The sequence below is a fragment of the Quercus lobata genome, chromosome 7 (genome assembly GCF_001633185.2).
Source record: "Quercus lobata isolate SW786 chromosome 7, ValleyOak3.0 Primary Assembly, whole genome shotgun sequence".
Lineage (NCBI taxonomy): Eukaryota > Viridiplantae > Streptophyta > Magnoliopsida > Fagales > Fagaceae > Quercus > Quercus lobata.
The window spans coordinates 15,911,186-15,979,410 of record NC_044910.1 but is presented as its reverse complement, the minus strand read 5'-3'; the positions used below and the strand labels follow the sequence as shown (position 1 = coordinate 15,979,410).

The 68,225-nt window shown below is 36.0% G+C and overlaps 4 protein-coding genes across 7 annotated transcripts; 2 read left to right on the top strand and 2 right to left on the bottom strand.

The window, feature by feature from the left end:
- The first annotated feature begins 18,788 nt into the window (after positions 1 to 18,788).
- Positions 18,789 to 28,221, top strand: LOC115954302. Its single transcript, XM_031072221.1, has 6 exons — positions 18,789 to 19,053; positions 19,148 to 19,318; positions 19,439 to 19,663; positions 20,065 to 20,154; positions 22,364 to 22,483; positions 27,823 to 28,221. Exons 1-6 carry the CDS (start codon positions 18,874 to 18,876, stop codon positions 27,865 to 27,867), a joined length of 831 nt encoding a protein of 276 aa, XP_030928081.1. The 5' UTR covers positions 18,789 to 18,873; the 3' UTR covers positions 27,868 to 28,221.
- LOC115954301 lies at positions 23,152 to 27,814 on the top strand. Its single transcript, XM_031072220.1, has one exon. The coding sequence runs from the start codon at positions 23,697 to 23,699 to the stop codon at positions 24,642 to 24,644; it is 948 nt and encodes a 315-aa protein (XP_030928080.1). The 5' UTR covers positions 23,152 to 23,696; the 3' UTR covers positions 24,645 to 27,814.
- A 5,536-nt stretch (positions 28,222 to 33,757) lies between the features above and the next one.
- Positions 33,758 to 40,065, bottom strand: LOC115952470. 3 transcript variants are annotated; one of them, XM_031069653.1, is made up of 4 exons: positions 39,745 to 40,065; positions 37,337 to 39,576; positions 36,141 to 37,222; positions 33,758 to 35,309 (listed from the first exon to the last, which is right to left on the bottom strand). In XM_031069653.1, the coding sequence occupies exons 2-4, from the start codon at positions 39,528 to 39,530 to the stop codon at positions 34,143 to 34,145; spliced, it is 4,443 nt and encodes a 1,480-aa protein (XP_030925513.1). In that variant the 5' UTR covers positions 39,531 to 39,576; positions 39,745 to 40,065; the 3' UTR covers positions 33,758 to 34,142. The 3 variants fall into 3 exon arrangements, with proteins under 3 accessions (XP_030925513.1, XP_030925511.1, XP_030925512.1); XM_031069651.1 differs by having other exon boundaries at positions 36,141 to 39,576; XM_031069652.1 differs by having other exon boundaries at positions 36,141 to 39,567.
- Positions 40,066 to 60,308: 20,243 nt separating this feature from the next.
- Positions 60,309 to 68,093, bottom strand: LOC115953305 (phosphatidylinositol transfer protein 3-like). Of its 2 annotated transcripts, none has more exons than XM_031070908.1 (7): positions 67,985 to 68,093; positions 67,697 to 67,758; positions 66,602 to 66,700; positions 64,877 to 65,053; positions 62,801 to 62,899; positions 62,418 to 62,660; positions 60,309 to 60,843 (listed from the first exon to the last, which is right to left on the bottom strand). In XM_031070908.1, exons 3-7 carry the CDS (start codon positions 66,668 to 66,670, stop codon positions 60,409 to 60,411), a joined length of 1,023 nt encoding a protein of 340 aa, XP_030926768.1. In that variant the 5' UTR covers positions 66,671 to 66,700; positions 67,697 to 67,758; positions 67,985 to 68,093; the 3' UTR covers positions 60,309 to 60,408. The 2 variants fall into 2 exon arrangements, with proteins under 2 accessions (XP_030926768.1, XP_030926769.1); XM_031070909.1 differs by lacking the exon at positions 67,985 to 68,093 and adding an exon at positions 67,860 to 67,954.
- Positions 68,094 to 68,225: the final 132 nt, after the last annotated feature.

Sequence of the window (68,225 nt, the reverse complement as noted above, 5' to 3'; positions counted from 1 at the left end):
TGCGGTTTTATTTTTTCTTTTTTCTTTCAGATCTATTTTTCTTTGTGATTAATTCCTTGCTTTATTCTATTATCCTTCAAATTCGTTTTTCTTCATTCTTTCCCTTTATATCTATTTTTCTTTTTTTAAGGGCACGTTTGAATACCATTTATTTTGCTGAAAACTGAAAACAATTAAAAAATATTTTCCGGTTACTGTTCACACTAAAAAACACTGTTCATATGCCTTGATGCACTATTCATGTCCCATGAACAGTGCACCAAGCGCTGGTCCAAAAAAAAAGGCTGAAACACAAAACGCAGGGCTGTTAGACGCAATCCAAATGCTAAGTGTGATGAGGCTGAGTTTGTTTGAGTCATAATTGGTCATTGTCTAGTGGTTCCTATGTGGTCACTTTATTGAAAACATCCAATTACCATTAACAATTCCTATGAGTCTGCTTTTGTATAGAATTGGGATAGAGTAGCTAGATTTAGGAGTGACAATTCGTGTTAGTATGCCATGTTCGTGTTTATATATATATATATATATATATAAATATTTTTGAGCGAATTTCAATCTATAGCGTACATAGTTTTCATGTTTATATCGTGTTGAGATAAGGGTATTTGAATACATAGTTTAACACAAACCCATCTTATTTAATCATCGTTTCAAATCCCCTTAACCCTAAGCAATACATGACATGATCCATTTCAACTCATTCAATAGACAATCTAAGAAAAATAGAGTAAAAATAGAGTTGATTTTTTCCCTTGTTTTGGGTAAAAATGTTAAGGACTTCAACTTTTTATGAATAATTAATCAATATAACTAATAAAATTCTTTTAACTTCTCCATTGTATTTATAATTCAAATTTTATGTTAGCTAAAAATGACATTTATTTATATCATTATATGTGACCATAGCCATATGTGCCACTTACGTTACTTTAAAGATTTCAGTATTTAGACCCATTGGTGTTATCCTTCCATCTAAACACCCATTTACAACACATTGATTTTAACCTAAGGGTATTTTTAGATAATATCAAGTCAATTTCATGGGTTGTTGAAAAAAGCTGAAACTTTGGGTGACATAAGGGGGGTTTCGATTTGCCGGAATGGTCCTAGACTAACCCACCTTCTTTTTGCAAACGATAGCCTTATCTTCTGCAGGGCAAAAGAAAGCGAGTGTCAGAAATTATTGGAAGTCTTAACCAAGTATGAAGGTGCATCGGGGTAGCAAATAAATAGAGACAAAACCACTTTATTCTTCAGTAAATCAACCTCTCAGGATATGCAAAACACAATCAAAACCGCTCTTGGAGTACCGATGGTGCAGCAATATGAAAAGTACTTGGGCCTACCATCTTTCATTGGTCAAAGAAAAAAAGAGAGCTTTGACAATATCAAACAAAGGGTGTGGAAAAAATTGCAAGGGTGGGAAATTACTATCTCAGGTGGGAAGGGAGATTCTAATCAAGGCAGTGGCACAAGCTTTGCCTACATACGCGATGTTGTGTTTCAAGCTACCAATCGGATTGTGCCATGATATTGAGACTTTGGTTAAAAAAAAATTTTGGGGTCAAAGAGGAGAGAGCAGAAAGGTCCATTGGACAAAATGGGAGGAGCTTTGCAAACTGAAGACACAAGGGGGGATGGGTTTCAAAGATCTTTCAAGATTCAATGATGCACTACTTGCAAAGCAAACTTGGAGACTCTTGCATGATAAAACATCAATGTTTTATAGAGTTTTCAAAGCCAAGTATTTTCCCAACTGCACAATTATGGAAGCCACAAGTCCGAACTCAGCCTCATATGCATGGAAAAGCATAATTAAGGGCAGGGAAGTAATACAAAGGGGTGCGGTTTGGAGGATTGGAGATGGATGCTCAGTTTCAATTTGGGGTACACGTTGGTTGCCTGTAAAACACTACCCAAAAATTATTTCACCATGTACAGGAGCTTTGGCAGATGCCAAAGTTAGTGCTCTCTTGGATGCTGAAAATAGAGCTTGGAAGGAAGATGTGCTGGAGGAAAATCTACTGAGTTTTGAAGCGGAGATGATCAAAAAAATCCCCTTGAGCCACACGGACCAGGCAGACACCCTCACCTGGCCTTTCACCCCTACTGGGGGTTACATGGTCAAGTCAGGGTACACTTTCTTGCAACAAGAGTACCATTCATCTCAACCTGGTCAATCTGATCTGGAGTCTCTGAAACCTCTCTAGAAGTCAATATGGAGTTTACAGGTTCCGAGTAAGGTGAAAAATTTTATTTGGCAGGCATCAAAAGATTCTTTACCTACAAAGACGAACCTGATGAAGAGGAAAGTCATTGATGATAACCTTTGTGAGCAATGCAAAGACCAAAGAGAGGACGTGGTCCATGCACTATATCACTGTCCAAAGCTGCGTGGACTGTGGTCAGATGTGCAGCTCTGGGATCATAGTTGCCTGAAGCAGGCGACATCTTTTATTGATCTAATCGGTTGTGTTTTTGCAGATAACAGGGATCCAACACTCTTCTCCATGGTGACATGGGCAATCTGGAACCGGAGAAATAACCTTCGCCTCGGAAAACCAGCAGCTCCTCTCAACGAGCTGATAACTCAAGCACAAGATAGGATGCGTGAATTTAAGCTCTACAACGTCTCAACCATCATCCCAGTGGGCCCACCACCAACCAGTTGGCAAGCACCGAGCAGCAACATTTACAAAGTTAATTTCGATGGCACTCTATTTGCAGCAGAAAATAGCACCGGCTTGGGAGGGGTCATCCGTAACTCAGAGTGCCAAGTCATGCTCCCTCTTTCGGAAAAAACCACACTTCCCTTTACAGCTATCGAAGTGGAAGCACTGGCAGCAAGGAGGGCTTTGAAGCTAGCACTAGAGACCGGGTTTCAGCAGATAACCTTGGAAGGGGACTCGCAGATACTTATCTCAGCACTAGTAAACAATACTCACTCTCTGTCAAGCTTTGGACACATACTGAAGGACATTCAGTTTCTTGCCTCATGTTTCTCAAAAATAAACTACTCTCATGTGCGTAGGCATTGTAATACTGTAGCTCACTCTTTAGCAAGAAAGGCAATTTCTTTATCTCAAATGCAAATCTGGATGGAAGATGTACCACCAGATATTCTTCCTGTACTTCAGGCCGACTTAACTGGCCTTCCTACTTAATAAGAGTTTGGTCTTCTTTCTCAAAAAAAAAAAAAAAAAAAAAGTCAATTTCATCATCCACAACATTTTTCCAAAAAAAAAAAATCATATATTAAAGCCATAACTTCACCAAACATTTTAGGATCACTCTTCGCATTAACCACTATGAGTATTTTATTCACAATTACATCTATATTATCTTCCACAATGTAACCAAGAGCTCAATATGAAATCAAATCGAAACCAAAGTCATTTTATTTTCTTAGTCTTTAACTCCTCCTTTGCTCACTTGTTGAACTTCTTTCAATTCCTGTAAAAATAAGTAAAATCACTCAAAGTGGTGTTAGAATTGAATTGTATCATTAGTTCTCAAATGCATAAAATTATTGAACTCACACTTTTTTTTATAGATTTTTAACCTATGACGTCCGCTTCTAATGATTATGCTATTTATCATTGGACCAAGATATCAATCAGTTTTTTGTGTAGGCAGGGGTTAAATCTCAAATTTCTTATTAAATCATCAAAAATTTTACCAGTTAAGCTAACTGGAACCCACAATTGAATATACACACTTAAACCTTAAATTATGATGAATAGAAAATTATGACACTAAAAAAAAAAAAAAAAAAAAAAAAAGCATGCAAGCATGCTTAGTTTTTTTTTGAAAAATCATCCTATGAAGCTTTGCATTAAGAAATACTAACTAAATCAACCTGAAAAGACAATAAAAGAAGGCAGAGAAACAAATTTCATCCACACTACATAATCTGAAATATGAATAGCATGTCTAGCTAGACTATGGGCAAACTTATTGCCTTCTCTCTTTCTATGAGAGTAAAGCAATTTATTAAAACAACTTGTAAAGGACCTAACACGCGCCTAGTTATTGTTATTGTTATAGTTTTTGTATTGTTTATTATTTTTATTAGTGTCATAATTATTTGTCATTACTATTAATGGCTTCTTATTGATAATTTTTTTTTCGTGATCATGTAGCACAAAATAATAATGCAAAAAAGATGATAAAAAATACATACCAATAATCTAAGTTTGATTTGAATTACATAATATTTAAAACAAAATACAAAACAAAACAAAAAATATAACTACCAGTGATCATTTTCCAAAATGGAATCAACAATGCAATCATGAAGAACCACCATTGGAGTCTATTACCCCCTCAAAAAAATAAACCGTTGGAGTCTATTGAATACTATCATCATAAAAGACTAGATAATAAATATGTATATAACAATACTTTAATCAATTTGCTTATGCTATGTTTGTTTCGATAGAAAACCTTCTGTAAAGATGGTTTTTCAAATTTTTCAGTATTTGGTAGTATAAAATAAAATGAGTCAAAGGAAATTATCTTTGGTCAACAGAAAAAAAAAAAAAAAAAGTATGACTTATTTTTAGTGATTGTTTTCCATTAATTTTTTTTGGAAAACAACTCTATCTTACAACATGCTAAATAAGAGAAATTAAAAGATTGTTTTTCAACTCATTTAAAGTAATTACCAAATATAGGAAAATTAGATAGTTTTACGGAAAATACTTTTTAGAAAATTACTCATTTTCTAGAAAATATTTTGTCTAATAAAAAATCTTCTGTAAAGATAGTTTTTCGTGTTTTCCAGTGTTTGGTGGTATAAAAAATTTTATTAAAAAAAAAAATCAAAGGAAAACTATTTTTGGTCAACAGAAAAAGTATGACTTATTTTTAGTGATTATTTTCCATTAATTTTTTTGGGAAAACAACTCTGTCTTACAGCAAGCTAAATAAGGGAAGTTAAATGATTGTTTTTCAACTCATTTAAAGTAATTGCCAAACATAGGAAAATGAGATAGTTTTACAGAAAATACTTATGACTCATTTTCTAGAAAATGAGATAGTTTCATAACATATTTGAGTGTCAACTTGTGATTGGATTTCAATAGTTACATAAGGGAAAACTGCTAATTAGAGGTGTGCAAAAAGTCACCGTCACCGATCCAATTGACCGACGCCGATCTTCCCACACCGCCACTGCAACCGACCGACAGAGCCAATCTCAGCAATCGAAGCACGAAGGGAGTTTCGATGCCGGTGCGGTGCAGTCATCGGAGCAGAAAATCCAAAACCGAGACAGTCGAACCAAACCGATACTTGTATATAGTTTTGAGATGTTTTGATATGACGTCGTTTTACCGAGTATTCATTTTAATTTTTTTTAATAAAACATCGTCATATTGGGCATTATTAAAAAAAAACAACAACAACAAAACGGTGCCGTTTTATGCTAGGTTTTCAGATTTCTATCCTAGTATAAATTCATTATATTCTCTCTCATAACCCTTAACTCTCTCTCTTGCTCTCGCCTCTCGCTTGATGCCTCGCCTCTAAGCTCTCACCGTTCAGCTCGACTTAGCTGGCCTTTGCAACTGGCACTCACCAGTCACCGCGGCAAACCACTAGTAAGCCATTAAGCCCTTCTCCTTTCTCACCTCTCAGCAAAAAGTCCAAATTAAGCTTATAGTTTATACTATTACTACGAAATTGATGATCACTGAGTAAAACTTATTATGTTTTTTTATAATTTTTCAGCACTTGTTTCAGTTGTTTGGACTCAGTGGTAATAGTAATAGTATAAACTATAAAGTTAGTAATATTTATCATCTTTTTTATCATTTGTTCAACACTTGTTTGGACTTTGGAGTGTTACATTGTTACTTTAGTCCCACTTAATTCTTTAATAAACTTACTTTCATAGTTGCATTGTATGAGCTAGCTAATTAGTGACTCGGTGTGTTACAGTCTACTAAGTACTAAGTACTAACCTTTTTTTTTATTTTCTTTAGCATTTTAATTTTTGAGGGATATAGAGATTGAGAAAGTTCTCGCTTTCAATCCTTCACCAAGAGGTAATCACTAATCACTTACTATATTCAACATTTTGATTTTAAATTTGTAGTATTTAGTAATAACTGCTTTAAGTTTATATATATAATTAGTTTTTATTTTATATTTATATTGAGAATAATATAATGAATTCCTTGTTAATATTAAGAAAATTGTATAGGGATTTTAATATTCAGTTTTACTCTGCTTTTGATTTTTTTAATTGTTTTATTTAATTATTGAATTTGGGATGATACATTGGTTGGCTGATTGTGAAAAAATAAATTTGCTCTTGAGAAGAAACTTATTGACTGAATTCATAATGACTTTTTAGTGACATGAATTGTTAAGTAATGACTAATGATTGTTAGTCTGTTATTGTTGCCTTGTTGTAACTAAACTAATTAGTTATTACTATTATTGGATCTGGTTGTGACATTCATTGATTGAGAGTGAGCTATTTGATATTGTATTTGCTAGAAAAATTATAATTTGACATTGTTATGGAAACTTTGTTTTTTGGTTGGTTGGAAATTTTTTTATTAGATGGATGTTGATGCTCTACCTAGATTTGGTGCCCTTGGGGACCCTAACCCACCTCCTCCTAGTAGTGCTAACTCTAACCCACTTAAACCTGTAGCACCAATTGGACTTGGTGCATCACTTCTCCCACTGTCCCCTAAACAAGGTAGTAAGGATCCATCTATAGTATAGCAACACTTCATTAAGTTGGTTGATCCTTATCCCAAGAAGCCAAGTTCTGAATGCAAGTATTGTAAAAATCAATATAATTGTCATGGTAAGAAAAATGGTATTTCGGGCATGTTACAACACATGAAGGTGTGTAAGAAGTGGCCTTTTTCCCATGATGATAAGCAAAAAATTTTGTCTTTCCAAGCTAAGAGGGAAGGGGAAAGTGGTTCAAATGTGTTAATGGTTGCAAACTATAGTGAAGAGATGATAAGGTTGGCGTTGACAAGGATGATCATTATCGATGAATTACCTTTTAAATTTGTGAAGCGTCAAGACTTTCAAGAATTTATGAAAATAGTTGAGCCTAGGTTTCCTATTCCCCATCACACTACCATTGCAAGGGCTTGTATCGAGATTTATTCTAGTGAGGTGGATATTTTGAGAAAGGCTTTTGTTGGGTAACGGGTTTGTGTGATAACGGATACTTGGACGTCCAAACAAAAATTGAACTATATGGTAGTCACCGCACACTTTATTGATGGGAATTGGATTTACCGAAAGAAAATCTTGAACTTTTACCCTATAACTAATCACAAAGGGGACACTATAGGTAGAGCGATTGAGTCATGTTTGTTGAAGTGGGGTATAAACCGGCTGTTTATAATTACAGCAAACAATGCTAATTCTAATGATGTGGCAATTGATTATGTGAAGAAGAAAATAAAAGAAAGAGATAGTAGTATATTGAGTGATGAGTTCATGCATATGCGTTGTTGTGCGCATATCTTGAATTTAATAGTGTAAAGTGGATTGAAGTCTATTCATAGATTAATTGTCAAGGTTCGGAATGCGGTATGATATGTGAGAGCCTCTCTTGCAAGGTTTGAGAAGTCTTAAGAATGTGTTGAAAATGAGAAAATTAAAGCCAAATGTTTGTTGTCCCTTAATGTGCCAACAAAGTGGAATTCGACTTATCTCATGTTAGATTGTACTTTGAAATTCATGAGAGCATTTAATAGGTTGGAAGAGGAGGATGAGCATTACAAATTTTATTTTTGTGAAGCGGATGGAAAAGGGGAAAACCTTATTGGTCCTCCTAACTATCTTGATTGGGAAAATATTAAGACTTTTGTGAAATTTCTTGGCATATTTATAAGACAACATTTAGATTTTCTGGGTCCTTGTTTGTCATTTTTAATACATACTTCCATGAGCTAATTAGCACTGAAGATCAATTGCAACAATTGTGTAATGTTGATGGGGATTCACTTTTGAGGAGTGTGACGATAAATATGAAAAAAAAAATATGATAAGTATTGGGGAAGTATAGATAATATCAATTTAATGCTTTTTGTTGCTGTTTTTTTTACCCAAGGTATAGATTGAAGTATGTCAAGTTTTGGTTCAGGGAATGGTATGAAAGGGACAAGGGGGATGTGATGAGCTCTAAGGTTCGGGATGCATTGAAGAGATTGTATATGGAGAGAATGGGTCAAAATGGAGTTTCGAGTTCTAGTGGTAGTGGTAGTTGAAAGTTCAATTAGTGTATAAAATACTATGAACGTTTAGATCCCCAATTAACAAATTACCAATTCAAGCTTAATATCAAACAATTAATGTGCGGAATATGAACATAAGCTTAATACAAAATTGATAAATAATCTAAACCAAATAAAAACACATCCACAGCAAAAATTAAATGACAAAAATTAAGGGAAGAGAGATGCAAATACAAGGACAACACAACGATGTATTATCGAAGAGGAAATCGAAATTCTCGACGTAAAACCTCTCCGCCGCCCTCCAAGCGGTAAATAATCCACTAAATAATGTAGTTGGGATACATGAACAGTAGAAGACCCTCCAATCCTAATCTACCTAGTGTACCTAAACCCTCCAAGCTCTTACTCCAACGAAGTTACGCCGAACCTATTTCTTTTTTAGCTTACCGAATTCCGCTACTTAACCACAGCATCAACCAATATGAAATTGGTCCCTTATTAACTGCTTCCCAAAGCACTAAATGGTCTTCTCACAGATATGGGTATGGTGAGAAAAAATTTTGGTAATGTACCTCTCAAAGATATAACAATGGAGAGAAAGAGAGTAAAGGAATTTGAAGAGTTTCTATGTGAAGATTGTGGATGAGTCAATCTCATTTTTCTCTAGAGTTTCTCTCTCAAAATTCTCTCTGGAAGCTTTCTATATTTCGTGGGTATAAGGGTCTATATATAGTGGGGTGAGAAAGGAATGCGAAGAGTCAGTTTTTCCCAAACAGGGTGGTTTGGCGACTTGGTCTCGCGACTGGACTGAGTCGCGAGTTCAAGTCACGAGTTAACGACCTGGCCAGCCTGGGACTTTTGTCCTGTAGTGCAACAGCTGGTATGACTCTTCAGCTCCCCTGCATGCTTCACACGTGTGCTAGCTTTGGCGGCTTGCTAGTCGCGAGTTAGCCGCGAGTCTCTGCATCTTTGCACAATCTTGAGCATTTCTTCACACTCTCTCACTCACTACCCTTATATGATTCCCACCTAAATACAGGATTACTAATTACTAAAATACAAGCAAATTTGGTATGGAATAAAGCCAACAAGATGGTTGATAAAATTCAACCTTACAGTAGTAATGCTTCATTGTCTAGAGATTCCAGGCCAAGTATTGGTAATACTTCATTGTCTAATCACATTAGAAGCTATAATAATAAGTTTAAGCAACACTTGACGGATGAGGACAGTGTGGAATGCAAATCTGAGTTGGATAGGTATTTGTTGGAATCTACTGAGAACCCTGATGTGGAATATTTTGACATTTTGATGTGGTGGAAAATGAATTCTTTTAGATATCGAGTTATTTCCCAAATTGCCTACGATGTGTTGGCTATTCTTGTCTCTACAATTGCATCCGAGTCTGCTTTTAGTACAGGGGGGTGTGTTTTGGATTCGTTCCGTAGTTCACTATCTTCTAACACAGTTGAAACCCTTATTTGTACCAAGAATTGGGTGAAGGATGCAAAGAAGAAAAGACCAAAAAGTTTCGGGAGTGCATAGATAATGTAAAGGATATTGATGGTTTTGAGATTAACACTGGTAAAAATATATATGTTCATTTTGTTTGTTGTATGCATCAATTATTTATTTATTTGCTCAATGCTAAAGAATAATTTTGTTTTGAATGGGATTGTAGAAATTGCATCGGTTTGCCCAATGCCTATGGAGGAGGATCTGTTAGGACATATGTGATTCACTTGTTAGGAACATATGTCACTATTTTATGTAATTGGCTGATCCTTTGACAAAACGCATTTTACTTGTATTTGGTTAGATCTAGGATATGTTTAATACTTCAAGAAACCCTGTTTCAAGTTCAAATGTTAAAGCCATGCAAGTCTGTCCAAGAATCAAGTGAGAAAGTGTTAAATTTTAAAGCTCAATAGCTGTTCAACGCCTCTCAACACCTGGCTTATCTGTCGAGCTCTTCAGTTGCTTCTTATCGCAATCTCGACACCTTTCGATAGTTAGGTGGATCGATTGAGAAATCTCTTGTCTCCTTGATAGCTGTATCTGTCTAAGTTTAAAGCTCGACACCTCTCGATCGATCGAGGTTATAGGAATTCAGATTTTCAAATTTGATTTTCGGCCAATGCTGACATATATGTATAGGGTTTCTTTTCTCACAACCCTAGACCTATATAAGACTTATTTTAGAGGTCGTCACTTAAGAGAATACAAGGAGAACATATGCAAAAGGTGATCGATGCCTTATTCTTTCTGACAGAAGCTACTGCATCTTTGTGCCTTAGGGTTTTGTAACCAAGTGCTTCTTGATCTTCATTGTTGATGAAGTAAAGAACTTTGTACCCAACATCTTCTTCTAGTTAGTGTGTTAGTCACGTATCGGGAGCCATGCATCATTGGTTAGTCACGTACTGAGATCCGTGCAACAAAAAGGGTGGCGTTCATATATTGAACAGTTCAGAGGTTTTAAAGCGGTAGAAGGTTTCTGCTGTAAGTTCATCTATGGGGATTGTAGAGTCTAGGGACAAAGGTTTTGTACTAGATCTAAAACTTCTTTTTTCTATAGTGGATTGCTTTTTGGGAAGGTTTCCCCCTAGGTTTTTTATTGTGAAACTAGTTTGTTTCATTGGTTTTCCTGGGTCATCATATCTTGTCTTATTTATTTTTTCATTGCATGATTTTGACATGATATTGATATTTGTTTGTTTGTTTTAACAAGTTTTATTCATAATAAATCTAATTAACAACTTGAGTTTAAAACTCTTTTTTTTTTTTTTTTTTTGATACAAGATAGAATTCTACTCTAGCCTAATCTAAGTGTATAGGTGTGTGAAGCTCCCTCCTGGAGACTTGAACCCCGGCCCTTGCCCCCCACACTCCACAAGCACTTATACCTGTGGAGTGACCATCGCACCAAGGGTGTGCGGTGGTGAGTTTAAAACTTATTAATTCTATCAACCGGGGTCTAAATTTCCCAACAGGATCCAAACATCGTTGTGCTGGATGATAATGAGTGATGTGCTACTCTTTGCTTAGAGTTAGTTAGTAGTTAGTATTATGTAAGTATACTTACTATTATCATTTGTTTGTGCTAATTTTAAATATTTGATTGCTCATAAACGTTTTATTGTTATTAACACTTTTTTTTTTTTATAGTATTATGGGAATTAGCATTTTTTTTTGTCTATATGCTAATTATATTTGTATATGTTATTGGTTGTGGACTTTTCACTAATGGAAGTTATTTAGTTACTCATTGGTGGGATTATCATTGGGGGTACAAGCAATTAACATTTTTTTGCCTAAATGCTAATTTAATATGTATATCTTTATTTTGGCATTTGTGGACAACAACAAATGGTTTCGTAATACGTTATTAAATGGATACATTAACGCTTATTGTTATTGATACTAACACACACAGTGACACTAATGATATTATATGCTACATGATAGTGTTTTGGGAGTTGAACTCTTATTGAGGCAATTTCAAAACATTTTTGCATGGTGAATGAAATTAAAAAATTTGGATAGTTTGTCATCTGTGAAACTGTGAATAGGTTGGACAAGTTTATGATGAAATTTGGATAAATTGTTTATGTGTGAATGAAATGATGAAATTTAGGAAGTTTGTTTATGTGTGAACAGATTTGAATAGTTTGAACATATTGAACAGATTTTGAATAGATTGAACAGCTTTTTGAATAGATTTTATGTGTGAACAAATTGAACAGATTTTGTGTGAACAAGTTGAACATATTTTTTTATGAAATTTCTATGAAATTTGAACAAATTTTGTTGCTGTTTTTTGAACAGATTAAACAGATTTTTGAAGAGATTTTATGTGTAAACAGGTTGAATAGATTTTTTTTATAAGAAAAAAAACAAATAGAATTTTTAATGTTTCAAACCGACCAAACCAATTAAACCAACCGCAAGAAACCGCACCGCTATAGGTCGAAAAACTGACCCTAAGCGGTATGCATCGGTTTTTATTATGAAAAAACCGATCCTTATCGGTTCGGTAACAAATTTGAGAAAAAATTGAGCCGACCGAACCACACACAATCCTACCGCTAATACTTACTAGGAAAAAAATAGATGTACCAATCATAATATGACACTTTAACATGTCGTGGATTTTGGTGTGTCCTAAGCATTATTCTTATCAAATTTAAATATAAAATATAATATTTATCTCAAAAAAATATCATAATTTTTTAAAGAGGAAAAAGAATTGAAGTGTTGTAAACCACTCATGCAATGTACAATTTATATCAAACAACAATTGGTAACATCTCTGATGGTTGAATAAAAGATCTGGAGTTTAATCACCGCCTACACCAAAAACCAATTAGTGTTTTGGTCTAATGATAAAGAGTTATCATCAGAAACCCATAGATTGAAACTCTCTAAAAAAATAAAAAATTCAAACGACAACCACTCATTTATGTAGAAAAACACATAACCAGGTATAAAAATAATATTGTTTAAAACAAGATATTTTATCAAACATTAAGTAACACCTCATTGTTGTTGTCCAAAAAATTCATTGCCAATCATTTACATGGAGAGAGAGAGAGAGACTGGTTGTTCAGTAGAATCTAGTTTTGATCGTTCATTGGAGTGGAGTTCATTGAGGATATGAATTTAAATTGAAGTTGCAGTTGAAGTATTAAGGCTAAGGGCGTAAGGGCAATTTATTTATATATTATATTCAAATTTTTTGGGGAGTAAATGATAGCTATATAAATCCTAGCTGCACTATACTTGCATCAAGCAAGCTGTTGATTATTATTACTGTATTGGGAAGTCTATTTATGCCAAAAGATGGAGTTCAATTCAGGTTCAATGGACTAAACCAGGCGCGGGTTGGTGTAAACTAAACACAGATGGAGCATCGTTAGGGAATCCGGGAAAAGCAGGCGGTGGAGGAGTAATCCGTGATCATAGGGGAGAATGGCTGAAAGGATTTAGCAGGGGAATTGGTAGTACCACCAGTGGAGTTGTTGAGTTTTGGGCTGTATGAGATGGCCTTCTCTTAGCTGCCCAAATGGGCATTCATCTCCTTGAAATTGAGTGTGATGCCAAGATAGTAACAGACCTATTGCTCTCTAATTTGCTGCCTAACATAACTTATACTCCCCTTTTACTTGACTATAGGTCCCTTCTCACCAGATTTCAGCAAATCAAAGTGAACCATACCTATCGGGATGCGAATAGTTGCGCTGATGCTATGGCAAGAATGGGGTGCTTGCAGCAGGATAATTTTGTAGTTTTTAACAATCCCCCAACGCCTGAAATTTCTTCTTTTGTTAACCTTGATGCTGCTGGAATGTATTATGTAAGGCGCTGTGCCAGTACTATGCCTAATATGGCTCTGTAACTTTTGTGTTGTTTTTTTAATATAAGTACCTCTCTTAACCAAAAAAATATTCCTATAGTCAATTTATATATACGTATCAATGATTTTTTTTTTTTTCTTGTTAAGGAATTTTGATTTTAAAGGAGTATTGATTTAGAAGAGTTTTTTTTTTTTTTTAATTTGAAATTTTTATTTTTATAATTGTGATCATTTGGAATTTCTTTAAATTAATTTGTTGTTTGTACTTGGAGGAACTAAGGGTTTTAATGCACTGATTGTAAGATTTGCGGACAACAATGACGTATTAAAATTATAGAATTTTGTGTTTTATTGTTGAGTTTTTAGAAAAGATGTAAAGGTAATAAAAGAAGAAGAAAGAAACTTTCCAACGGTAACCATGTTGTGTTTTTATGCATTTTGGTATTATAGCTCCAAAGGTCCAATGTGAAAATGCGGTGAAACTCATTTAGGAACCCAAAATGCACAATTCGAAAGTCACGACAAACGCCAAAAAATTAAGGGTGGCAAAATTTGACATGACCTGCGAACCTGATACGACTAACCTGTTTATAAACAGGTTATGGGCTGAGGTTAAAGGGATTCGGGTCATATCCAGGACGACACGGCTAACCCGTTTAATAAATGGGTCGAGTTTGTGTTCAACAGGCAAATTCGTTTAGTTTGTAAAGGTATTAACTTTTGTTATTATTGCTTGTAATTATATTTTTATTACTATTTTATGGTTGTAATTGTATTTTAATTTTAAATATATGAGAATTGATACAAGTTATTCAGGTTAGGTATGACCTATTAATCAAACATGTTATTAAACGAGTCATTTGTATTCACCTTTACACGACTTGTTAATTAAATGAGTTAAACGTGTTGTATCGGGTTGATTTGTTTAATAAACAGGTCGTGTTGGGGTTGAGAATTTTTGACACGTTTATTAAACAGGTTGGGTTCGGGTCAACCCATATAGTCGAATACTCATGGCTTGACACGACACAAACCCGACCCGTAAACACGAATTGCCACCAAAAAAAAAAAAAAAAAAACCCTATTTGAAAGTGTCATCATGAAATTTTGTCCAAAACATCGAACCAAAGGAGGACTTAAATAGTTATTGGGCATTTTGTAACTCTCTCATTTGAGCGAACTTTATGAAATTTCCCAGATGGATCTAAGGTGAGCATCAAGTGAGAGTTTGCTTGACCTCACTTGTACCCACTTATCCTTGCTCGTACGATGCTCATGCTTTGCTTAAATTTTGTTCAAGTGGGCTTGGCTGAGTTCCAATACGATCTTCTTGTTCATTGACCATATTGTTGCTTGCCCAATGGTCTCACTTGAGCGAGCTTAAAACTTTGTCCTCCCTCCCCCCTCCCCCCTCCTCAAATTTTCTCTTCATTATTTTACTTTCAAAGTAATATCACAAACACATATTGCAACTTACACATGTATATGTACTTATATATAGTACATACAACAAAAGCTCTCATGTAGCAATAATTATTTCATGAATCAAATACATGCATTATCTTTTTCTATATTGTGTGCAACCGGTAGCTATGTGAGACCCATGCAATTTGAGAGAGAGAATGCATATATTAGATTTAAGAGATCTTCTTACTTAAGCTCAAAAATTTTTTTTTTTTTTTTTTTTTTTTTTTTTTTTTTTTTTATAAATATTTTAATAACCGGTAAAAAGTTTTAAACATTTGGTAAAGTAGTTTCAAACTGCCAATTTTTCAAAATGCTGTTTTAAATTAAATTTTTTTTTTTTTAATTTCTAAACTTCATATTTTTTAAGGTATAATTAAAAAAAAAACAAAAAGATACATTTATTTTTATTTTTCTCAAAAGATAAAGATATTAAAAAGAAGGCGTAAATGCACTTTTAGTCCCTACATTTTGACGTTTTTCCATTTTAGTCCTTACATTTTATTTTTTCCACTTTTAGTCCCTAAAACCAATTTACGCTTTCCGTTTTAGTCCTTGAAACACTGTTCTGTCACCAAATTAATGGAAAGACTGACAGATTAATAAAATATTATTAAAAAAATTATTTAACATTTTTTATATGCCAAAATTAAAAAAAAATTAATTACTCAATTTTAATTTAGAACAAAAAACAAAAAAAAATTATTTTCTTTCAAACAAAAATTTTACTTTTTTTTAATTAAAATGAATTTTTTTAATTCCAATATTCTTCTTTTTTTTTTTTTTTTCCCAAAAGATCACCACCGAATCAAACCCAAGCAAAAGAATAACAACCTAGCAAAGCAAAAGAATAACAACCCAGCAAAAGAACATTATTACTTAAACCCAGATCAAACCCAGCAACCAAGAACACAAATCTAGCAACCAAAAACTCAAACCTAGATCACAACAACACAAACGAAAAAAAAGAAAAGAAACAGAGACCAAACACAAACACAGACCCAAAGTTCTTCGTGTTCTTCCCAGATCAAACCCAGCAATCGAGAACACAAATCCAAGTTTTTCGTGTTCTTCCTAGATCAAACCCAGCAACCGAGAACACAAATCCAGCAACCAAAAACTCAAACCTAGATCACAACAACACAAACAAAAAAAAGAAAAGAAACAGAGACCAAATACAAACACAGACCCAGATCACAAATAGAGATTAAACACAAACGAAACCCAAATCATAACCCAAGCCAAAATCATCAACAGACCCAACCACCGATCCATGTTCACAACACCCACATGCAAGCCTCCAAATTTTTCCCATTGTTTTCACGCCATCAAGACCCCACGGCCTCCATGATCAAAACCTTGAAGATCAGCCTCTTGATCTGCTCGTCACTGGTCAATATCGGGCTCCAATACCGAATCGGTGACTGGGTTTTGTACAACGGAGCCATAATTACACAGAAATAAACTATGGGTTTTCTTTCTAGGGTTTCATACACCTAATCAACGGACCTTCTTGATGGGTTCGATGGGTCGATGGCAACGGAAACGGCGACGGCAATGCAGACCTTCTGGGGTTTCTTTCTTCTATGGCAATGGTGACCTCATCATTGAGTCTTGAACGAGTTCGACGGCGGCGACCTCATCACTGAGTCTTGAAAGAGATCAAAGAGAGTTTGGGTCAGTCAGAGTTTGAATCAGATCGGGGTGAGGAGAAAGAGAGTTTGAGAATAGAGAGAGAAAAGGGTTTAAAAGTTGAATGTTCTTTTGAACAAAAAAAGAAGAAGAAGATTGGAATAAAAAAAAAATTCATTTTAATTAAAAAAAAGTAAAATTTTTGTTTGAAAGAAAATAATTTTTTTTTGTTTTTTGTTCTAAATTAAAATTGAGTAATTAATTTTTTTTTAATTTTGGCATATAAAAAATGTTAAATAATTTTTTTAATAATATTTTATTAATCCGTCAGTCTTTCCGTTAATTTGGTGACAGAACAGTGTTTCAAGGACTAAAACGGAAAGCGTAAATTGGTTTTAGGGACTAAAAGTGGAAAAAATAAAATGTAGAGACTAAAATGGAAAAACGACAAAATATAGAGACTAAAAGTGCATTTACGCCTAAAAAGAAAACATATATAATGGGGCTAGACATGGTATTGGCAGGGCCGGCCGAAGCTATAGGCCATTTAGGCCATCGCCTAAGGCCCCGCTTCTAAGAGGGCCCCAAATAATAATAATATATTATATAATATTACTTTTTTATTTGAGAAAAAAAAAATTACAAACAGCCATCACCAAATCCCAACAGGCCATGAAGGCCCATTTCTCACAGAGGCCTGTTTCTCACCCAAAAAAAAAAAAAATAGAAGAAGATTTCAAACGGCCATCACCACATCCCATCAGGCCATAAAGGCCCGTTTCTCACACAGAAAAAAGCTGAAGTGACAATGTGACATGAAGGCTAATCCCATCAGACCATCACCAAATCTTTAGCTTGCAGAAGAAAAGATTACAAGCGGCAGAAATGTTTAGCTTACAGAAGAAAAGATTACAAAAGGCAGAAAGAAGAGACAAATAAGAAAAGAAAGAAAAAAGAAAGAACAAAAAAAAACACTCACTCTCTGACTCTATCTATCTTGATTCTAAAAAAAACACTCATTAGTTGGCTTACTCATCAACTGGTGTTGGCAATAAACTTGGTGTGTTCATTGAAGGTTCGTTTTTTGTTTTCTCTTCCTTTGTCTCTTTCATCTTCTTCATGTTTGCTGTTGGGTGTCTCGGTTTTTTTTTTCATGGGTGTCTGGGTTTTTTTTTTCTCTTTTGAAGAGGAGTTTGCTCACGGGTGTCTGGTTTTTTTTTTTCTTTTTGGCTGAACTTTAGTTTGGTTGTTGTACTAGTAACTTTTTTTTGTTTGTTCTCTTAAATTTAGATTTCTTTAGATTTCTCTAGAAGCCTTTTGAATGTTCTGAATAGTCAATAGACCCACTTAAAGAGAAAAGAGTTAAAGTATTGATTCTAAGAAGTTCTAGTCTTACACGTTTTTATTTTTATTTTCTAAGAAATCAGATTAGTGGTATGGAAGTTAAGGTCACGTTCTCTTCTTTTTTTTCTTTTTTTTTTTAAGAAATCAGATTTAGAGGGATAATGAGCTGGTCTTAATCTTAGTGGATCAAGTTGAGTCCTACACATTTTACTAGTGGGCTAGTGTTAGTGTTAGTGGATCCAATCAAGTTGAGTCCTACACATTATGCTAAAAAAAAGGGTTTACTGCTACACAAAAAAAAGAGTATTAATGACAAAATTATAAATTTAGAATAATTTACTTTGTATTAATATTAATTTTAATTTTTTTGTGCAAATTTAAAGTATAAAGTGATCATATTAAGTAAAGCTGCAATTGTGCTTTTGATAAAACAGGTTCTATTGTTTTATACATTAAATTTATATTATTCTAGTTAAATTGTAATTTTTTTTTATTATAGATTGTGTTTCATTTATTCATAAATATTTTTTAATTACAAATATCTACTAAAAAATATCTATCTAAATATGAAAAATAAAACAAAAAGAAAAAGACAAGGGAAGAACTAATTAAAAAAAAATATGAATTTATAATTAAATATAATAAAAGGCCCGTTTAAAGCTTCCGCCTAGGGCCCAAATTCGTTGAGCCGGCCCTGGGTATTGGGCCAAGAAAATCGACTTTAAGTCTGATGCAAAGCATAAACATTAAACAGGGTCTGACACTGACACAGTGACACCCCTAATTTCATTTCATAATAATGCTCCAAAACCCTCGAAGAAAAAAGCCTGAAGCAGAAGCAGATTGAAAGAAATGGTGGAAGACACAACACTATACCAACAATTGCACAAGCTAAGTGGGATAAAATCAGAAGAAGCACTTCATCACTTACTTTCCACTCTTTGGAACAGCAGACGAACCGGTCTCCGCCCTCCCGAAAAGTCCCACCTTCACTCTCTCCTCAATCTTCCTTCTCTCCCCGAACTCGACCCAGTATGTTTTGGCAAAAGTTATCTTCTAGTATAGAAGATTATTATTATTTATTTAATATAATATAGTAGTTTTGAATTGAATGAATAAATTTCAGTTGTTGGCGTGTCTTCGTTCACTTATCAGAAAATGTGCACATGACAACGTAACTGGCGACGAACTTCTGAAGCAGTTCCCACCGGACCTTCCTATTGATCTCCAAACCACTCTCGTCTTGTCTTTCCAGAAGTTTCACAATCAGTGGAAACAGGATTTATCCACTCAACAGGTTCTTTCTTTTACAATTTCCTTTTTTTTTTTTTTTAAGAGGCAAGAGTGTACTTAATTTATGTTCTCTTTTGGTTTGGTTTTATAATTTTTTTCTCAGTTTGTGTTTTGCAATTCCTAGGATCCATTGCCAAGGAATAATAGTGTTTCCTATCAAGTGAGAACAAGTGTTCCTCCTCCTTCTTTCGCTTGTTTGCCATCTTCAGAGATTTCTACTACTTCTACTGTTACTCCACTATGGCCTCGGCAAGATGATCCCATTGCTCGACTCAATCGGGATGATCTTGGGGCTTTGGCACCACTTGTTGTTGACACAAATGCCTCTGCCACTCTTCTGGACAACCTGGTGTGTATTTTGATTTTTTCGGGTTGTTTTGTTTGACATACAATTCTTGTATGTGGTTTTCTTGTTAATGTCATAATTTGTGCGAGTGTTCTTTCAAAGGATATCATAGAAAAATTGCAATAGGAAAATGTATTAGAGCTTGAGTATATGTGCGTGTGTGGTCAAAATCAGTCTAGAAAAGATTGATATCATAGTGAGAGATAGGGAAAAACTTTTTCATCGAGTTATTGTTGTAAAACTTCGACATATTGACTTGACTTGTACTTTTAAGGGCTGCAATGAAAATATGCATGTTCACAAAGCAATCAGCATACATAGGGAGTTGAGTGAAAATTGTAATTCTATTAAAATGTTAATGTTGGTTTGTCTCATTCCTTTTATAACTGGTTATTGATTTCTAGGGAACTCTACCCCGCCTTAAGTCAATGACTTGGACGATGCAGAATTGCAGCTCAGCACCAGCTAATAGAATAGCTGTCATCAGCCTTAAGGTATGCAGATCAAAAGTAGCATTCTTTCTTTGATCTAGAAGCCAAGTGAGATTACGGTGGGTGCACCCATTGACTTTTGAATTCCATCATACCTTAGTTTGTCGTTTGGTAGTAGCAAATTATACCATCAAAGTTCTAATTTTGCTTCAACTGATTGAAGTGTTTATTTTCACTAGAATGTGGAAGTTTGTTAAAAGAATGAAAAAACATGCCTCTCATTGAAGCTTGTGCTACTATTTAAGAAATCTAAACTTTTCTCTATCATCATATACTATAGGATTACTTGAAAAATATATGAATTTATCCTATTCATGTAAGGAAGATCCTATATGTCCTATATTTGTAGTGTGTGGTTGTGTGTGTGTAGAGAGGCCTGTACTTGCCACAAGGAGGTGCTTTTGAGGTAGGCAGGTAGTCGGTGGGGAAAGTAGACAGCCTGGAGTGGGTGGGGAGGCAAAGGTAGCCTATTTGCACTTATCTTTGTCAAGTTATCAGGGTTTTAGAGATTGGTGTTTGATTGTCATTAATGCACTAAAGTATACAAAAGCTTCTATTCCTTGGCTATCAGGGCAATAGTGGAGGACATGCTAAAGCATGGGAGTCTTTTTTCATTTTGGAATGTATTTTGTCAAAAGAGAGTTAAATGTAGCCTTTCGCAGCCTATATTTTTGGCCTTTCTTTGTAATAGGTTAGGCCCCCTTTCCATCTGTTATATTCCTAGTTTGGTGTATGGCTGTGTAATCAGAGATGGGCTGGTCCTTGTCCAACTTTTGTTTCTTCTAATAAAATGCTTTATTCAGCACATTAAAAAAAAGAGAAAAAGAAAAAAAAAGAGAGAAAAAGATCTAATAAAATGCCAACAGAAGACTAACTTGGAATTGGGGAAAATAAATCCAAAACATTTAAAAATTATTAAAAAGTTATATATTCGACTCAATTGCCAAAATATCCTAAATTGGCAGGTGGGGAGGATAAGATGTGTTGGTAGCCCGTTAAGAGAAGGGGTTTTGAGGTTAGTACATTTTACTGGGTTTTGAATTGTGTTAGTGATTACTCCTTCCCTTGGAAGAGCATTTAAAATTTTGAAAGCCAAAGGTCCTGTCTAGAGTTGCTTTCTTTGTCTGGACTGTAGCTTTGCGGAATACATTGACGATTGATAATTTATAAAAAAGGATTGTTTGGATTTTGGACTGGTGCTATATGTGTAAAGGTAGTGGGGAATCCATGGACCATCTATTACTTCATTGTCCTATTGCTATTGAGTTATGGTCAATGGTTCTTGTTTGGAATCCATTTGGTGATGCCTGGAACTGTAGTTGACCTATTGGCTTGTTGGTAAGGAAAGTTTGGGTGTTATTTGGAAGGCTATCTCTCATTGTTTGATATGGAATGTTTGGCGGGAGAGGAATAACCAGATCAGGATTTGGAAAGGACTTTATTGGATTTGAAACTGCTTTTCTTTAGAACTTTAATAGATTGGATGTCAGCTATAGGAAGTCACTCTTTATTTTGGATTTGTGATTTGATAGATGTTTGTAATTTGAGTGTTTGATTGTTTTTAGATCTTAGCTGTATACATTTTGTATACTTGGGTGACTGATTTTTTTGGTTCAATAAAATTTAATTGTTTATCCCAAAAAAAAAAAAAAAAAAATCCTAAATTGGTAGGAGTTGTAAAAAATTGCAAATCTTCTCCTCAGTTTCTAAAAAACTAACCATAACTTGTAAATTAAAAACTTAGATTAAAAGGTTCTTTAAACCTAGCCTCCTTAAATCACATTATTCAAATTCATATATTAAGTGATTAAATTCACATTTTCCAATTAGTTAGGGCTTTTAGGGTAACTAGTAAATTATCATTGTATCAAAATAAGAGGTGTTGTATCAAAATAAGAGGTTTTGAGTTCAAAACTTGTCTTTCACTCAGCCAAGAGCCTTGTAGCTTAACTAGTTGGCATCTCCTGGTGTTTCCAATGGAGACATCCAAGGTTCAAATCCTTCTACCCTCAACTATTAAATTATTAAAAAAGCTTGTCTTTCACTCAATAGTTCTCGTTAAGTTAAATATTCCACATGTTGGACCCCATTCATTGAAGAAAGGATTGGGGCCACATTTGAGAGAAGCATTACAATATTTTTCAAGTTGTTAAATTCAAGGGCCCACATTTTTTTTTTTTTTTTGGTAATTTTATTTTCAAATTGTTTGCAGTTGCAAGACTTCAGCAAGTCTCCTTTAGGTGAAATGGAGGTGAAGTTTCAGCTAACTAGAGACACACTTGAAGCTATGTTGAGATCAATGACCTACATTAGTGAACAACTCTCAAACATGGTAAGCATTTTCTTTATCATAGAATTAAAATCATAATTGGATCACATTGACACACGAAAGGACTTGATTGCTGAAATTGTAACTATATGAAACACTTTGGAATTAAGAACAACTTCTTGGACAAAAAATGTAGTTTAGCCCATAAAATTTAACCATCAATATGTAGAAATCAGGGTAATTAAGTTGTTCTTTTTTGGGGGACCTCTAGTATGTTTGAGGTGTTGAACACCCCACTCCCAAAAAATAAAAAAATAAAAAATAATAATAATAATGTCAAGGAAATTCAAGATCTCATTCTTTTGATTCCCTATTTGAGTTCAAATATTTTTTTATTTTATTTTTATTATTTATTTTAAATAAGTAATTAATTATTAAAAATGAAAAAAAAAAAAACCCTCAATTACTTGATGAATATGCATTCCCCTCAAGAATTTCAATCCAATATAAATTTGATCTAGAAAATTAGTAAAAGAAGGATGAGAAGCCTCACCAATCACAATTTACCATTTGTAAGCAGATTGTGTGAGGTTTAATCTTAACAAATAGTCTTCTCAACACCCTCAAAAGTATGATAAAATTAATATATATGTATTTTTAAAATATTAATGTAAAATTAATATATTTTTTTAATATGTGTGTGTGTGTGTTCTTTCCATATGATCCTCATGAGGTATAGAAGAGCTACATGCCAGATAAAATTATACTTATGTCAACGAAATAAACCTTTCTAGCTAAAATAATCTGTCAGCTACCTTGTTCAACATCACCCATTGAACTCCAAAGATAGAAGAAACAAGGAACCATAACTCTCTTGCTAAAAGCAATGTAGCAATAGATGATCAACAAATTCACCACTACATATACATAAGCAACACCTTGACAATAATAAAATTCCATCTAATATTATCTACAGCTAAGACACACATTGACTTTCTACACAATTTTTTTGAAACTTTGTTACACCAAATACTTGTCCCTGGAAACTACACTTTATTATAAAATTTTAATGCTTCGTAGTAAGAGTGAACACTGAATTTTTTTGTTATGGTTTAAGCTTCCATTTCATACAACAAGCTTCATTAGCCAACATAGTACTTAGAATACAACACGTTTATAAGAGTATCAACAAGGTGTAGCTCTTTTCTTTTTATAGGTAACAAGGTGCAACTCTCAATCATGAAATGCATGAATAGGCTAGGGGTGGGTTCCACACATGAAGCTTATCAACCCCGTAGGATTCCTAATAAGAGAACAAGGAAGCATCTCCTTATTCTCAATCCTCTCAGCAATTGAACACAAACCAAGGAACACTTCCTTTAAGTTTGTTCCCCACGCCAGACATCATGCCAAATTGGATCCTCCTTGCATCTCCTACCCAAATTGGATCCTCCTTGCATCTCCTACTCAAAATTTGAATTCTTCAACTCCCAAAAACCCATACCGTGATCATGGCAGCAGTTTTTCTGGGAAAGATACGGCACAACCTGGGGCAGATTTTTTGTCTAATATTGATGTGATTGCCAAAAGAGATTTGCTGACTCTAGAGATCTCTTTACTTGTGGAGCGTGGGATAGAGGGGCAGTGGGCTGTAGTTTCTTCTTTTATTAAAGATGTGAGCTCCAATCAAAATAGCCATGGAATGAGGCCCAACACTTTCAAGGGCCGTAACAAGCACACCCAAAACTGGGCTCCCAAACCTAAGCCTAAAGCCCAAACCGTCTCTCAGCAACTCATTAGTTCTAATTTAAAAGCCACCCACTCTCATCAAACCACCAACTCATTGCCGATGAAGCTCATCTCCCCCTCCATGCATCCTCCATCTATCATTACCACCAACGGCACTTCTAACCCACTGAGGAGCACCACTAGTAACGATACCGACTTGCCTCTGACACCCACCATCATCAAAGACGCCACTTCCCTTCTGTTGTCTGACATCGTCATCTCCCCTCCAGTGACGAACAGTCCCACTCCTCCATTGACGACCACCATCTTTAACGACACCTCTTCCCAACTGGTGATCGGCAACATTATCTCCCTACCAGTGAAGAACAGCCCCACCTCCATCTGCCGCAGCTCTTCTCTGCCACGGGCTGATTCTTTAGAATTTGGGTTTGTGTCAGGCATTAATCCTCCACTGTTGTCCAACAACATTTCTTAGTCGAGCACTCCTGTTGCTCCGGTGCTAGTTATTGCTGAGGATTGTCTTGTTGAGCCTCACCCCTCCATTAAGAATTTCGTTGAAGATTTGGAGCACACCTGTGGTAATTCAGAGAAATGGGTCTTAGAGCTTCGTGGGGGAGGCAGATTACTATTCCTCTCTCGCTATACCACTCACTTGGGAGCATGTCGAATTTTTCCGATCTCGAGGGAGCTGTGGGACAGGGTAACAACACTTTCAAGGAAGAAGGGCATCTTGTCAGTTGGGCGGATGATTGTGTTGGTGCTTTGAATAATTTTTCTAGGTCAGATTGTGAGTTGGGGGACTCTAATGAGGGTCTTGTAAACTGGGAAAATTTTAAAGAACCGCTGGTTGTGCAACCTTTGGTCATGGCTAACCCAGTTGCTCCACTTGTAGAAGTGGCAGTTGCCTCCTCTCAATTATCTCCTTGGGTTGAGAAACGTATTAAAGCCTTTAGGAAATCTGTGGGTACTTCCTTGGAAGGCTTCGAAGCGAAAATTACTAGGATTTTTTTAGCTTTGGAGGCTAGGAAGAAAGCTAAAATGCAGGTAGAATGCTCTCAGAAGAGAGAGCTTAAGTCAAGTTCTAAAGGTCCATTTAGTTCGAGGTTGGCGTTGGCGACATAATTAAATTTTGGCATCATGTGTGGTGTGGAAGCTGTACTCTCCGGGAGGCTTTTCTGGAACTCTATAATATTAGTTGTAATAAGGAGTCTTCCATTGCAGATGTTATGCACTTTCCTAACCAGAGGCTTTACTGGGATCTTCTTTTTTCTAGAGCTCCCCAAGATTGGGAATCTGAACATTTCTACACTTTTTTAGATCTAATCAATTCTTTGCTCATTAATGGTGAAAGTTAGGACAAACTTTGTTGGAAACCAAAAGGGAATAAGAATTTTAAAGTGAGTGAGTTCTATCTCTCCCTTTCCTCTACTCTTGACATTTCTTTCCCTTGGAAGCCTGTGTGGCGTTCAGAGGTCCCTCCTAGAGTTGTTTTCTTCTCATGGACTGCATCATTAGGTAAGATATTGACTACTGAAAATTTATGGTATAAGGGTGTTGCAGTTGTCGATTGGTGCTTTATGTGTAAAAAGAGTGGGGAATCGGTGAATCACCTTCTCCTTCATTGTCCTATTGCTTATGATTTATGGTCTATGGTGTGGGTTCTTTTTGGTCTTCAATGGGTTATGCCGCATGGTGTCTCTAATTTATTTTCGAGTTGGCAAGGTTCCTTTGGTGGGCATCGGAGCATTGATATATGGAGGGCTGTCTCTCATTGTGTCCTATGGTGTATTTGGCGAGAGCGGAACTCAAGATGTTTCGAAGGGAAGGAGCGGTCTACTTCAGATCTTAAATCTCTTCTTCTTCATACCTTGCTAGAGTGGAGTTCTTCCTTTAATCTTTTCCCTTGTTCTAATTTTTTAGAAATGCTTGATCTTTGTAATTTATGTGTTTGATGTACTGTTTTCCTTGTTCACCCCCGGTGTACCTGGGCTTCTTTTTAATACAATTCCATTATTTATCAAAAAAAAAAAAAAAAAAATGAAACAAAAAAAGTTAGTCTATCCTAACCACCTATGATACTTCTTCGGAGACAACACCCATGAGGCCTCTGCACTTATAAGTTATAATTCCAATTATCATGTGCCTCTCAATATTCTACAGCAACAAACTATCTCCGAAAACAATTCGTTCTTAAAAAAGCACTAGAACCTTTCACCCAACATAACTTGATTAGAAAGAGGAGGATTTCCTAATCCCCAACCCCGCATATTTCATAGAATACCCAACTGTATTCCAATCCAACAAATGAAACTTAAATTCTTCATTGGATTCACCCCATAAAAATTGTTGTGGAGCTTCTTGACTGTATTATTCACACGAGTAGGAAATGATGAATAGAGATGGAAAACAGGTGGGTTGACTAGACAAAGTACTCTAAAGAAGTGTGAGCCTACCACCATTATACAAGTAAAATTTCTTCCATCCAACTTATATTGTTTCCATCCTTTCTAAAGCTGTGATCCATACTCAAGTAGCCTTGAAGGAGAGCCCAAGAGCAAATTGAGAGAGGTCATGGGTAGAGATCCCACCTTATAGCACAATAATGCCGCCACTCCTCAACAAGATGGCCTTATCTGTAAGAAAGAGGTGAGAAATTGTCAATACGCCTCTAATACTGCCCTTCACTTGGAAACCAGAAAGAATCTGGCTAAAGATCTCCATAACCACATTGAACAATTGGGGAGGGAATAGGTCCCCCTGCCTCAACCCTAAAGCTATTCAAAAATCTAGAAGGGTGCCATTAACTAGAACTAAGAATCTAACTATGGAAATATGAGAAACTATCTATCTCTTCCTTTTATCTCCAAAGAAAAATTTTCCCAATAAGTAAATAACACAATACCAATTCACATGGTCATGTCTTTTCAATACTAATGACTCTTGGAACCGACTCCTTGATTTTACTGTTGAAATATTCATTAGATTTTTTGATTATGAGTTTTCAAGGGGTATCAACTGAAAACAACATAGTTGGATTAAAGTTCAGCCATGCTAATTTGAGGGGTGGTGACAGTTGGATATATAATATGTAAAGCTTTTATACCCTATTAAGTTGCCAAGTAAAACTGTTGATGTTTAAATCCTCTTTTTGGTGAGACTTTACTCTGAGTAGAACATTTTTACTTTATTATGGAAATATTGGTATTGGCTTCAAGGTTGATAAGTGGTTTTTGGTTCCAGCCTGGGAGCCTTCTAATCTGGTCTTGATGTCTTGCAACATATATTTTTAGTCGTCTGATGTTGACGGTAAACAATGCATGCAAAGTTCTTGCATGCTTTGCATATATCTTATGTGGGTGCAACACTTGATTAATTCAAACTTTGTTTTTTTCAAACTTTGTTTTTCGTATTTCTATTGTACTGATTTTTCTCAAGGTTCTTGTGGAAATTATTTTAGTATTGAAGCGACATCATTGGTTAAACTTCTATTATGATGATAGATAGTAAGACTAAGGGATTCTTTGATTTAGTTATTGAAAAATGGATTATTTAAGGCACATGCATCAAGGTCTGCTTAATTGTTCTGTTTTGTACCCATTTTAAAGTCGAAAGCTAAAGTCTGAGCTTGTCTTGTGGACAAATGTCTTTGGCAGGTTGGGAGTTCATCAATGCCAGCACATAAGAAGCAAAGGCAATAAATTACGTTGTCTCCTGACTCTCCTCTCTCATCTCCCCCCCCCCCCCCCCCCCCCCCCTTTTTTATTTTTCCTTAACTGGCAATGCCATCCATGCCCTATCTGTACTTAATAGTTTTCTAATGACTTTCTAATTTATAATGCCATCCATGTCTTAGATTAGCAAATACCAAATCTGATTCAAGTCAGCCAGAATCCCCTCCACCTTGCTCGTGCACTCTTATTACCTTTATTATTATTTTGGTGGTTGGGGGCTGGCATTGCAAAAGTATAGGTGATGGAATTATTTTATACTTGATATTTGTTTATTTTGGTGCTATATTTAATTTATTGGTTCCCCCTCCCCCTTTTCCTTCTCCTTTGGCACGTTAATATGTGGAGGATCTTGGTCATCCTTGTAATGAACTGATGAGTGATGAGGCTTCTCTTATGTATCTTGAAAAGTTTTATTTTTCTCACATCAGCACCTTTGCAAATTTACTAATCAAAAAGAGAAGTTTTTGGGGTGTTTAGTTTGTGGTTTCAAACAACAATTTTCAGTTTTAAAACAACATTACACGTATTTTTATACATTTTTTCACCCATACGTATTTTCACAAATGTTTTCATAGGGGTGTGCAAAAAACCGAAGAACCGAAAAACCGCTTCAAACCGACTGAAACTGAATCGAAATTTCGATTCGGTTTCGTTTCGTTTCGGTTCGATTTTGGTTTTATTATGTAAAAAATCGAAAAGTTCGGTTCGGTTTTTAGTTGCAATTTAATACATCGAACCGACCGAACCGAACCAAAATATATTATTATATATTATTATATTATATTATATTTTATATTAAATATATAATATTTTGTAAATATTGGCTGGCAGCTTTGTGTTGGGCAGTGGACCTTTCCATCAACCATCCTTTCATTTTAATACAACTCAATGATTCACAACTGGCAGTGGCTTCCCTCATTTCATTTCAAAATTCAAATCATCCGGCCAAGTAAACTAAGTAAATATAGCATTTTAAAATCCATTAAATTAATCACTTGTAATTAAACTAAGTAAATATTTAATTAAACTAATTAAACTAAAACTAATTAGAGTATAAAATCAAAGGTTAGAAAACCCAACCCTATATTCTCACATTTTTCAAATTTCACTCTCACGGTCTCACACTTTCCTCTCTCTTACGTTTAGGCTTCAGACAGCCTCACTCCACAGTCTCACGCCGAATCTCTCTCTGTCGTCGCCTCCACACACCGCCGACCGCCTAGATCAAGCGTCGGCCAAACACCCAAGACCCACAAACACCGGTCCACCCAGATCTTAGCCCACCCCTCCCTCATCACCGATCCACCTCTCCGATTACCAGCCATGCACGGACGAGCTCCGATCTTGACAACCGACCCAGGCCACCACCACCGATCGCCGATCTGGCCGCGCTTCTCCCATACTGAGTCACAAGCAGCGCCTCGGAAAGCACGGACAAGTCACATGTAGGGAAACCGATTTGGCCGCTGCCGCTCCATCCACTCCAATCCTCTCTTTCCCTCAATCTCTCACCCTTTCTTCCTCCTCTAACTGAGTTTGTGAATAAAAGATGTTTTTCTTTTGATTTTTGGTTGTGTTAAGGGTATATTTTGAATTTTTCTGTTATAAAATTTGTTTGGGAGTTGAGAAAATGGCTAGAAAAATGCGGAAAAATGTGAAAAATTGGTAGGAAAAAACCAAAGGCCCAACTGGCCCAAACTCCGGGCCCAAAAATCGGAACCGACCAAAACCGAAACAAACTGAAACCGACGGTTTTTCAACTATTTCGGTTGAGACTTTTACAAACCGAAAATTTCGGTTTCGGTTGGCCGGATGAAAAAAAACTGACCAACCGAACCGATTACAGCCCGATGTTTTCAAACAACAATTTTAAGTTTTTAAACATATGTACCAAATGGGCTTTCATATTTCAGTTATACTTGGACATTAACTTTGGGATGCGGGAAACCATGTGGGCTTTATCATTATTGTTTGTTTTTATGCATTTATTAAAGCCATGAGCTACTAACAATGCCCAAGAAGAAGAAGAAAGCCAGATGCATGCTTTTATTTCTTAATCTTTGCAAGAATTATTTGTTAAATCGAGTAACTATGATATGACAGCATCCCCTTAAGGTTGATGTAACCTCATCCTTGTTTATAATGGTGAAGTTTTATGGTAATTTACACCAAAGAAACAACTATAAAATGATCAGGTAATTTTATCATTTTGTACCTTCAGAATTACTAGTGCATCTTATGAATGTTTTTTTTATTATTTTTGAGAAACAATTTATTAAGAATGTTTAAAGATACTTAAATTGTTTTACATGATTTCAATTAATTATGTCAAAACGATGGGGAGGGATCCAGAAGCGTTTGCCTCCATTTGCTAACAATGTACATTTTAATTAAATTAAACATAATGACAAATGGTAATCAACCATCATTTTAAGTTTCCTGAGGATCCAAGAAAGATGGGAGTGAACATCACATTAATACAGCCCCAAAAGAGTTAATAGAGATACAACCCTTTTTTTTTTTTTTTTTTTAATTTTTTATCCCAGTAAGTCTAATCATTTTCATTTAAAAGCATGGTTCAAGATGTGCATTGTTTTATTTTATTTTTATTTATATTTTTTAGTAAACAGTAATACTTATTAGAACACACACGAAAATAATAATATTAGTATTTTAAACCGGGGTTTATAATACATTACATAACCAGAGTACAACTACAAAAGGGCCTAACCTTTGTAGTTATAAACTAGGGTTATAAATTATAAAGGTTAGACCATTTTGTAGTTGTACTCTGGTTATGTAATGTATTATAAACCCGGTTTAAAACAATAATATTATTATTTTCGTGTGTGTTCTAATAAGTATTACTGTTTACTCAAAAAAAAAAAAAATTAGGGATGTTTATCTCACATTGGTTGTGTGTGTCTAGTGTCCGCTGTTTATAACTCCAGTCTACAACTACAAAGGTTAGACTCTTTTGTAGTTGTACTATGATTATGTAATATATTATAAACCCGGTTTAAAACACTAATATTACTATTCTCGTGCTTGTTTACTCAAAAAAAAATAAGGATGTTTATCTCACATTGATTATGTGTGTCTAGTGTCCAGAGATGTGCACTGTTGAGTGTAATAATCATAAACTCTAGTAAGACTATTGTGATTCATTATTTAAGGAATTTGATGCTAAGGTTGTGTTTGGTTGGAGGTGAAATAGGAAAGATAAAAAAGAAATGAGATAAAATAGGTTTTGAGGTTGTTTGATAATTAGGGAAAAGTGAGGTTTTTGGTGGGGTTCAAGTATTTTCTCTCCAATCCAACTAAAAATTGAACCCTCCAAAATGGAGAGCAAAGTGGGAATAAAAAGGATTGATCATTTTAGACAAAAATGTCTTCAAATTTCAAAGTGTTTTGGTTTTTGTCTTTTTCTCCCCTTTTTTCTCATACATTTTTTTTTTGCTTTGTTTCTTCTTATCGTTCAGTTTAGTTTTTATTTTTAGCGTTCAGCCGTTCATCATTTTTCCCTTCACATATTTTTTTTTAAAAGAATTCTCATTTATTACTTTTTTTTTTTTGAGTTCTTGTGCTCATCTCTCTCTCTCTTCTTCTTCTTTTTTTTTTTTAAAATTTTTTTTTTAATTTTTATTTTTTTAATGAAGTGTATCTATATACAAATTTTTAATAAAAATATAATGTGCAGTTTTTTTTTTAATCTAATAAGGGCATGAGAGTAAATTTATACAAACTCTATTTTCTATTGCCCAAGTTTTCTCCTTAAACAAACAAAAGAGTTTTTCATTTCTCCAACCAAACACACATAAGGGAAAACTAATTTTTTTTTATTCTATTACCATTTTTTATCCTCTCACTTTCCATCTCCCAGCCAAACGAACTTTAGGACACCATCCCTTTTCATAAAAACAAATTTGACAATAAGAGTGAAAATTTAAGTACCATCAGTTTCAATTCTAAAGTATGCATACTATGTGTGGTATTTGTAATTTTCCCAAAATTGAAATTATTGTTATTTGAAGTGTAAAATAATTAGCCAAATTGTATTGATGTGTCCAATGAATAATTTCATGATATGAGTCTCCACTGAAAGCAATATTTTAAAAAATGGATAAAATAAGTAGTTGTTGACATTCCATTTGCACAATGTTCTATGTATCTTTTTTGTAAGTAGAGTTGGATAGATTTTTGGCAAGCTTGGTTGAATTTGGATTTACCAATGATTTAAAAAAAAAAAAAATTACACTTCTAAATATTGTTGTAAGAATGATCAAATAGAGTTAAAGAGTTATGTAACTCAACTGATATTTGCTGATGCTTCCAACAAAACATCTATGTTTCAAATTTGGCCTTCCTTATTGTAATTATATATATATATATATATATAAAGCAATGACCAAATAGTAACCCAAATGTTTAAAAATCAAGTTCAATGGAAAGAAGGGTATGGTGACCAAAGAGTTTTTAGCAACTGGAATAGAAACATTATCAAAAGTTTTGTAACTCAATTGGTTGGCTTCTCTAATGTTTTTAATAGTCATTCAAAATTCAAATCACCCACCCCAATTATTGAAATTATTATTAAAAAAAAAAAAAACCTAGAATAGGAACATTGTAACCATTATTGACCCATTAAATTATTAATGAACATTGTAATTTTGTAACCATTAATGACAAGCCTTAGATTCTACCATTTCATATTCCCTTTATCACTTAAACTTAGACCAACTTTTTAAACAGTTGTGAGCAATGTATACCCATTGTTGGAGGAAATATTCACTTGTTCCTCCCATTACCGGCATTAACAATTATTCCTTTTATCTATAGTATTCCTCAATGTAACTTAAAATTTAACCAGGTAAATTATATTTTTTCACCCTATACTTTTAGTCTTCTACCATATTTAGAATACCCCAAATTATCAATTTGCTTGATAGACACCCTAATTTGAGAGGGTTGTATCAATATACCACTTATTGTCTAAATTAAAAGTAATATTAGACAAAAAAATTATGAATATTCATTGTATCCATTGAGGATAATTTTGTTGGTGCTATGACTATCACAGGTAAGTTGTGTCAAATCAATATTCGGATTCAAATCACCTACAAAATAATTATACCAAATTTTGTCTCATTTCAAAATTATCCTCAATGGTTACAATGAATATTCATAATTTTTATTGTCTAATATTACTTTTAATTTAGACAATAAGTGGTATATTGATACAACCCTCTCAAATTAGGATGTCAATCAAGAAAATTGATAATTTGGGGTATTCTAAATGTGGTAGAAGACTAAAAGTAAAGGGTGAAAAAATATAATTTACCTGGTTAAATTTTACGTTACATTGAATAATACTACAGATAAAAGGAATAATGTTAAAGCCGGTAATGGGAGGAACAAGTGAATATTTTCTCCAACAATGGGTATACATTGTTCACAACTGTTTAAAAAGTTGGTGTAAGTTTAAGTGCAGGGGGCACATTGATATAATTATTTCAAATTGGGATGGTCATCATGAAAATTGATAGTTTGGGGAAAATTTTATACGATGTGGAAGCTTAGAAAATGTAATTTCTCCGATTCAAAATCACAATTCACGAACCATATATAACCAGCTGTTAGTAATTTGACAAAAGAAAAAATAGCAAAGCCCACTTTCAACTACAAAAACACAGCATTCTCTTTTAGCATAAAACAATAAAGAAAAATGAAACACAAACCCCAAATAAAATCAAATCATTTACTAGGGTTCAAGGTAATTAGGACTTTAGTGCTGATCAAAGCTGGGGAGTATGGAAAGGAAAAAATGGGAAAAAAAAAACATAGCAGAATCTATATATATCTAAAAACCATCACATCATTAATTTTACATCCAAAAAATAATTTACAGTATGCAATTCTTAAAACAATCTCCCTCACAATAAGCCTCAAACTACTCAATCTCAAAAGGTAGGACTTCACACTTCAAGAACACTCAAGCCAAAACTCATTCTTGAAGAAAGCAATGCATCAACAAAATATAAAAACAGAGAACGCAACTACGACTAACCAAACCAGGATGGTACCAAGCTACACAATCAAAAGTCCATTATCACAAAAGGAAACCATGAGGAAAACCACAAAACTCTTTCCTTGTCTTTCTCTTCTTAAATCCTCATTTTCAATCAGAATTGCTCGAGCTAGAGCTGGAATCGGAACTTGATCTTGATCTATGAGATTTGGCCTCATTTTTTTGTATTCAATGTATTGTGTATGTTCGAACTGGAATTCTGAGATGTTTCATCAGATCCAAGTTCTAGTTTATCAGCAGCAACTGCACTAATTTCTTCAACACCAGATCCTACATCGCTTGATTCAATCTCCTTGGCAGAACCCACTTCAAATGTTTCTACAGATGCCGATTGATCCTTTGAATCTGAGACTTCAGGCAGCTCACGAAGATTAATTTCAGAGACTTGCTTGAGCGCAATATGAATATCTTCCAGGGATTTTGCGTCAACAACTTTCAAGTTTGAATTTGTTTCCACATGATCATTATCAGCAGCAACTGCACTAGTTTCTTCAACACCAAATCCTGTATCACTTAATTTAGTCTCCTTGGCAGAACCCACTTCATATGTTTCAACTGATGCTGATTGATCCTTTGAATTTGACACTTCTGGCAGCTCATGAAGATTAACATCTGAGACTTGCTTGAGAGCAACATCAATATCTTCCAGAGATCTTGCATCAACAAGTTTCAAGTTCGAATTTGTTTCCACAAGATCACTGGATTCTTCCACAACTAGCCAATCATCAATCATGCTGGGAAGGATGACTTCCTCAACATCTACTCCTTCACGAAGTTGCTTAAAAGCCAAGTCAATATCTACAAGTGATCTTGCTTCAAGAACAGTGGGGTCCAGCTCAGTCAAAGTTGATTTTGAATCTTTGGGCAACAAATCAAAGTCCGTACTCCCAACGTTAGTTTCATCTGGTATCAGCTTAGAATGGAGGGATTCACCAACAACTTCTTTGACACTAAAGTCTCCAACTGTATCCAATTCTGACAACAATCCTTCATCAATCTCTTTTATTTCATCAGCCTCTTCGTTGATTTTGTGTTCGGAAACGTGAGAACCATAAGCTTCTGCCAAATAGCTGAAGTCTTCTGAGACCTTAATCTGGTCCTCATTTACAATTCCCTCAAGGATATCAGCTTTCAAATCCACTCCACCAGTGTGTGAATTAGAATCAGGACTCTCAGCAGGGATATGCATTTGGGTGGAATCAGAAACTAAGGGAGACATATCTGGCAGAGATTTATCCTCAGTATCATGGACTTCTTGCACATCTCCATTGTCTATGATTCTCACAACCTCAGTAGATTTTGCCAGGATGCTAGATGACTCCTGCAAGATGTCAAAGCAGCCCTAGTTTCATATATCAACTACTCTGTATAATTGTGCTCTAGCGATGACCGTAGCATTGAGATCAACTGATCAAACCAACTTGGTTTTCTGACTAATATGAGATAAAGAGGGCGAATAAAATGGAGACAATCAAAGTGCCATGTATCACACATGTATAGTTCAAACAAACATGCAAGTATTACAATGCAAGAAATGTAGATAGATCATCAGAATTAAGCACGAGAGAAATTTTAAGGGGAAAAAAATGTTCCAAGTTGGCACTAGGTATAACAAGAATCTCTCCTGTAAGGGTATATTAATTGCACACAAAAGTTTGGCATAGATATATAAGCATTGTGCACCCATATGTCCAATAAATCAATTAAACATTCGTGCTTCTGATTTTAAAAATGAGCACCTTTCTTTTCCACTTGCCGTGTCCCTTATGGTAGTTTATCTGGTACAAATATACCCTTCTGCAGAACCATCAAATAAGTAGGAAACAACCTTTTTAAAAAAGGCACCAAAGCCTGAATAGATAGGAAGGTCATTTTATTTTTGTAACGTTGGGTGTGTCTAAATGACTTGAACAAGTCAGGTAACAAATCTAACTATTCCATACTACAGCAAGTTACAAAGTAAAACATACTTAATAATGGCAAATTGATAAACATAATAATTAATATTTCAAATATTCAATTCATTACTGAAGTGAAGATTTAAAATTTCAATCAACAATATCAATCATTCCAGACGAAGCACCACAAGAAATATAAGGAAGAAAGAATTGAACGGCAAAATAACAAGAAGCATATTATTTGGATGACTTACCCTGCACTCATCACGATCAACAAAAGCCTCAACCATAGATTTATCTGAATAAGGTAAATGTTTCTCCAGCTCAGATTGAGGATTCTCTTCAGAAGGCACATACTGAGCACTGCAACCCAAAGAAAACTTCACATCCAAATCTTGGTGGGGACCAGCATCAATATCTGAAACAGGACTTAAGGACTGGACTTTGTCCTGTTCGAACTGAATAATTTCCTCCTCATTAGAAGAATGGTCCTTCACACACTCAGTTTCTGAAGTAGAATGATTGGAAAGAGCCCGTGAAACTGCTACTTGCTCGGTTGCCAAAGAAGGCTGTTCCTCTGAGACACAGGAAGATAAATAATTGAGAGGAATATGTTGGGAAGGAGTAACCACTGAATCCAACTTCTCACCCCCATCTCTCTGTCCCCCAATGTGGATCTCTGCATCATCAAAACTTGATGACTGAACTTGATCCTGTTCAGGCTGAAGGACTACATCTTTATGCATAGAGCCTTCCCCTACAGATTCATAATCTAATGAACTTGATGAGTACATTTGATCCTGCTCAAGCTGCAGAGTTTCTTCCTTACCTATTGCATGTTGCTCAGCAGGTTCAGTTTCTGTCAAAATCACTGACACATGCTCAACCACCACTGACGGCTGAGGCTGTTGTTTTTCTATTCTAGATGAAATTAAATTTTCAGAAGCCATATAGCTCTCATGCACATCTTGATGGAACCCAGCAGGAATCTCGGAATCAACACTCAAGGAGCTTACTTGATCCTGTTCACGAGGCAAACTTTCTTTCTCATACGCCATACCCTCCTCCTCTACTGATCCAATATCAGGCAAAGATGAACTCGAATCAACAGGAACATGCTTAACCACAGATTGAGGCACCACAGATCCATTTTGATCACCTACGTTAACTCCTGAAGACTCAACCTGCAAAACATCATCCTTACCTAACTCTTGTAATTCACTCGACCTTGGTTCCTTTTCATCCAATGGATGTGCTTGAGAGGAAGCTGCATGCATGTCTTCATGATTAGGAACATCATTCCCTATGCTTGCACCATGCAATTCAGGTTCCTTATCTGCAATAGGAACAGTTGTTTCAATGCATGCTGGAGGTGAACCCATTTCAGATATCTCGAGTTGCAAATCAGAAGAAATGGATGAAAAAGAGAGGATCTTTTTATTTTTTTCACCTGCAGGGGGGCTTGAATCATAAACGGGCTCATGTTGATTTTCATCGACCTCCCCACTCATAAAGCGGAAATCTGGCACCTCCAGAGAAGGTTGCATTGAGCTGCCAGATTCTTCAATATCATCGCTTCTAGGCTCAAAATTTGTTGATGCTTCTCTTATCACATCAGGTATTTTCTCATCTATTTCTGACAATGATGAAAGACTTGATCTGCTGCTGTATGCCTCTCCAGCTGGTTCTGTTTTGAAATGAATTTCATCAATATTGAGTTCCAGAGGAGTAGCTGTCCCTCCTGTTTCAACTGAGCTGGGATCCATTTCAGAATGATTTTCCACTTGTCCTAATATAATCTCAACCTCATCATGGTCTCTCTGCTCAACTGGTTCAATCTCCAGAGAATCAACATCTTCAGAGGATTGACTTCCACGTTCAGCATGATCAGAAACATGGGCCATGCTGTATATGAGTTCTGTTTCTTGGCCAAAGTCTTTTTCATTAATCTTCTTGTCATCTTGATCAGCAGCAGAAATCACAGATTCAGTATCAGGAATGGAACTCAACTTTGATTCACTGATTTCACTTGACTGTCTCTCGAATAAAGGATAGCTTGTTCCCTCTGAAGCAAAATGTTCCGGTACAAAATAGGGTCTGAACCTAATATCATGCCTCTCTTGCCTGTGACTCCCTAAGACTGATGGCCCCAAACTGAAACTTTCATGCCTACGGAAGAACAGAGTATCTTTCTGGTGAAATGTCATAAACTCATGTTGAAAACTGTCTCCCTTGAGATCAGGTTTTTCTTCATTTGGGTCATAAGGAAGATCAAAAGGATTTCGTCTTGGCACCAATCTTGATGGTGCAGAACCAGGTGGGGTATAGGAATCGTAAGGGAGATCAAAAGGATTGCTTCTTACTGTCGAAATATGTGGAACATTAAAGGGAAGATCAGCACCATCTAAGTCTATCAAATTCTTCTCAGCTACCAATCTCGTATTTTTCCGTGCTCTCCTCCTTGAAATGAGATTCTCCAAGCGTTGGTTCCTCTCAAGCTCTGAAGTCCCCAGATCCATGAGATTCTTTTCATCATCCTCTGTCCACTTGATTGCCGATTTACTCTCATCCTCTTTGCCTCCCTGTGCTTCTTCTTCCTCCTCATCTTCGTTTTCATCAACACCATCTTCTACTTCTCCATGATTTTCCAATTCTTCCTCTGACTCAACACTGACATTATTATTCTTATGAGACCTCTCCGAGGCAACATCTGACTCATCATGGGACGTATGAATGGGTTGTGGAGCTTCCGAATCCAAAAGTGGGTGGAGCTCATCAAACATTGGCATGAAATCAGCCATTGAAGCATCTGGCGATGAACTCTCCGCTAGATCAGACCCTAAATCCGAAGATCCATCATCACCATCATCATCATCATCACCATCACCATCACCATCATTAGGATATAAGTCCAAATGACCTCGCTTATGAGCATCAACTAACTCTTCCTGAGTCTTATCACCTCCCAATTCAAGAATCTCGTCACCCGCATTTGGAACCACAAAATACTGATTCTCAAGAGCTTCCCCCTCGCTTAACAAACCTTCAACCTCCGACTTCTCATATATTTCCCTCTTCTTTCCCAACTCCAAACCATGAAACTCTCTATCAACTTCCTCGATTACTTGCTTCTCTGACCGAATTCCCAACGAACCATTATCATCAAGCAATGGCACATAATCAACAAAACCATCATCAAATTCAGCTTTACCAACTTTATCTTCCACAGAGCAAGCACCCTCAATAGCCTCCTCCTCTACTATATCCCTCCCCTTTCCTGTGTAACTCTCTACAACAAAGCTCTCATTTTTATTATCAACAACAACACTGGTATCCCCAGAAACCCCAGCCTTAAGAGATGAAATATTATCATGGGCATGGCTAAAGTAATCATCTTTTTCAATTTCAGGTATGTGGGGTTGCCCAAAACTCAAAAGGGTTCCAAGGAGAACAGCAGTGCAGAACAAAACAGGGGATGCAGAGACCAATATGGAAAATACAAAAGGAAAAGATCTATACAGAAATAACAAGAAACAAAGCAAACCCACAAGGAATGGATGATTACAAACTGATCTATAACATGTTTTGATTGACATGATCACAATTTTCCTCATTTGAACTGGAATTTCCAATTTTGATCTCATTTCTCTCTCTGATGTTCTTTCCAATTCCAATCTGTTTCTGCACAAACTATACCATAATCAAACAAATGGGCATTCATTAGATCATGAAAACCAAGGCGCCCCCCACCACCCCCAAAAAAAAAAACTTGGTAAACAATCTAAAGCATAACCCCACCTGACATTGTTAAAGTAAATGAAAAATCCAGAGGAGTTAGATGAAGATCAAATTCAATACCTGAGAGGGCCAGAAATTCAAAGAAAGTGACGCGTTAGTTAGAGGTTTGAATCTGTAAAAGAGGAAAAGAGTGAGCAGCTTGGAGATTTAGGAAGCAAAGGCAATGGGAATCCTCTGCTTTTTTTTGATCTTTGATCTTTTCTCCTTTTCCTTTACCTTTTTTTTTTCTTCTCAATGACTTTACAACAACAAAGAATTTGGTATGGAGAGGTGTATGTGTGCATATATGTTATGATATTTGATCGTGTGTTTGAGAGATAAATATAGGGACGGCACGAAAAGAAGTTGGAATGAGTGAGAAAGAGATTGAGAAAGGCATGTTTTCACTTTACTATTTCTATGTATTTTTTATATCATCGTCCGACTTTAACTACTTTTCCTGTTGGCAGACAGAGACTCGTCGATATTAACATGCAATGCTTTGCTATCATCATAATTTAGTATTTAGCAAAAAAAAAAAATCATAATTTAGTAAGTAGTAATCTCCTACTCACTCAATCAATGCCATTAAATTTCATACTTTATGATATTTGTTCGTTATTAACTTTAATATTAGCCACATGATTGTGTGTCAATGTTGGAATGCTTAAAGATGGAAGTGAGATAAGAATGACACGTGTGCATGATGGAGCACATTAGTCTCAATGGGTATGGTTTAGTTATTAGTTAAAACTTAAAATAGTTAATTATATATATGGGGGGTGGTGACTGGTATGGCGTGGGAATCATGATGACTTCCTCGGGCAAGGACATTTATTCTCAACTTCGCTTTCTTCACAAGTTGGCGGTTGTAAACTACAGATTATTGTCTCTCACCTTTATGGCTGGCCATCCCAAGTAGGAAGCTTTATAATTTGATCTAATCTAATCCAGCAGTAAGCCACTCACACCATATTTCACACTATATAATTATTGTAGGGACACGATTCCTGCGCGGCCTAGTGACATCTTAGGGTTCACGCGGGAGAGATCCCTCATAATACGATTTGTAGAGAGTGGGCTTGAAAAGCTTGGGCTTGGTCACGGGGGGATGGTCCGGTCTGGATTTCAGAAAGATCCCTGTGGAAAATGGACTGGGCCTAAACGTTTAAAGCCCCGCCATACTGCCACCTCTGAGAATGGGATCCTCGGACTTGATCCGAGGGCCCTTGTGGTCCTTTCCGGCTGTCCAACGGAGGACTTTCTCTGTTCTGTGCATGGATCGTTCCGGCGATCTTCCTCATGAAGTCTCCCTTTTTTGCCTCCCCCTGCTAGATTCACTTACTTCTCCTTTTATACTAGTGTGCGTTCGATGTCCTTTGTCCACGTGTAGGGTCAGTCTTTACAAATACTGACATTGGTCCCATCAGTCTAATCCCGGAATTGTTGGGGATGACTTGATAAAGCTGTAGAGTACGGTTCTGCCAGGCATTGGGCCTTATCCAGAAGGGTATTTAGGGTAATCGCCCCAAGGTATTTTGGATTTCCTTACGAATTTATCCCTTTATTCTGGGCGGATTATGGGCCTGCCGAGGACTAGACTGTCCTCGGCTGCCTCCCAAAAATTGGTCCGTACTCGGCGTCATGGAGCTTGGGCCACAGTTCTCCTCGGATTGGGCCCTCGGACTTTCTAAGGGCAAATGGGCCTGGTCCACGAATTGCTGGGCCCCACAATAGCCCCTCAAAACCCTTCTATCCGAATTCCGGATTGGAAAGGAGGGTTTTGGCAAACCCGGGCCCTTAATATGGCCCATTTAGCTTGATCCCGCATTTATGTGAGCGGTTTCTCAGGAAGTCAGGCGGTTTTTGAGGGATTCCTTTTAATCCGCTCGGGATCTGCTCCTTCCGCTTGGATGTCCCAGACGCGCCCTTAATGAATTCCCCTTAATGAGGCTCATTTATATCCAGCGGCTCATTTGATAAGGTGGAGAAGTGGAACGGACGCCTCTTTTTTCTTCAGATTCTTTGGGAAGGTTGAATGCATTTAATGCCATCCGTTCTGCTCTTCCTATAAGAAGGCAAGCAGGAGGTCATCACTTTCGTACTAACTCCCTTCTATTCTTCTGAGATCGCACCAAATGATGAAGAAATCATGCCCCTCCTCTAGACACCATATTCTGATAAAACTTGAAATGGCTCGATTAGGGCAAGGGTGGCGCAGACTTAAGATCTGTCTCGCCTTTCTTTCAGCCAAAATCCGAAGCAGGGACTCGTCGTGTCGAACTCTCGGCGCGACTGAGTCGAGAACAACCAAGACCAGCACCACCCGGCTCCTCATGTGCATACCTAATATGGCACCAACGTGTTAGGAGTCAGGGCTGAGGCAGGGGCTAAGTGCTTCTGCTTCTCCCTCTTTTGCTCCTTGGTGCCCTCCTCCGCTTTCCTCTTATAGTCTTCCCAGCACCAGTTCCGTCCTGGTGCCTTCCCTTTTCCCTCTTTTGCTCCTTTTCTTTCTTTTCGTCCCTTCTCTCTTCTTCTCCTCCTTCTTTACTCATGTCCTCCATCTTCCTCCTTCATCTCCTCCATCTTCTTCATTGATTTCTTCCTTACTATTTCCTTCTCCTTCAATTCTTCTTCCTTCTCCTTCATCCTTTTCCGAAGAAGGTTCTTGTCATGATATGAGCAATGTTGAGGCAGAGACTGAAGAGACCTTGAAGATGAGTTTTAGAAGAAGCCTGACTGTTTACTTCTCTGTACTGCGAGTGTTATCGTTGCTTCAGCAGTTCTCCTTTTGTATAGGCTTGTTTGAGCCCTTTTTCGTACATTGTAATAATCTCTTATATTAATAAAAGTGTTTATTATTTCATTTTGCATATTCCGTTTATATTTTTGTATATTGGTAAATGCTGCTCGACTCAATGAGAAAGTCTCTAAACCGATGACAACTAAGACCAAAATACTTGATAATAAAAAGATGTTGCCATAACTCTAATATAAGTGTTTGGCCCACTAAGGCCGACCAGTGAAAAGTAATGATTACCCATGCTGGCCGAGGAGAGAACTGGAGGCTTGATGCCGTGTTTGGGTCCGAGGACCATACAAGGCCTTGATTCTATACAAAACTCGTAATAATAATAATTTTTATACTTGGTTTCCCCATAGGCTTGAGTCCGAGGACCATGCAAGGCCTTGGTTCAGTCCATGACTTGTAATAATAATAATTTTTATACTTGGTTTCCCCATAGGCTTGAGTCCGAGGACCATGCAAGGCCTTGGTTCTGTTTTATTCCCTCTCCTCAGGTATCCCGTACGCGGCCGGGCAGGAGGTTGTCCTCGGCATTAGTTATTACCCGGCGGGGCCCGTAGTCCGTGGGCCATCATGTAGCAAGGGCATGGGCCGCGGATTTACTAGGCCCACGGGTCATGAGATATTTCCATAATCTTTGGCCACGCGGTACTTCTGGGTGTCCCGATGTTCGAGGTGCACCTCGACGAGGCTCCTTTAGTCTTGTCGTTGCAGAGGTTTGTTGGAAGTCGAGCTGGAGACGTTTTGTCTGTAGCGTTCCTCGGGAAGCTGCGCTAATTAAATGCTACCACCCTATCTCCTCAAATAAATAAGAGAGCAAGTTTCTTTGCCTAGGCACCAGCTCCTTAGTCTCCTCCTTCAGCTTCCTCCCGCAGCAAGTCATGTTTGAGACAAGGGTCGGGGAAGAAAAACTCTCTTCGCCGCAAGGGCGCCACGTTCTCCTCAAGCTCAGAAGAGTGATATACGGGCAACGAAGGCATAGATTCAAAGAAATATTCCCTTATGACAGAGGGGAGAGGATGTTTCCCACGCTTTTAGTCAAAATCCGAAGCAGGTTCTGGTCATGCCAGATTTTTGGTATGTCCGAAGAAGGAATTTCCACCATCAGCACTGTCTACCTTGCAGCCGTCAAATGTCTGCGGGGGCTTCCCAACTTTCGGCTCCCTGCATCTTCTTTGTAGATGGTGTTAGCCTGAGGTCAGGTTCTTTTGCTGCCTGAGTTTCGGGCACGTGAAAGCGTTGAGGATGAAACGAGGTCTTGAGGCAGTAGCCAACCTCTCCTCTGTGCTACCTGCGTCCTCCCCACTGCGGCGTGAGGCTCAAGTTGGGCTCCTTTGCTGCCGGAGCTATGGGCATGCGAAAGCATGGGGGAAGGGACAAGGCCTCGAAGCAGTAGCCCACGTCTCGTCTGTGCTACCTCCTCGGCCTTCTCTTGCTTCCTTGTAACTTTCCTTTCTATCATGTAGCAAGTTTTATCACAAGTTGATTTCAGCTTTTTGTTGTATGCTGTACTGTTTCTTTGTTCTAATAAGAAAGGAAATTTTGCCTACTTATTTTGAATACTACTCTTTTTGCAACATTATTTTGTGGAAGGGTGTGCTCCCTGTGTCTGTTTCTTCAATGATACTTAGAGCAGGAAGTTTTGAAACATAATCCAATCAGTTCTAATGTACCAACACTACCAAACCTTACGGCGATAACTCATAGCAGGTTTAGCTCAGGAAACTAGCAAAAATAACAATTGAATATTCTGTGATAAGTATGAGAGTACCGTCCAAGGAGTTGACGGAGGGTAAAGAACTCAAATTGTTTCTCAGGTGACGTATTGCCCTACGTCGCATCGATTCCCTTGGTGCTGCAGATCTAAGAGCAGACTTGCGAATCCCCGCAGTTTGGGAACTGACCCAATGGCGAGTGGGGAGCTTTCCTCAGATGAATCCAAATTCTACGTAATGTAGTTTTTCCTTACGAGTAGTTGGTTTTATCATAGGTTTGAGTCCGAGGACCATGCAAGACCTTGGTTCTGTCCAAAACTTTCGAGACTTATTTTTTTTGTGTTTGGTTTCCCCACAGGCTTGAGTCCGTGGACCATGCAAGGCCTTGGTTCTGTCCAAAACTTTTGATTTTCATCTCTTGTACTTGGTTTCCCCATAGGTTTGAGTCCGAGGACCATGCAAGACCTTGGTTCTGTCCAAAACTTTCGAGACTTATTTTTTTTGTGTTTGGTTTCCCCACAGGCTTGAGTCCGTGGACCATGCAAGGCCTTGGTTCTGTCCAAAACTTTTGATTTTCATCTCTTGTACTTGGTTTCCCCATAGGTTTGAGTCCGAGGACCATGCAAGACCTTGGTTCTGTCCAAAACTTTCGAGACTTATTTTTTTTGTGTTTGGTTTCCCCACAGGCTTGAGTCCGTGGACCATGCAAGGCCTTGGTTCTGTCCAAAACTTTTGATTTTCATCTCTTGTACTTGGTTTCCCCATAGGTTTGAGTCCGAGGACCATGCAAGACCTTGGTTCTGTCCAAAACTTTCGAGACTTATTTTTTTTTGTGTTTGGTTTCCCCACAGGCTTGAGTCCGTGGACCATGCAAGGCTTTGGTTCTGTCCAAAACTTTTGATTTTCATCTCTTGTACTTGGTTTCCCCATAGGTTTGAGTCCGAGGACCATGCAAGACCTTGGTTCTGTCCAAAACTTACGAGATTTATTTTTTTGTGTTTGGTTTCCCCACAGGCTTGAGTCCGTGGACCATGCAAGGCCTTGGTTCTGTCCAAAACTTTTGATTTTCATCTCTTGTACTTGGTTTCCCCATAGGTTTGAGTCCGAGGACCATGCAAGACCTTGGTTCTGTCCAAAACTTTCGAGACTTATTTTTTTTGTGTTTGGTTTCCCCACAGGCTTGAGTCCGTGGACCATGCAAGGCCTTGGTTCTGTCCAAAACTTTTGATTTGTTTTTCGGATGTAAGCCCCTAGATCAGGGCGGGGAGAGCCAGCTTGAGGCCAAGAGCCCCTAGGGCTGCCCACGCCATGGGCGCTGCAAGGAGTAGCCCCTAGCAGAAGTTTATGTCGGAACAACAGCTGCACGTCAAAGGAGACGGAGGAAGCTCCGTGGATTTTTGCTTAGTAGAGAGTTGACTCCACCGCCACCTGCGCCAAGCGCGCATGCTTCCCACAGACGGCGCCAATTGTAGGGACACGATTCCTGCGCGGCCCAGTGACATCTTAGGGTTCACGCGGGAGAGATCCCTCACAATACGATTTGTAGAGAGTGGGCTTGAAAAGCTTGGGCTTGGTCACGGGGGGATGGTCCGGTCTGGATTTCAGAAAGATCCCTGTGGAAAATGGACTGGGCCTAAACGTTTAAAGCCCCGCCATACTGCCACCTCTGAGAATGGGATCCTCGGACTTGATCCGAGGGCCCTTGTGGTCCTTTCCGGCTGTCCAACGGAGGACTTTCTCTGTTCTGTGCATGGATCGTTCCGGCGATCTTCCTCATGAAGTCTCCCTTTTTTGCCTCCCCCTGCTAGATTCACTTACTTCTCCTTTTATACTAGTGTGCGTTCGATGTCCTTCGTCCACGTGTAGGGTCAGTCTTTACAAATACTGACATTGGTCCCATCAGTCTAATCCCGGAATTGTTGGGGATGACTTGATAAAGCTGTAGAGTACGGTTCTGCCAGGCATTGGGCCTTATCCAGAAGGGTATTTAGGGTAATCGCCCCAAGGTATTTTGGATTTCCTTACGAATTTATCCCTTTATTCTGGGCGGATTATGGGCCTGCCGAGGACTAGACTGTCCTCGGCTGCCTCCCAAAAATTGGTCCGTACTCGGCGTCATGGAGCTTGGGCCACAGTTCTCCTCGGATTGGGCCCTCGGACTTTCTAAGGGCAAATGGGCCTGGTCCACGAATTGCTGGGCCCCACAATTATATATTCATATCGAATCATATAATTTTTGAACCCTCCTCTCTCTTCTTCTTTCTTTTTCTCTCTTCATGTGTTAAGAGTTTTATAACTCAGTTGATTGATACATTCTAATGTTTTCAAGATATCTAAAATTAAACACCTCTTTCCCCCATTGTAACTATTGAATTAATAAATAAATAAACTCTCGATGCATGACAGCATCTATTTGCTAGACATGAGCCTCTTTCCACCGTATATGAAGGTTTTTCTACCTCTCTTATGGGTTTTTTCCTTGTCCCCTATGTAGATCTCAAGTTGACTTTGTAGGGCTATGTCTCCCATGTCGGTGACAATCATGCTGCTCTCAAAATCCCTATGTGGATTGGATCTCAAGTCGGTGTTGTAGGGCTATGTCCCCCGTGTGGGTGACAGTCATGCTACCCTTAAAAACCATTTTGGGGTGGATCAGTCCAGATCTAGCTTGAACAAGTTCGAATCTAAGCTACGTTGTACCAAAATGTTTGGATCTCAAAGTTGGAGTTTTGGCACTAGATGGGTTCCTCCTCATGGCTACTGAGCATCTACGTTTTCACAATGGGAGACCCTTTCTTTTAATAATGTTAAGTCCTTAATCAAAATTTACATGAAAATAACAAGTGAATAAAAAAATAAAAAAATCTTAAATTGTAATTATCAAATTATCCTAAAGAAAAAAAAAATTTCTTAAGTTTAAATTGTTAAGTCACGAGCTTTTGTAATAAAAAAAAGGTAAACATGTATTTGTAAGCCCTTTATGTCAATATAATAAATGTAGGGACCAGAAAAACTAGCAGCCCAAACCCATTTAAAATAGTGGCTGGATTAGTCCAACCGTGACCCAAAACAATAAATTTGTAAGAGAGGGTAACAAACAACTAAAGGAGGGCTCCGCCCGAGGAGGAAAATAAGGAAGAAAATGCAGATATTATTAAATGGATGTGTGAGAGACCGCGCCCCCGACCCGTTTTATAGGATGTTGGGCCAAACCTACGTGAATGGGTGGAGTTGTGTTATTACCTCTCAAAATGGAGGTTCAACTAGTTATGTTTTCCCCTCTAGATTAAGGGTTTTACAATGGAGTCACCACTTATTTAATTATTGGGAAAAATAAGAAAACCAAAATTAAAAAATTCATCATTTTATTAATTTTCAATTGAATTTACATTGATTATAGGAAAATTACATGGCTTTGGTCCTAGATATAATCTAAGATAAAGTACATAGTTTTGTTTCCTAGTTACAATTTAAAAATTGAAAATTACAATGATAAGCATTGGTCTATCAACTCTTGATCTAAGTTTGGAGGCTATGTTACAAGGTGGGAAGGTGTTAGGCACCCACCTTACCCGGTGAAACCGGTCTTCTCGACTATGGCGGCCAACATTCATATCACATCATCCAATATGTCATCCATCAATTTGTATGTTGAATTCATCATGTGTGCATGTGATAAACTCTAATTCCATTTATTAAGCATGTCATTTGGATTAAAAAATAAATTCTAGTGAATGTGTGTGGATGGTGATATCCTAGATTCAAGGATTTGAAAGAATTATTAAACAAACATGTTTTTCATATTTTTTTATGTAGATTTTAGATTAAAATTAGTGTTATACATGAACATGTGATGAACAACCAAAAATATGTGAAGAACATATAAGAACAATTAAGAACATTCAAACATATTTAAGAGAATTTAAATGATTGCTATCATGCTTTAATCTTAAACTCTCATCATGTCAACACAAAAAACAATTAGGGAAATGAATTATACATTTATGCAAGATCCATATGGTGGAGGAGGAGACTCTTGAGGGAGGTCGTAAGGGTGAAGGAAAATAAGAGTTAGGAGAGGGAAAGTGAGTCTCATTTAATACCTTGAGTTTCAGGAAGACCAAGATATAACAAGATTACTCAACTTCATTAGAACTCAAGAGAGGAGAAGAGAGGGTTTTTTTTTTTTTTTTTTTTTTTTGTCTTGGAATGGAGGAGAGGGAGGGTTGAGAAAATATAAATGAAAGGTCATTTAATGAGGGTTGATTAAAGAATCATGAACCTAGATCTCATTTTAGCATTTGGGGAAATCTGGTGCATTAAATGGAAAGATTGGTAGGAGTGAGGAGAAAGCCAAAATTTGGTTTTCCTGTAACTGCTATAACAGCCTATAGAGCCAACTTCGAAAAATCATATCTGACTCAATTTTGATCGAAATTATCTCGTTCTTGTGCTCAAATTGAAGCTCCAGATATCTAGTTTCTGGGAAAATTAACCTCATTCACAGATTCAAAATAGCCTGAGAGATATCAATGAAATGATGAGCAGAGATCATTTGTTAGAAAACAATTTTAGCACAATTAGCATTAATAGGTCCCAAATTAGTTTCCAATTAATACTAATAGTTAATAGGCTCCAATCACTCCCATTTCATATCTAATAAGTTCCAAATTTACCATAATTAAAAGATAATTGCACAAATTACTCATTGAATGATTAATGTTTAACTATCTAGTTAATTATATGTATGCAACCTTACCATAAAATGTATTCCTAACCAATCAAATTATGATACATCATCGATCTCAAATTGATTATACTTATAATCAGTTGAAATCAGTTGTTCATAATCACATATAGTCGGACTTAATTTGTGATAGTGCATCTCAGCTATTAAAACTTGATTTGATGATAACTTTCAATCTGGTGGTCCGATTAGGGCTTATGACCAGTCAATTTGATCGTTATAACATTAAGATCATTTTGGTGAAACGAGATTAAGGATCTAATGTCCAGAATCAAGATGCATATTTCCAAGGTGAAATTACCCTTTTACCCTCCATGTGAGGTTAAATGCAGGTTGCAAAATGGGCTGTCAACAGGATGAACCACTTTCTCAATACAAGCTGGCCCAAGGAGGCCACATTTACCTAAGAAACGTTATTGTCCACTCTCTTTCCTCTCAGTGTTCTTCTCGTTTCTTCTCTATATCTTGGTACTTGTGTCTCGATCATTTTCTCTGTAAACCCTCATTTTCTTATATACTTCTCCTTCTCTCATATCTCAACCATCCATCCTTACCTAACAAACCTCCTCTCATGATACTTGTTTCTTTCTACATCTAAAGAAGGTGGCGGAAGGAGACTGCTTAGCTGTGACTTACACTATTCAGGTCACTTCCTCATCGATGTAGCTGATAAAATTGTTGCCCACCATTTAATGCGGAGGCAATAGGCTATTGCAAACTAGAAACTTCCCTCATGATCACTGATTCTTTCTCTTCATATCCTTCTTTCCACCTGGAATGCCTCAGAGTCCTTTGACTCATCCCTTCCTCTCCTCGGGTGACTTCCCTCCTTAGGCTCGTGGATCGCGGCATCCCCACACTTATACTGTAACACTTCAACTTCATCCTCGGTTCTCAGGTACCCACAATAAATACATTGAAATTTAAATGAGAAATTTATGAAGTGAATATAACTAATTTAGTTACAATATTAACTTGCCATACATGGTGAAGAATAAAAACCAAAGAAATAAATTTATTTCGATATTTTAGTGATTGTTGACATGTCAATTTATAAACTTTAAAATCAATATATCACTATTTTTTTTCCCTTTGTTATTCTATCATAATGTATATTTTGATTTAATGATCCTTTCTGTTGCCATATATTCATCAACATATATATTTGAAGTTGCTAATGATCTGCTTCTTAGACATAGACATAAAAATAAGGTAGTAGGTTTTGCTTGAAAAAAAGGGGGTAAGCATATGAGTAATGTTAACAATGGCGAAGGCAATAGAATTTATTATGAAAATCTAAAATGCATAGACTTAAGCTAGGCTCTCATAGCTAGTAGCATATATAATTATCACAATTCAAAACACAGTTACACAATGGCACAACATAGCCTTTACAGCCCTGGATCATAAGCTAAGGTCATGGACATTGGGTATAATAATGTGCAATAGATTCCTTAATGAATTTTACAATCTAAAGCTCATTCAATTTGAAGAACTCTTTCTTATACCCACCATCAACATTCTCTACAAAGAGGATTTAAGCATCACTATGTTATGTTCTATTTTTGTTAGTTCATATAGACCCATGTATACTTAGATTGTTTAACCTAATTAATTAACCAAGTTGTTACTTAGGTTTATTATTTAGATCTAGGTTAAACACATACAATCATATCACTAAATGCGAAAAAGTAAAGAAGACAGTAATATGATGACTCAGGAAAACTAATAAAACCAACAGCTTTAAGGTAAAAAACTTGGGGATGATTTAACCTAAATTATCCTCAAGAGAACAAATTCACTATGATAAATGCAAGTTTTACAATAGATGTTTCCCTAAATCTAAAGCTACCTCTTGTAGTACTTACTCACGTGACCACATGCAACTCTAAATCCACAGACTCTTCTATTTGAATTTGTTGAACAGAAACATCCACATTTGTGACTTTGAGATCTCACTCAAAACTTTAAATCATCAGCTATGTATGATCTTGTATGTAGCAACTTATCTCCACAAATTCTTGTATATGGATATTCTTTTTGATAGAGGCTTGTTGAGTTAAAATGCTACAGAAACCTCACAAATCTCACAAGAGTATCTCACAAGAGTAACTCACAAGACTTTCAAGAATTACTGAAACGTATTTAGGGTTTTCCTTTTATACTAGGCAGTGTTGGACATAAACCCTAAACAATTTTGCAGGCTTTGGGCCTGAATAAAATTCTATAGAATATGATCTTCAATTGGTTGAACCTTGCAGATTTTGAATTCTTCTTCCTGTAGCTTGATTATTCTTGAATCTTGACTTGAATCATCATGAACAATGTCTAACACTTAAACTAGACATGTTTTTGTTCTCGATTTGCCAACTTACATAAAATTAGAACCTAAACATTTATTCTTGAATATTTAGAACCTAATAATCTCCCCCCTTGGCAATCCGTGATAAAACATACATAAACATGAATTGCTCAATTCAAGAACTAACTCAATACCTGTTATTGTCCTACTACAATTCAATCAAAATCTACTATCTATAAGTTGCAAGAATAGGTAACAGCGTAATGAAAGAATTAACCTGTAAATTCCTGAAATACTGAAAACAAACCATAAATGCATGTGTGGAAAATACAGTATGAAAAATAATTTAAACTTGAATTAGAACCTAAACATTTATTCTTGAATATTTAGAACCTAATAATCTCCCCCCTTGAAAATCCGTGATAAAACATACATAAACATGAATTGCTCAATTCAAGAACTAACTCAATACTTGTTATTGTCCTACTACAATTCAATCAAAATCTACTATCTATAAGTTGCAAGAATAGGTAGCAGCGTAATGAAAGAATTAACCTGTAAATTCCTGAAATACTGAAAACAAACCATAAATGCATGTGTGGAAAATACAGTATGAAAAATAATTTAAACTTGATTTCACAAAGCAAATTAAACACAAGATATCTAAGAGAATAATCATAGTATCAATAAGAATAATCACAGTTTGTGAAACAAGTACATAACCAAAAAAAAAAAAAAAAACAGAAACAACTCCCCCTAGATAAAAAAACTTCTTTCCCCCTAAGTATAAGAGCTCACACATCTACTCCCCCTTTTTGTTACACCTTGCCATAGGCAACCATCAAGAATCCGAGAGTGGAGGAGGTGGAAAAGATCTCCTATACTCAGCAAAATCAGCTTTTAAGGCAGCTACATCTGATATAAGGTCATCTAATAATTGTGCATGAGCTGCCTAAGTCATCATAAATGTCTCCATCATTTCATAGAGAGAATGAGGGGTGCTAGAAGGACCGCCAACGTCAGCATCCAAATTAGCATCATCCTTATCATCATCTTTAAAAACAGCAGCTGTGGGGTCAATAGGTACATCCTTAGTAGGAGGATCAGTAAGAACATCCTCAGTTGTAGACTCTACTCTCGATCTCTTTGTTGTACCAGCACTTGGTTCAATAGTCTTCTTCTGTGCAAAATGGTGTTTGAGAAAGGTAGCTCCTATAGGTGTAGTGAGATGAACCAAATCTAGGCAAGGAAAATGCTCTGACTCTAAGTAGTCTAAGATCCTACGGATAAATACTAGAAAGAATAGACGTTGTTTCCTAGATTTGATCCTATATACCTCAACAATGGTTTGAATAAAGAGAGATGGAAAGCAAATGGAATCACCAATGATGAGAGCGTACAAAAAGATACACCTATCTATAGGAATGGTATGCACATGAGAAATAGAAAAGATGTTATGACATGCTATCCTAAATAACAAATAGTTAACCTCAGCTAACTCACAAGAATGGAGTCTAGGCTCAGATCCCCAAGTGACAGCTCTTCCACAGAGAAAAGACATGACATCATCCAAGGAAGGAGACTCAGTGTATGGGTAAGTAGGTCTCTGAACAAGAGGCATTGAAAGAGTTTTAGATACTATCTGTTTTGTAATCTAAAATTCTTCACCTTAAATCCAAGTAGTCAAGTAATGACTACCAGATGAAGTAGAATGGGTAGAGAGATTTGAGTAGACTTCTCTAATCAAGGCAGCATGAGGGGGCATAAGATTGGAACACAAAGGTAACCGGTTTCTAAACTCTAGATTGTGTTTGACAGAAGAGTCTAACATATCTAGGTTAATCTGCTTTTCACCACAGATAGACCTATATTTTACCAATGTCCCAAAATTTTGAGCATTTTGGAAAGTACAAAACCTAATTCGATCAAAACCCTCATTAGAGGTAGAAGTGGACCCTACAACTCTTTTGGGCCATTTCTAAGATCTAAAGAGAGGGGAAAACAAAATAGAAACACAAAACTAAGGGTAGACTGCATTAGAAAGAGAGATGAACAAGATATATATGCAATCTTTGAAATCTACATGATGCATGAAACACAGACTCAAATGATGCATGAACTAATGCATTGAGGTGTTCAAATTTTCACAATTTTGAAAAATTAATCCAAAAAATCAAATTTTATGAAAAATCCCCAATTTATGAAGAACATAAACTCTAGTTTTTGAATAACACACGAATTGACAAATTGATTATCACAACAAGTTAAAAAAATGTTATAATCAAACAATTAATCAATAGCAATGGTCATTTTTACCCAATTTTACTCAATTGAACAAAATCCCCAAATTTCTCAAGAACGCATGAACCCTAACTTCGAAACTTTTCACAATCCATGAATATTTTCAAACTAAAGTAGAGGAATCATGTATATATCATGCATAGACAAAAACCCAATGATCATTTAAAAAAAAAAAACACTCAAAAACCCAAAAATTTCTCAAGCTTGAAAATTTCATAAATTTGAAAGATTTATGCATGAAATGTATGTAATTTCATCAAAAAGAAAAGGGTAAAAGAGTCATACCTAATATGTAGAAGAAAACCCTTGAAGTTTTAACTCAAAAAAGACAATTTTTTTTTCTAAGATGGGATTGAGAGGAATCGAAGAAAAGAAGAGAATAGGATAAAAACTTATCTGTCAAACTCTTAAAAATTCAAAATTTTCAAATTTTTATCGATCGAGATGAATTGAGCAGCAATTGAAAGGGTGTTTTAAAAATTTTCAACTGATCGAAGAGTAATCGAATAGGAATCGAGAGAGATAGATACTTTTGGCCTAAAAACTGAACATTTTCGATCGGTTGAGGATCAACTTTGATCGATCGAACCAATGAAAAAATTTTAAGATTTTAAAAACCTGGAAATTTTGCTGAAAACCAGTTTTTATGATATGTAATGCACATAAGCACTTCCAGAAGTTTTCAAAAGCATTTTTCTCTCAAATTTTCACACAAAAGAGGCAAAACTCAATTGGTTCAATAACTTTTAAAACTCTTTTCTTCAAATTCAACTCAAACCAAAGAAAAATTATCAGGCATAAATGCACTTTTAGTCCCTACATTTTGACTTTTGTCCATTTTAGTACCTACATTTTATTTTTACCACTTTTAGTTTCTAAACCAATTAACGTATGTCCTTAAAGCACTATTTCGTCACCAAACTAACGGGAAAAGCTGATGTGGCTAATGGATCAATAAAATAATGATTTTTTTTTTAATTTTTATTATTATTATTTTTTTTTACATATGGATCAATAAAATAATGGGGAAAGCTCACGTGAAGCACTTACCAAGCAATCTGGCGTGAAGCTCGTCAGGCTTGTGCATGTCCCTTGAAATTTCTCCTGTGATGGTAGTGAGTGGATGAGTCTAGCTGAAGTGGTAAACTGGGAGTTTTGGTCATTTGGTTTCAAGCAACCAAAGTTCGTGGATGGATAGGAATTCGGACATAGATCACTTCCTCGTTGTTGGTAGTTTTGATGGAGAGGTAACTCATCAATTGGTTGAGATGGTCCAGAGGGAGTGGGTGGTCGTGGGGAGGGGAGAGTTGCATAGGCATGAGATTGAGGGATAGGTGATGAGGACTCCTCATTGGTGATAGTGAGAGCTGGAGGTCCGGGTCGGTTGGCGTGGGTGTCGTGGAATCCTGGTCAGATGAGGGGGCCATTTGGGTGAATAGTTGAACTCTGTTTTGGGATATATGAAACAGGGGATGAGGTTTTACTGAATGATTTATGGCAAAGGCTTTTACCTAATGATTTGGATTTGGTGACTTTGCTTTTCTCTATTTATATCTCTGGATAATTCTAAGTGCTATGTGCAATTTTGATATTAGTCTTTCTTTCTACTTATTATATCTTGTATACATCATCCTTGCACTAGGGCTAAAATCTCTTTCGTACTTAATAAAATCTTAGTATTACATTTAGCAAAACAGTAGAATCTTTTACTTATCTTTCTAACCTTCAATATCGGTTGCTTGTGTCAAATAATTGATTGCATTGTTAATATTGTCTTCTATTTGCTGCAATATGGCGAAGTGTTTCTGGCTTTAACTGAAGTTCTTCGTGGGCATCATATTGGAACTAGCAGCTCTGCTTTTAAGAATCATGTCATTGCCTAATGAGGACAATATGGCTTCTCAGGTATCCCTTTCTATTCGCAAGAACACATTTTCTTTTGTGGTTGGCTTAGTTATTGAACAATGGAAGATGATAAGATTAAAACCTCTAGTTTTTTAGTTTCACATTTGATTGATTTTTCTTGCACACTACAAGATTGAAGTCCTTACTTTTCCTGGTTTTAGACCTATCTGAGACTGAAATCTGGGTAGACAAAGAGGGAAGAGTTATGTTGACCTTGTATGTAGAGCAGGGGCGGAGCCAGGGGGGGCAGTCCCCCCCTCCCCCCCGACCCGCCCAAAAAATACCTTTAGTTATTTTGTTATTTTCCAAATATTTTTTGGTTATATTAATTACTATCCAATTATATTTGTAGACGAACTTGTGTTTTGTTGTACCTGACGTTTATTACTATTAAGCGTTTTAACTATTTATTTCAATCATTGGACTTGATCAGGTAAACTCACAAAATAGTCAATCAACCTTTTTCGTTTAGTAAGTTGGCTTTTAAATTGATCTACATGTTAAAAAGGTCAATTAATTTATCATCTACCTACTGTTTTAAAGGGAGGGGTAAATTGCCTTTCATGTTAGGAGCTATTCTCTGTTTCTTGGTCCTGAAACAAAATGTTTTTTAAGCTAGTCAAAACGTTTTTTTCTCATATCACTTCATTTTTTAAATTAAGTCCTTTTTTTATTGATCTATGTGTAAAAAAAAATCATTATTTTATTGATCTGTCAGCCACATCAGCTTTCTGTGTTAGTTTGGTGATAGAATGGTGTTTCAAGGACTTAAATGTCCCGCGTTAATTTGTTTAGGAACTAAAAGTAATAAAAATAAAATGTAGGGACTAAAATGGAAATAAAGTCAAAATGTAGGGACTAAAAGTGCATTTACGCCAAATTATTATACATCACTTTATGAGTAATCAGAGATGGCCAGATTAGTCAACACATAATCATATGTACAAAATTTAGCATTGATTTGCGTGTAGTGTGTGCAATTAGTACGTGTACATAGTGTGGAAAATGTGATGTATAGATAGCAATTGAACAATTTTTCTATATCATCAATCACATAAGTTTGAAAGTGACTATCACCTAAAGAGTTACATCATATAACTCTTACATCTCCTAGAAAACACGCTTGTAATCATGTAAAAGAATTTTGATTTTTTTTTTTTCTCACTTAAGCACAATAAAAGAAATCATACATGGGCATATAGAAGATAGAAAAGAAATACCATTGTTACACATATTTTTTTAATAACACCTCGTTTTATTTTACTGTGCAAGTACTACACCTTACTGAGTACGGCTTTTATGATTTGCATACTAGTGTTCATGATTGGTGAGTAACAGTGGCGAGATGATTATTTATGCATTTCTCCTAGAATTTTCTAGTTCTTACGATCAAAATATGTGACATCAAAATCAAGATCGTTAGTTCAAAGTCTATAAATAACTCATACAATTAAGCACTATATAGTGCAAACTACCAAAGTGCAAAAGGTAGCTCATCAAAGCTAAGTAAGGTACACAAACGTGAAATGTAAATTTCATTGGTCAACCTTAATTACACACTTGGTGATGTGCAATACAATTTTTTTTTTTTAGATTTTCTTTTTTGAATTTTCTATTTTTTTAAATTATAAAAAAAAAAAATAAATAAAAAAACTTAAAGACATCCTAAACAACCTTAGAATGAAATGCATGAATGAAATGTAGAAAATAAAATCCTAAGCAAAAATATTTTTTCCAAAGGATTGAGAGTTTAAGCATGAGGACCATGTCAAATAGACTCATTTATGTTAAGTCTTTTGCATCCACACTTTCTTAGATGCAGACCTGAAGTTAGAGTTTCTACACAAATGAGATTTTTGATCTACTCTAGTATTGGCATAGAGGTCGAGAGCTTTTACCAATTCATGAATAAGTGTCATGAGATCTTGTGCTTTTGGCATAGACACTTTTGATTTAGTTGCTTACTTGCTAGCTTGCAACTTGAAGCAGTTTGGGTGAGTATGCCCTGCTCTACCACAGAAGTGACAAAACCATTGAGGCTTGTGCTATTTCTTACCTACATGATGAGTAGATTTCTTGAGTTTGGTGTCACTTAAATCTACCCTAACTTTCCTAGTAGCTAGGACCTCTTCCTTATGAATCCTAACTTCAAGTTTAGGCATATACATAGAAGGAACAAACTTGGTGGGAGTCACCACAGAAGACAAACCACTCTTAACATAGTCTAACCTAGTCTTATTAGATACAGATTTTTAAACACTCAGCATGTTATCAAGTTTAGAACTAGAAGTCCTACCAATTTGTTCTCTAGCAACAAGTAATTCACATTCTAAACATTTAATTTTTTTCAATCAAGGACATATTCTCAATCTTAACAGCAATTATAAGTTCATTAGCATCATACAATTTGACCAAAAGATTTTTCTTTTCATGTTCAAGAGTGTCTATCTTTTTCAATCCTAGGTCAACATTCATTGCATCTTTTGCTGCAATCTAGTATAGCTTGTTGTAAGTCTCTTGCAAGTCAGCATTCTCAAAAAGTTCCCCATTAAAAGGGTTCTCCTTAACAATTTTAGGTTCACCAACTACAGCAGTAGCAGTGAAAGTCATGAAATTTCCTTCTTAATCACTTTTAGACTTGTAACCAGATTCTTCATCATCACTAAGAGTAACAGTCATAACTTTACCCTTTGATTTCAAGTATGCGGGACATTCAGACCTTACATGTCCATACCCTTGACAACCAAAACATTGTTGGCCTAAAAAATTGTTACAAGATTGAACAACTTTATCTTTGGATTTTTCAGAAAAGTTGTTTTTAGTTGGTTCATTCTTCTTCACATTCTTAGGGTCAACACTATTTCGATTTCTTGCCCTTCTATTATTATTTCTCAAAAAATTTTGAAAATTTTTGGCAAGGTAAGCAATCTCTGTAGATGTGATCTCATTATCAAACTCACAATCATCTACATCATCTATAGATTTCAAGGCCATGAATTTTGACTTGTTAGTCTTAGGTAGGCCAGACTCATAAGATTGAAGGGATCCTACAAATTCATCAACAGGGCTGGTGTCCACATCCTTGTTCTCAGTTATGGCAGTGACTTTGGGTCTAAAGTCTTCAATTAAAGATCTTAAGATTTTCCTGACTATCTTAGGCTACTCATATACTTCACCTAGATTAAAAGCAAAGTTTACTATGTCATTCAGTTTGGCATAGAACTCATCAAAAGTCTCATCATCTGCCATTCTAATGCTTCTAAACCTAGAAGTCAACTATTGCAGTTTATTAATTTTTATTGCCTTGGTGCCTTCATGCAGAGTTTGCAGGATATTCCAAGCAGTATGGGTTATCTCCACATTAGAAATCCTTTTGAATTCTTCTATAGAAACAACATTGAATATCATATTCATAGCCTTTCTATTAAAGCTAGTTGCTTCCTTTTGAGCATCAGTCCATTGAGCCACAGGAGTGGCAGGTCTTTCCCAACTACTTTCCACAAGCATCCACACCCTTTCATCCAGATATTTTAGGAAGGCTTTCATCCTCACCTTCTAGTAGGCATAGTTATTCCAATCAAAGTGGAGAGGGATCACTAGTGAGTGACCATGTTCCATGACAGTAGGGGTCAAGGATCAACTTAAGGTAAAACTACCTAATCAAGAGCTAACTTGCTCTGATACCACTTGTTAGTTCATTTAGACCCTTGTATACTTAGATTGTTTAACTTAATTAATTAACCAAGTTGTTACTTAGGTTTATTACTCAGATATGGGTTAAACACATACAATCATTTACTAAGTGCAGAAAAGTAAAGAAGATAGCGATATGATGACTTAGGAAAACCAATGAAACCAACAGTTTTAAGGTAAAAAACCTGGAGAGGATTTAATCTAAACTATTCTCAAGGCAACAAATTCACTATGATAAAATGGAAGTTTTATAACAGATTTTCCCGTAAATTTAAAACTATCTTTAGTAGTACTTACTCACGTGACCACACATAGTTTCGAATCCACGAACTCTTCTATTTGAATTTGCTGAACACAAACACCCATATTTGTGACTTTGAGATCCCACTCAAAACTTTAAATTATCAACTATGTACGATCTTGTATGCAACAACTTATCTCCACCAATTCTTGTATATGGATCTTTTTTCCAATAGAGGCTTATTGAGTTAGAAGGCAACAAAAACCTCACAAATCTCCCAAGAGTAACTCACAAGACTTCCAAGAACTACTGAAATGTACTTAGGGTTTTCCTTTTATACTAGGTAGTGTTGGACACAAATCCTAAGTGTTTTCGCAGGCTTTGGGCCTAAATAAAATTATGCAGAATACGATCTTCGATTGGTCAAGCCTATCTTTGGATCGATTGAGCCTTGCAAATTTTCAATTCTTCTTTTTGCAGCTTAACTATTCTTGAATCTTGATTTAAATCATCATGAGCAATGTCTAACATTTAAACTAGACATGTTTTTGTTCTCGGTTTGCCAACTTACATAAATTTATAACCTAAACATTTATTCCTAAATATTTAGAACCTAACAATTTCATTAAAGAGACCAGTTTTCTTCCCCCCTCCTCGTAATAATCTTTGCAAGGCAGGATGAAGGAACATTCAATAAAGATAGATTTTTGTGCAAGACCTCATGATTTATACCCGTTTAGCAATTATCTCAATGTTAATCAATACTTCCTGCATATCAAATTAGTATAGAGCAAGCTAGAATACACTTCAAAAATTGAATATGGATTATAAAAACATCATTATTCTTAGCCTTACATAGCCGCTTGTAACTGTACAAGAATATTAAAAAAAAAGAAAAAAGTGAAATGTCTTAACTGCAGTATTTGCTTTCGGACTGAGAAAATAAAAAATATCACTGAATTTTGGATTCATGCTACCCTTCTATTTAGGAGTAACCGTATAAGTTGGAATTTAATAGAAAAAAAAGTGCAAATTTTAATTACTAATTGGCTGCTTCAAGGCATCATCATTTGCAACATCTTTGCAGCTAGATGGCTGGCCTTGTATTTTCTCATCAACATCCTCCAAGTTCGAAGAAGCTGCTTCATCAGCAGATGATGAACCCACTTCATCAGAGGCCTCACAACCATGATCAGAAACCAACGAGTCTGATTGCAGTGATTCGGTCAAAACAGATGATAAAGAAGGAAATGATGAACTAGGGTTAATCAAGTCAGAAATTTTCTTGTCGTCTTCCCTCATTCTTTGAGCATAAGCTTGGTAGTTAAAGCCATCTGTGTTTCGCCCACCAAATGCTGATTCCAACTTGTCAAGGTCAAAGAACTCTTCCATTATCTTCAGGCTCTCAGGGTTGGAGTAGACAAACTTCACTTTCTTGAAGGTTTTGGGCTCAATAAAAGGTTTTACCATCTATTTCAAAGGAAAATTCATTAGTTTTTTAAATTTCATGCAGTAAAGTAAGTTGATGATATTGAAAATCCAAATGATGGCTTTCTTTAGAAATCAAGTTAAGCATAGGAAACGAAGAAGTAAAAAATTTATTAAATCGTTATAAATACAAGAAGCATACAAATAGTACATTTGAAAATGTAAAAAGGAATTCATGGTCTAGAATTTCAAGGGGGAAAAAAAAAAAAAAAAATCATGGACACCACTATAAGCTCACATCCAGTCATACAAGTTCCATAACATATTTTTTTTAACCTCAAGAGTATAAAGCTCAACAGCATTGAAATAGATATTCCTCCCCCCCTATTGATCCACATTAGAAAGAGAAAGTTGTGATACACCAAGCTATGCTTTAAATTGCCCAAACGATCCTTTCCAACCAAAGTACAAATTAATTATAGAAGACAAAATTTGCAACTCATGAGCATCTAACCAATGAAATGGAATATCTCAGCTGTTTCCTCACTGAAGTTACACATACAACACCAGTTCACTAAATTCAAGCTTATAGGTTCTAAGTTCTAACAACCAACCATAAGCAATCAAATGCAACTAGAGAAAAGACCTGTGGACCACTACAATAGCTTGAGTCATCAAATAAAAAATTACCAACAAATCCTTGACTTCTACAATTTTTAAAAATATTCAAATAAACAAAACCAGCAAAAAACTGATAGCCTGTCTGTAATGCTTTAAATGTTTTGCACAAGGATCATTGTCCCCTTGATAAACTTTACCATGATGCACCAATTTGCACACAAGGAGCATCTTTACAGTTTCTCAGCAATAATGTGGGAAAAAGCTACTAACACAGCTAAGCAAAGAAATCATATTCTCAACTCTCTATCATTGAGAGTTCAAGTAAACCTTGGATTCAAAGTCTCTTCTTTCCTGACCATTCCATGTAAATTTCAACCAGTAGATCCTTATCCTCTTCAAATGTTAAACAAAATGTTATAAACAAACCTGACAATCCTCCCAACCAAAAAGTTGAGAACCATAATAAAGCATGCCATCCCTACTTGAAAGTTATTTTCCTGATTTCATTATCGCATTACTAGAAATAAGATCGTCCACCAACCAGTTGCAAACTATAATATCTTTTCACTTTTCCACTGAATAAATAAAACTATTCTTTCCTACAAATGCTCATGCTAATGCCATACTCACATATTATCTTTTAGCTTATAAATCAGAAGACTTTCCTCTAACAATCTGGTACTTATTTCAGTATTGTTTCTTAAATAAAAAAAATTAGAGTATGTGCATATACATGAAAACTAACCCATTGCTTTATTTCTGATATGGTAAGGGATTTCTCTTAAGCTTGAGAATCATTAAGAAGCACAAAAGTTGAAGTTAAAAACAAACTCATCCTAATAATAAATACATAAAGAGTCTAGAACTTTCCCTTTTTGCATGGAAAATAGATGAAAAGAGTCAGATGTTCAGCTTTCAATATAAACATATAGCTAAGACCGACAGCTTAGAAGCAATTGAAATGATAAAAAAAAAGGAGGTACATCATGACATACCGTCCAAAAAGACTCAAATACTTTTGGTGGATTATAGAGAATTCCAAGTCCCAGTCTCTCGGGGTAAAAATCCTGCAGGATATGAGCTGTTTCCCGAGTCACCTTAATTGATATGCTTGATGTTTTCCACCCTTGAAAATCAATTAGCCACACCATCTGCTCCTGATCTGAGTTCAGGCTTAGTATGGCATTTTCCATACAATAAACCAGGTACCTGATCTGCCCACTTGTTGAGTTTGTATTCTGACATGGTAAAAGAAAAAGGTGCAATCAAATAGAACAAGATACATTCAACTGTAGAGGCCAAAATGAGAAAGAAAAAGAGAAACAACAATAACACTAACACAGATGTCCGAGAATTCTTGTCATGCTATTTAAACTACCTGACAACCAGGTCGCATGACAAGAACAGTCCTCCCAAGCTTGTCAAAGTAATTAGCTCTGTATATTTTTCCTGTCTCAGCTTCATGAGCAACATCCTCCTAAAAGCATTAATAATACCACCTCCAATAAGCACATAATGAGCAACAAAGCTTATATACTATTCTAATTTGCAAGTGCATCTGGGAGAGTAACACTAGTGCATAAGTGGCATCGCCCAATCACTCGCAACATATTAGGTAAAATCAAACTCTAAAATGGATGAAGCACAAAAACGAAGAAAAAAAATACGGAGTTACAGATTCTTACTTAAAATACATGCCAAAATCAACCCTCCCCACCCCCCCCCTAAATAAATAAATAAATAAAAACAATTCTTTCAGCAATTTGTCCAATTCCAAATCATACCATCTACCCCTTGATGTGGTCATAACCTAAGAAGCATGAACACGTGATATTGACATAGACACAACACGACATGGATATGGCAATTCTTAAGAAATTAGGACACAACACTGTGTGGGGACACAACCATTAATAAATATATTTTTGGGTATAGTTTGTTTATTTATATGCATATTTTATGTTTATTTTAAAATTTCAAAAATAAATATCATAATCTTACAAAACATATCCAAAATCAAAGAAATTTTTTGAAATATTTTTTTTTCTCCCAACACAATGAGGACATGCATGTAGGAGTGTCCTTGGTGTGTCAGATGCGTACACATGTTTAATATAAACACAATGGAGATTTTGGAGTGTTAGTGCTTCTTAGGTCATAACTCATCAACATTTAGAGGAGCAAAGCTGTAGGGGATGGAGACATGGAGTAAAAGGTGTCCAATTTGGGAGTTGCATTTCCATTGAATTGATTCCAAGCAAGCTTAGGTGTTGATTCCTGGGTTTCTATCATGCTTAGTGCTAATTCCAAACAGCCCTAGATACTGATTTCTAGGTTCTATTTTTCTATTTCAAGCAAACCCTAGGTGTTGATTCCTAACTTCCATCCCTTTGTTTTATTCTTCCTTTATTTTTTCAAATGTAAGTCTCCTCTAGAACTTATTGTCCTGCATCAAATCCAATACCAATCTTCTTGTTCTACATCAATCCATTAGCCACCTCTCTCCAACACCAACAATGAAGACATTGTTACCAAAAAAATATGACATCAGCCAATTTAGAGTTTATGTCCTGCATCAAATTTGGTATCAAATCAAACATTGATCCATTACTCACCTCTCTCCAACACCACCAACCAGGACAACATCACCAACAACAATGATATGATATAAACCAATTTGAACCCATGCCCAAAAACCTGAAATCACCCCAAGCTACCCAGATCTCACCACCCTGGTCACCCTTTCAGCCCCAAACCTCAACCACAACAACAATCAAACCACCACATTCCACCTTGAATGTAAATAGAACAATCCAGGAAAAAGGGAAAAAGACTGTCATCATCATTGAGGATAGATTCAGTGTGCACAGCCCCCATGTGAATTCAGTCATAAAAAACCACAAACAATACCCCACAGCCACCAGGTCCCAATTTCCAGCCCAAGCATTGCCGCACCAAAATCCACACACCCCTACAGTCAGCCAACACTCAAATTGCACAAAACCCCCATGACCAGTCCACCAAATCCACCCAATAGCAGCATCATGAGCTCAATTGTGAAAGCCCCATCAGGAAACCCAAGCTGCTATCCCTAAGTGCTAGTCCCCAAGCCACCTCCCCCCGACGCTCCACATGCAATGCCATACATCATCCAAAACCATTTACTTATACACCAGAATGAAAAATGAGAGGGAGGGAAGGACAGGGAAGGGGCAACCCTACTGAACTGATCCTACTAGTTTTGTTATGACAAGTAGCAGCTCTGCAAGATATGTGCATGAAGAGTCTCCTCATGACACATTTATAATACTCAGTTGGATCTTATAGCATTTTTTTGGATGTATAATAATCTGTTTTAGTGTTTAAAGACGATGCATAAGTTTTTAAGATAGAGTGGATGATACATAAATGTACCCTTTAAACCAAAACAGAAAATTATAGAACACATGAATACCCATCGGATCTTCTCTGGCTTGTACTCAAGCCTCCATTTCAAGGTTTCTTTCAACATCTTCACTGCCTTCTTTGTATTCCAGTTTCGAGCTCTAAGAAACCTCAATATTGATGCATCCGAACACAGAGTTGGAAGCTTATCGGCAATTGGACCAATCATTTTTCTGATTTCATTGATCTGAAGGAGAAAGAGAAACAATTATTTCTGACTTCACCTATTCCCTCACAAAATATTTTTTTCTCACTAATTCATTTATCATGCTAAGATATTATTTCTACCTTCCTCCATGGTGAAAGAGAAATTGAAGTCCATGATGCAACATTTGAAATTCAATTTAAGCATAAACAAACATATATGAGCTAATTATAAGGAAGGAGGCATAATAAAAAAATTCTTGAAAACAAGCTTCAATCTATAGCACAAAAACCTAGATGGTCTAGGCAATCATTATTCCTTGCATAGGAGTCAGTTTTGGGAAAACTAGAATGCCTTGCCTCCAGCAGCTGTTGACAGCCTACCAGATATGCAAGGTAATGGTTTTTGTGTCTGAATTGTTTAACATTTCTAAATGAAGAAAGGTTATCTATGTGTGAAATTACAAGATCAATTCAGGATGAGGTACCATGTTGACTGTTGTATGCCTTTTGCAAATGATATCATTTTAGTAGATGATACTAAAATGGGAGTTCAGGCTAAGTTGGAAGTTTGTAGGGAATTTTTAGACTTTAGAAGTTTTATACTAAGTAGGACTAAAAATGAGTTTATGGAGAGTGAATGTTTGATAAAATAAAAAATAGGAATGGAGGGTTAGTAAAACATGATAGTCAGGAGAGGTCAAAGAATGACTACTTTTGGGGTGTGTGTATATACATATATATTATTTTCTTTTAATATCAATAATCCATAAGGATAGGGATATGGAAGATGTAGCTTATAGAAAAGAATAGAGTGGGTAAAGTGGAGAAGTGCATCAGAAGTATTGAGTGATTGTGGAATACCTGCTAAGAAGGAAAATTCTATGGGGTTGCTATAAAACTATGTTCTCTCATACAAAATGTTGGGTTGCTAGGAAGCAACATAAGCACAAGATGAATGTAGCTGAAATGAGAAGATTAAACGGTTGAGTGGGAATACTAGGAAAGATAACATAAAGAATGAAGTTCTTTGTTCAAAGATAAGGGTGCCTCTTATTGGTGAAACGATAAGGGAGAGTTGCTTAAGATGGTTGGCGATGTGCAATGGAGACCAATTAGAGCACTTATGAGAATTTCAAGTTGGAAGTGACAAGAGGTAGAGGGATACTGAATGGCCAACTCTCACAAACCAAATAATCACATTAGGAAGAAAACCGCAGACCAAGAAGCTAATCACAAATGAAACACTCGTGGAACAAGATAAACATGCATGGCCATGACAACATGAAACTCAGCCATATTGTCTAATCCTGAACTAAGGAGGGCTTAATCTAATGACAATAGTTTAATATGGAAAACCAGTTGAGACATAGTTATGGCCAAATCCATAAGACACCCAAGAAGCAACACTGTTATTAAACTGCCCCAAATTTTGATTTTGATTCCCAAGTGTGATATGTAAAAGATAAATGGAGAGGTTTCCATTTTTGCAGTGATATCCACTATTCACTGCTTCAACAGCAGGTTTCCAATTCATGAGTACTACAGCAGAGTAAACAACAATAAATTGAAAATTAAAGTCAAATAATACCTTGGCATGCTGTTCTTCGGGAGACAATGTTTTCTCAGTTAAACTTCCCCGCCACTTTTTGGAAGACATCTTTTCAAATTTCAACGAGTCCACAGGAGGCTGAAAGAATTTTAGAGAATCAAATCAATTGCACATCTGTTTTATTTTTGATGGCTTGTAATGGCAAGGTTAATAGCATAATATATATCATGTTCATAGACTGAAGTGAACAAAACTTGTAATTTAAAAAATTCAACATCACTTCAGTGATGATGGAATGCATCACCAAACTAATTTTCCTCATTAAATAGACCTATTACCATATGAAAAAAAAAAAAAAAAAATCCATAATTGTTAAGAAATTCAACATCGGTAATCATGGATCACCACCAAATTATTTGTCCTCACTAAATAGATTTAATAAAAGACAATTAGCAAGCATGCCTGGTTCTTCAGAAATAAAATACAATGGGATGAAACTAATAACATTTCCAGTATACATACCAAAAAAATGATCTCAACGTATTTAAAAAAATTTCGCCCAGGTTTTATGTTCTGTTGACAGAATAGATTCGTAGGGCCATTTCATTCAAGACTTGGACTCTAAGAGAAAGGAAAAGCTAAAGATTCATCAGTCTCAATTTTACCAGCAAAATGTAAAGATTAAAGTGCAAGGTGGCTGGGTTATAGATAGGAAAAACTTGAAAAATCTTAAAATAAATATCATCAAATTAAAAGAGATTCTTTATAACAAGAAAGCGTGATTACTTACAAATTTTACATACAGTGACAAAATACTCTAAAACAAAGTACCAAAACTGCATTTTTCTGAGAATCACAGAACTATAGTATATATCAAATTAATTAATAATGGGAATCATTCTTTGTTCAATGTATCCAAAATCCTTCTAGCTCTACACTAGAGTCCTGACTTGCATCAATTCAAGATGCAAAAGGGTCTTCTATTCTCTACATGCTTCTTAGAACCTCAGGCGATTGTTTACACCAAAACAACAAGAGACCTTCTCAATGTAATTTATTCTGTTCTGTTCTATATCAAATTTTAGGAAAAAAAGCATATAAACCATAATTCATTCATTCTAATAACTGACTTACTTTTCAGTGTTATCTCTTGCTCTTTTGCACAACGACAATTTGCCACGAACACCGTTTATTTTCTAAATAAAAAACACATATACACAGAATTTTAGATTCTAAAAATAAACAACATAAATAAAATTGAAAAAACAGAGGGAGAGATGTGAATAAAAATGGTTACGTGAAGAATTAGAATTAAGAGAGTTATAATTGTAGACCGTGTGTGTAGTTAGTAGAAAGAGAGAGGTGGGTGGATTAATAATAAATAATCAATCAAAAAATATCTAAAAGTTAAGGAGGGAATACCCAAAATCTGCCGCTGAGTTATTTGAATCCAGAAAAAAAAATAATTCAGAGCCTCAAAATTTTTTTAATTTTATTTTATGTTGATTATGATTTTGATCGTGATCTTGATTGTGGAGTTTTTTTGACCAGAAGTGTAGGAAAAATAAGGGTGGGCTTAGACCAAAAAGCGGGTACGGGAGAGGGACACGTGTGGCTGTGGCAGCTATTACTCTACCAATCACAGTAGAGTAATTTTTTTTTT

Coding starts and splice junctions, on each gene's coding strand:
- LOC115953305 (XM_031070908.1), bottom strand. CDS start 66,670: ATGTCTTCCAAAAAGTGGCGGGGAAGTTTAACTGAGAAAACATTGTCT. Junction 62,900..64,876: donor AGCCAGAGAAGATCCGATGG/GTATTCATGTGT, acceptor TAATGCTTTTAG/GAGGATGTTGCTCATGAAGC. Junction 62,661..62,800: donor TCATGCGACCTGGTTGTCAG/GTAGTTTAAATA, acceptor TTACCATGTCAG/AATACAAACTCAACAAGTGG.
- LOC115954302 (XM_031072221.1), top strand. CDS start 18,874: ATGGTGGAAGACACAACACTATACCAACAATTGCACAAGCTAAGTGGG. Junction 19,054..19,147: donor CTCTCCCCGAACTCGACCCA/GTATGTTTTGGC, acceptor AATAAATTTCAG/TTGTTGGCGTGTCTTCGTTC. Junction 19,664..20,064: donor CCACTCTTCTGGACAACCTG/GTGTGTATTTTG, acceptor ATTGATTTCTAG/GGAACTCTACCCCGCCTTAA.
- LOC115954301 (XM_031072220.1), top strand. CDS start 23,697: ATGAAGCTTATCAACCCCGTAGGATTCCTAATAAGAGAACAAGGAAGC.
- LOC115952470 (XM_031069651.1), bottom strand. CDS start 39,530: ATGAGATCAAAATTGGAAATTCCAGTTCAAATGAGGAAAATTGTGATC. Junction 35,310..36,140: donor TTGATCGTGATGAGTGCAGG/GTAAGTCATCCA, acceptor GACATCTTGCAG/GAGTCATCTAGCATCCTGGC.